The sequence below is a fragment of the Elaeis guineensis genome, chromosome 3 (assembly GCF_000442705.2).
Source record: "Elaeis guineensis isolate ETL-2024a chromosome 3, EG11, whole genome shotgun sequence".
In the NCBI taxonomy this organism is placed as follows: domain Eukaryota; kingdom Viridiplantae; phylum Streptophyta; class Magnoliopsida; order Arecales; family Arecaceae; genus Elaeis; species Elaeis guineensis.
In genome coordinates, this window is record NC_025995.2 from 96,905,097 (window position 1) to 96,975,101 (window position 70,005).

The window sequence follows — 70,005 nt, forward strand, 5'->3', positions numbered from 1 at the left end:
GCTGCCGTCGGGGCCACCGTTGGGGCTCATGGGCCGCCGCCGGCTGTCTGTCACCGACGGCCAAGGAAAAGAGGGAGAGAGAGGAAGAGAGAGAGAGAGAGGAAGAGGGAGAGGAGGGGGCCGGCCAAGGGAAGGGGAGGGCCACCACCGCGGGTGCCACCGTCGGGGCGCGCGGCCCACGCAACCCTTTGACGCCGGTGGCCTAAGAAAAAGAGGGAGAGAGAGAGAGGAAGAGGGAGAGAAGAGAGAGAGAGGAAGAGGGAGAGAGAGAGAGGAGGGAGCTCACCGCTGTCGGGAGCTCGCCGCCATGCCGCTGGAGAGGAGAAAACGTCGGAGATCGCCAGAGAAGAGGGAGAAGGGTTTTTTTTTTGGATTATATCTTTGAAAAATGCCAAGGGGGATGGCATTTTCAAAAACACCATTCCCTTTGGCATTTTTTCATTTTTTTCATTTTTACTTTTTTTAATACTTTTTTTAAATTTTTTTCAATTTCTTTAGTTATTTTTATGTGATTTTTTAATAAATAAAAATAATTTTAAATGAGAATAGTAATTTTAATGATAATTTTTTATTTGAATTAAAGTTAATATTTTTTTATTTATATTTATAATTATATTTTTTTACCATTTTTTTATTCACTTCTTTTATGGTATTTTTTTTATTTTTTAGAATTCAAATTAAAATTTTTATAATTTAAAATTATAAATTTAATTTTCTCCCATTTTTATCTTTTTGACATTTTTTAAGTATTTTTTTTTTGTTTGAAATATTTTTTAAAAAATTAAATTTAAATTAATTTAGTTATTTGAAATGATATTTCTAATTTGAATTATAATTAGATTTTTTATTTCTTAAAATTTAAAATTATAAATTTTGTTTTTGAATTAGAATTAGAATTTCTATTTTTTTAATTCTATTCTTTTCCTTTTTTTCTTTTTTATGGTATTTTTTATTTTTTTAAATCAATTTTTTTTCCTTCAGATATTTTTTTAAAAAAATAATTTGAAATGAAGAAAATTTTAATTTTTTTAATTAAAAAATAATTAAAAAAATAATTTGAATTAAAGTTAAAATTTTTATTTTTTTATTTCTTATTTTTAATTTTTATTTTTTTGCACATTTTTCCCCTTTTTTTCACTTTTTTTTGGCATTTTTTTTCTTTTATCAAAATTTAACTAAAATTAAAATTTTAATTTTTTATATAATTTAAAATTATAATTATAATTTTTTTCCATTTTTACCATTTATTTTTGTTTTTATGAAATTTTTTTAGGATATATTTTTCATTTGTTTGGAATATTTTTTAAATAAATTAATTTGAAATGGGGAAAGTAATTTGAAATGATATTTTTTATTTTAATTAAAATTAAAATTTTAATTTTTTTTAAATTTAAAATTTTAATTTTTTTTCTGATTTTTTTAAAATTTTGACTTTTTTATGCTATTTTTTTTATTCTTTATTTTTTTACATATTTTTTTTAAAAAATTAATTTGAAATGGGTAAAGTAATTTTAAATGATGGTTTTTATTTAAATTAAAATTTTATTTATTTTTATTTAAAATTATAATTATAATTTTTTTCTTATTTCTTTCTCATTTTTTGGGTATTTTTTATTTTTTAAATTTTTTAAGAAAGATTTTTTTTGGATATTTTTTTTTAGTTTAGATATTTTTTTAAAAAAATTAAATTTGAATGAAGAAAATAATTTAAAATTATTTTTTATTTTAATTAAAATTTAATTTTTAATTTTTAAAAATTCATTCCAAATTATAATTTTTAATTTTTTCTTATTTTTTTTAATTTTTTTATGATATTTTTTTAAAAAAATTAATTCGAAAAGGAGATTGTAATATGAAATGATGATTTTTATTTAAATTAAATTTAAAATTTTTATTTTTTAAAAATTTTGAATTATAATTTCTATTTCTTTTCAATTCTTTTTTTATGATATTTTTAAATTTTTTTTACAATAATTTTTTTTCATATATTTTTTTAAAAAGATAATTTGAAAAGATAATTTGAAATAAAAAGATAATTTGAAATAAAAAGATAATTTGAAATAAAAAGATAATTTTTATTTTTATCAAAATTATAATTTTTATTTTTAAAAAAAATTAAATTTATAATTTTTATTTTTTGGTCATTTTTTTATTTTTTTTGGGGAATATTTAAAAGCTCCATTTGTTATGGCGTTTTTAAAAACGTCTTTTGGAATGGCATTTTTAAAAATGCCATACCAAATGGCATTTTTGAATTTTTTTTTTCGTGTGGTCTATGTGGAAAATGGGGGTGGGTGATGTGGACGATAAAATATCATTTTGAATGAAGTTTTATCGTTTTTGCATCAAATCGCTAAATAAATTAAAAATTAAATTATTTTTATAATTAAAATTTTTTTTATATTACTTTGAAAAAGGACTCGAAGGTAGAAGCCTGCCCCCAACTCGTATCAGTCCCCTCTTATCATTACGGATTACGAAACTAACTCCTGTCTGGTCATTCTGCACAGAAGCATCGAAATTAATCTTTAATACCCCGAAGGGAGAGGGCAACCATGACATTACTCTGGAAGAAGTAGGGAGTAAGGTTTGTTGCATGGCACTACCCCAGTACCTTGATGGGGTGCCAAAATAACTTCGATTGTAAGTAGTATCCAAGTCTATATAATTAACAAACACCTTTTGATCAGTTGACGAGGAGACTACTCAAACTGTTGAAAGACACGCTCATTGCGAGCATTCCAAATCAGCCCGGCCAGCCAAGTCCTCTACTCTGGCACTGGTAATATAACCCAATAGCATGGATACAGAAGCTAGACAAAAATTAATGTTGCTGACATTTTTTAAGTGAAGCCAACAATGCCTTACAAATTAGCAGTCAACAATTACATCATTACAATCCTTCTCGATCAACTAACAAAGATCATAATAGACTTCATTAATAGGTATAATTCCTCTACTAAGCAAAATAGCTTTGCAAGGTAGTCTTTTCCACACTAATCTCCACCAAAACATTTTCATCTGAGGGGGAACCTTTAGTTTCAAAACATGCTATAAATTGGATCCCTGAACAATCTGATTGTGGAGATAAGACCCATTCAGATCACATAAAGATAGATGAGACATTCTAGCGTGACTCCATACCAGCGGATCAGACCAAGATCCAAGCGCAATAGGTACTTTCTGGATTTGTTTCATCATCTCAGCTTCAAAATAATTTCCCAAGAGATCCCAGCAACTATAGGGAGTGACGAAGTCAGAAACCTAGTCTATATTCGGATAGGTGGGCTCCTTTACTCAGAGGAATATTGGTAGCCCAAGGGTCATGGAGAACATTAACCCTAGATCCAGCGCCAATGAGCCATTGAAAGTGGTGTTGGATCATTTTGCCACCGTTCACAATTTTCCCCCATATGGTAGGAGCTTGTTGGGGCTTGGAATAGCCATCCCAAGATCTTTGAAAATGGTATTTAGCACATAAAGAAGAGGGTTGTAAAACCAAAAGTGCCGCCAGCTTGCACATGCATTCTTGATGCTGTAGAAACAACAAAGATATCCCAAGACCCCCTTATTCCTGATGCAAACATGCACGATCCCACGACATGAGATGAAGATATCTCCGATCAGAAGTATGCCCCTAAAAGAAAAGTCCGAAACTATTTCTCAAGTTTAGAAAGAATGGTTAAAGAAATAGGAACACAAGCCATGGAATGCAAAGAGATAGTTAACAATACAGAATGGACTAAAGTTGTTCTACCTACAAGAGATAAGGTCTTCCAACTCCAATTTGCAATTTTGGAAGAAAAATTATCCAACATAAAATTAAATTCAGTCACTTTACGGGTAGTACCCAACATGGGTACTCCTAGATATTTCTAAGATCTACTTCACAGAGTAATATTCAGCAAGTGATTAATCAATCTGTTGTTTGCTCCCCAAAAGTGTAGATGGGCTAAAGATAATTATGATTTAGCGTAGTTGATGGCTTGACCAGAAATAGGACAATAGATATGTAAAATAGACTTTCAAATAATGGCATTTCTAATCTTGTCCTCAGCAATTAAGGGATATGTTAGCAAAGGTAACATGAGACACCACCGGCCCTCCTCCAGGTTGATAAGCTTTCAGTAGATTACCATTCACAACACCATGAAGAATCCTTAAAAGAGTTTTTGAATATAATGTAAAGAAGTATGGTGAAAGCATGCAAACTTGTCGAAGACCTTGGGTAGGCAAAAACCAAGAAGTTGGACAACCATTTATGATTAGAGCAAATCGGGAATTGACCACACAAGCTTCTTTAATGAAAATCATAATGCTGTAAAGTTTGGAATAGGAATGGCCAATGTAGATGATCATAGGCTTTCTCCATATCCAATTTATACATCAGCAAGCTTCTAGAGGGAGAGGCCTTCCATAAAGAATGCATAATTTCTTATGTTAACAAAATATCCTCATGAATATTCCTACCTTATACAAAAGCCCCTTGTTCTTAGGATATTAGAGTTGGTGGGATTGGCTTCAACCGATTAACAAGAATCTTTGCGATCAGTTTATAAGCAATATTACACAAATTGATGGGGCGAAAATCAGATACACCCACAGGATTAGCCCCTTAGGAACTAAGGTAATGTAAGTTTTTTTCCAAGTATTCGACAACATCCCATGAAGAAAAAAGCATTTAATTGCTGCCACAACCTCCTTTTTAATAATATGCTAGAATTGTTGAAAGAAGAAGCAAGCCATCCAATTGTCTGGATGCATATTTTTGAATACCTCATAAATTTCATCCTTCATGATAGCTTTGATAAAGATCTCATTCTGCTCGCTAATGACCCTAGAGTCCATAATGGCCTCTTCTAACTCCTGCACACCCAGGTCCATGGTCCATCTTAATTGAAAATGATACAGTAACAAAAATCATATTGCACTAGGATCTTCTATCCAGTCCCCTTGCACATTATCTATAAAATGTATTTTGTTTTGCCTCCTTAATATAGTGGATCTATGGAAGTATTTTGTATTCGCATCACCTTCTTTTAACCGTATAGTACGAGCTTTTTGTCTCCAAAATACCTCCTGCAAATATAAGTTTTTCTGATAGGCCTGTAATAAGGTCAGAAGATGCATGTGCTTTTGATGTACGAGACCCCCATTTTGTACTTCTTCCATTTGGATTTGATAAATTTAGTCACTTAGCTATCTCCCTTGATTAAATAGCTTTCCTACACTACATTTCTGCTATGCAATGGCTTTTTTAGTATTGTGCAATAAGATAGATAGCTTAATAGCCGATGAATGATTGCCTTCACAATGCCAAGCTTGACTTATGACCTCCTGAATTCCATAGCAATTTAACCGTATCTTTTTAAATCAAAAAGTATCGATCTTCTAGAATAATTATCTAAAATAGTCACCAGTATAGGACAACAATCAGGAGCAAACCTAGTTAGATGCTTGATAGTGGTTTCGAAAAATAAATCAATCCATTGATCAGATGCAGAAGCTCAATCAATTCTTTTCTAAACTCTAGCTAACCTAAATCTATTGTTGCACCAGGTATATTGGGGCCCCTAGTACCCTAAGTTAGCAAGACTACTTTATCTAGGAAGAGTCTTAAACTCACGAACATCTTGGTTTACCTGGAAGATCTTCTCCCTTTTCTCGTCAGCAGTACATAATATATAGTTGAAGTCACCAACAAGAAGATCAAGAGGATAGCCCAAAGTAAGCACAACCAAAACTTTCAGAAAATACAGTGTTCGACTCTACTGGTACTAGCATAAACAACACCTAAGATCCAAGTCGATCGGCCTATAAGGAATATTAACAATACCAAAAGCCCCCTGTATATCCCCATGGGTAAACTAAATTTACCCAAGCCCTTTCCTCTAACCAACAACAACACCACCTGAAAGACCTTAAGCTGGGATCATCAATGTATCCCAAGTAGGTCCCATAAATCCATAAATATAAGGCAAAGCATTCTCAGAAAGTTTAGTTTTAAGGAAACAATATGCATCCACATTATGCTGTCTAATAAGAGTTTTACTATAATTAACAAAGGGAGGGTTCACAGCCCCCCTACAATTCCAGCTAGAAATCTTCATTTCAACACAGAGGAAGAGCCCCTTGCACCCTGCTCGACCTCTTTAAATTCTAGACAAACTTCAGGTTCAGCCCCCTTTATGCTAGTGCTGAATGAGGACTTTATAAGCATAGAAGGTACAATATGGGAGCTGGCTACCTAGTCAAGCTTGTTCTGAAGATTTTGAAGGAGAGGCTGCTGATGTAGGTGAGAAATATCATCCAATGGAAGCTGCACCATCTACATCAAGTATGTAGAATTAGTTGATTGTGCTATTCTTCTTCCACCTTGGTTGCACCTCCAACCCTGTCTCCTCTATTGGCTTTCAAACCTCCATATGGACTTTGACAACATTTATGCTTAGTGGTAGACCTTTGGGCTGCTGGCTCCTTAAAGTGCTCATTCTTTCCTTCCCTATCTTTTAAAATCAGTATTTTAGTCTATGATGGGTAATCCGATGACGATTTATATTTCTCTGAGTTCAGTGGTGGAGAGCATTTCTTTTTATCTTTAGCTACTACCCTCTCCTTAACAACAACTACTGTATCCATATCTTGGACATTAGATTGCTCCTCAAACGATAGACTCATCGGTGGAGCAAATTTGGATGCCACCCCCACCAAAGGATCCACCTTTGCCTTAAATTAAGCTTTAGGAGGGGATTTCTTGGATTTATTCTTTGCCTAAACCCATTCTGCCTCAAACTGTCCACCAACAAGAGTCGAGGAAGGTATTTTCTTAGCTTTTTGTGCCGCAGTAGTGGGGATGGCCACTTAAGCAGCTTGGATCCAAGGATCATATGTTGGCCTGAGCTCAAACTCTCTAACCTTCATACAGCCACAAGAATCCATAGTTGCACCAATCTTTCCATATCCAAAATATATTTCGAACAGTTCTCCATAGGTGAACTACTGCCATAAGATTTTATCTTTCACTCATATCTGAGCTCCTGAGCAAATAATCTGATCAACATCGATGAGCACACAAACTCTGGTGAACCCCATTCTAGTGGAAGCTGCACCCACTCATCTAAATACAGTGGCTCCCCATCCATTGATGCTAGCTTCAAAATCATCTTCTTATCCGACAATTTCAGAGGTAAATCAGGCATCCTAAGTCAAATCTGGGTCCGTTGAACAGTGTCCTATCTCAGTTGGAATTGGAGTCTCCAGCTTTCCAAAACCAGCAACTGACCAGCCACTATCTATGGCTCTTTTTAAAGGATTCTTAATTTATCCTCTTCTGATGGACATTGAAAGATCAATAGTCAATCAAATAAGGATGAAACATGGAACTCCCCCTGGATGTTCCATTTGAGATCCATCTCTTTATGCACAAACTCAAGAGAGAATCCACGGCCTAGAAACTCACCTACAAAAGTCGTTTGCCATTGAGCCAAACAACGATCTTTCTCCTCATTTGAGAAGGCCGCCACCTAAGTAAACATGCTCTCCAAAGCAAAGACCTCCTCATCTATGACTCGAGTAGTTTTCTATTTAAACTAGCGAACTCTCTTAACAACCTGAGCCCATGATTTGCCTCCTTCCACCAACCACTCGATGGATGCACTGATCTCCTTGGAGGCGATCCCTTCGCCCTTTTGCTAATCACATCTAGCCCCTTAACAAAGGCCGCTGAGAACTCCCCCACCAACCCCGACTTGCTATCCCAAGATTTGCTCCCGGTCCGAGATGGAACATCCCGATGGGACGACTTGATCACCCATTTGCTTGAGACCTTTGGCCCCGTGGCAGACTGCAGCAAGGGAACCCCAACCATATCTGACCTCTTCAGGTCTATATCAACCTCCTTCCTCTCTCGAGATGAAACCCTAACCAACCTCTTTCCCTTTTCCCCCATCATTTCAGAGCTTCCCTCAGTAAACACACTAAACACCTATACACGCTGGATCCCGGGTTTCAGTTGAGAGGCCTGGAATAAGTTTCAACTCGCGGCGTGGTATCATAAACAGATTTGTGCTACGGATGCCTCTCATAGAATTAATGCAACGCGACAATATGTTGATCCAACAATATGTTCCGTCCTTATGTAAGAATTATTAGCAACAAATTCGTTGGAATCGGATATGCAAATCGGATGTCAAATATTGCAGACACAGCAATACAACAGATAAGAATGAAAATTACATTGCTTTCAACTCCACCACCAAACCCGGAACATCAATTAATGGATCAATTTTTTACACTAAACTTAAAACCAGCCTTGATTAGAAGGCCTGGAAACCCAGAAAAAAATGGGAAATTTTAATTCCAACAACATGTACAAAGAAAAAAAAATCTCACATTGTTATGGAACAGAGATCTTCAAATACTGTCCTGATGCTAGGTCTCTCATTTACAGGAAGAATGCACCTAAGTGATACAGCGAGCAATTCATCCATCACCCTTGGGGCTTCTTCCAAGCCTGCAATATCTCTGTCAAAGCAATCTGTTCCACGCCCCTCCCTATTGCACATCTGAACCCAATCAGTTAGATCAACGGCACCAGACTGGCCTGAAATAATATCACCAGCACTTCTTCGGGTTAGCAGTTCCATTAATATCACCCCAAATGCATATACATCAGCCTTGAATGATGGGAAAGGTTTGCTTGTAATCGCTAATTCAGGGGCACGATATCCAAGTGCTCCCAAATTTAGTATCTGCTCAGCAGTGCCACTTTGTGTCATGAGTCGATGAAGGCCAAAGTCTGTCAACCGAGCAGTGAGGTCTGGACCAGTCAAGAGTATATTTGTTGGCTTTAGATTGCCATGAGGCAGGCCTTTTTCATGATGAAGGTAGAACAAGCACCGAGCCACATCTATGGCAACCTTTAGCCTTTGGCTAACAGATAAGCGTGAGTATCTTCTTGGTGTTGACTCTGCACAGCATACATGGAGTAAAGATAGAACCATATATTCCACCGAGGGAGCATACTCTCAGTAGGGAAAAGATTTAATAAAATAGCTAAAATGTTCAGAATCAAAGAATATATGAGGATATGTATTTGGGTGGACACAACAAAAACCATGGTGAAGATGGGGGAAAATGGAACACAAGGGAGCAGCAAAATATCGAAGTATCAATCATGAGAACCAGAAAGTTTCTATAATGTTGACTCTAGTAGAATTAGGCCAAAACTCAAATCAAAAAAGGAAAAAATTCTACTTCTCATGGAATAAAGATGAAATTAATAGCAGAAACAATAGATACAGAGGTGTGGTGCAGACAATCTATCAGAGTAAAATACATATCATTATAATCCTCTTCATCCAACATCCAACTGGACCACACACCGTAATAATTTTTGTGGTCTTGGCAACAATTTTTTCATTTAAATTTAACAAGCACCAACTACTGTGAGATTGATCAAAATTATGCTTCAGTGCATAGCCTACTCATAAAGACTGAACATCCAAGGTTACCAAGGATATCATCAATTTCACTTCCTAATTTTAAACCTCATCTAAGGTTACCAAGGATCTCATCAATTTCACTTCCTAATTTTAAACCTTTATATACTAGAATGCATTTGACATCTAATTTTAGAAATGCTCCTTAGAGGGTTAATGATATACCCTTCAGCAGTTTCACGTAAATGGTGAACAATGAGTTGCTCTGCAAGGAGGTGGATCTTAAGCCATGGAGTGCCCCTTCAGGTTCAAGCTCGGCCATGTCTAGTGCTCTTGAAGATAAGCATCATGATCTCAAGCAGTATAAAGGGCACTTCTAGAATATGCATAGTTTGTACATAAGCAGGGTTGTAGATAATTTATATCAAAATCCCAAGCGATAACCCTACAGAGCTAGATGTCAAATTCTTCACATTCACAAACATACAGGTTGTGCTAGAGTTGCTATTTGCCTGATACATATTTCATTCAACCTTGTAATGCAGCTGGCAGAGGTATACAGAAATTCATTCCTTGTGCCTACTTGTGAAAATCATGGAAGAGAACAACCAAGAATCTAATTCAGGATGGAGCAAGGGTTTGGGCCAGACAAGTTCAATTTGGGTTAGACTCAGATAGATAGGCTAGTCACATAATACGTTCTAACCCCATGGTAAGACATTCTTACACCATACACACTGGTGATCGATCCTAGTGACCTGCACCTGATTGCTTAAATCTGATAGCTTCCCAAGTTTCTTCAACTCTAACCAAATTCACCAACAGGCTAAATCACATCCTCTTCCCTCTTCAACAATACATAAATAAATGTATATATCAATATGATTGCATAGCGGCAGAATTCTTAAACAAGTTTAGCAAGAATCTGCTATATATTATATTAACATATATGGGCATTGTATGATGTAAACTATGCTACAAAAATACTATAATACTGATCCAGCAGGTCATATAGGTACTGCCTATGCTCAAACTGTTTGATGTGTGAGTTCGTGATGCCTGACTTATACAGTCCACTTTCAGAAAATTTTATTCCATACTTCCATTTAAGCAGGTTGGCTATAAGTAGCCAATCCTCCAAAACTAGACCTCTGGTCTTCACACAACACTGAGATGCAACTCAAAGGATTTCAGTTCTTAAACAAGAAAATCTAAAGGTTAGATTTTATATTTCCATGTTAACAAGCCACCATGCTGAAAACGCAAGATTTTTGATCCGTTACATAGTTGCATTTTGCCATAAGTAGCTTCCATGTGGGGACATAAAAAAGAACTGCAGACAACATGATATGTTAAAGAACATTTAGTCTTGAGTTTCAGAGAAGAACTAAATCACAATGGTTTTCCCAATATACACTTACCGAATTCTGGTGATTCACATTATGGTAGGATCACGATAAAAATCTAGTACCAGCTAACAATGTTCCATGAAATTAGAACTGTGTGGATGGCAATTTAGGTTACAAATTGCATTATCTTCATAAAATGCATCACCAGAGGTGCACAGGAAATATCTTTGGAACAATCTGCCAACCACCAAAGCAATCCATCAAAACAACTACCAAACATATTGTTGAAGATATCCCTCATGACTTACACCTCAACAATTGGAACTAAGTTTAATTCTGTTTATCTTAAGTCGCAAGAGTTTGCATTTCGTAGTCTGTAAAGCACTTTCTGATGGCTATTCCTAACAGGTAGCAAAAATAGGTTACATCCGTGATCATATGCTTTCTATAGGTTGCAAGAGCACTCTGTAGACAAAAGAGACTGATATAACCTAGTCATACCCAACTGATAATAAAATGTCCAAAAACTAGAGTCAGTGAAGTCAATAGCAAGCAATATCAAATATAGTTGAAGGTCAGCTTTCTTGATAAGGCTATTCTTAATAAGAATCCATCCACAGTTAAAGAAAGTTCTTCAAATCTTTTCTCCCAATTCATTTGGATTCCCTCAATTAACTTCATTATTATTGATTCTCTAGCAACAATCAATCCCTAGAAAAATATTACATTTTCAATAGCTTGTAGAGCAAAAGATTAACGAAAGTAGAACATTAAGATTGGGTCAACAACAGGCATGGGTTCGAATCAATTAATTACCAATCCACAATTGGATAGATTTTTTGTTGTTGTCAGTATGTGAATTTCTTATGGTTCCTCCCATGTTCTTTTTTAACTACCGCCAGCTCAAACTTATCACACACTTTATCTTTACAGTTGCACCTATACTACTTTCATCTTACATGCCTGCAGCCTTACTATTTCCCAACCTTAAATTAGTGTCAACTTATTTGCTGCCCTCTAAAATTTTATCTACCATGCAATGACTTATGGCGATCAAGGTCACTACAAAAGCACATCTCCTTTGTATCCACTTTCTTCATTTTTATTGAAATTTTGTTCTCCATCTTCTTGTGCTTTTGTGTTTTAGATATAAGGAAACATGGGGTATCACATAGCAATTGTTTTGATGACACTGGTTCAACCAACGATGGCAGAATGGGTACTGACAGCCATGTTGGCCAGTAATTGATATGGAATGGTACTGGTTTGTACCAAACCAAACCATACTGTAACCATGGGGAGGATGAGGACCAGAGAGGAAGGAGAGAGAGGAGGGGAGAGGAAGCAAGAGAGAGAGGGAGGGAGGGAGGGAGGGGTGGGCTCACTTGGCGGCATGCATCGATCTATAGTTGAGGAAAGACGGTCTTCCAACTTCGGTGGCCATAGCTAGGGATGGATGAAGAGTGGGAGAAAGACTGAAAGGAGAGGCAACAAGCAGTGAGTGGATGCGGGAGAGAGGCGAGGGTTTTGAAGGGTCTGCATAGGAGCAGAGAAGGCGTGGGGGCTTTTGGTGAGGCTTTAATTCAGTACGCCCTAAACCAGGGGCAGCACAATCGACCATGGGTTTGATATCTGTTCCCAATGAATTTGCATTTTATAGATTTTGACTAATTTAGCTGGATCTATAATTTGAATTACATTTACTTAGATTCCTAGGAAAATGGCTTTTTGTAGAATTTGGCTAAGTTATATCAAGTGTGACTTGAATTATAGAATATTTTTTATGTTTGTGTGGAAATGGAGTTCGGATAAAGCCTTTACGGTCAAAAATGCAAATAGGATCTTAAGCTTTGGTGGAGCTCATGTTTCTTTTGCCTACCAGTTGTGGAGATGCCCCCTCCCATCTTAAGGTATTGATCTTTTCATGGTTGGCCATCCAAAACAAGATCTTAATTGATCAGAATTTGATTAAATGAAATTTCTATGGCCCTTTTGGATGTGAACTTTGTAAGAAAGCTGTGGAAACTATTGACAACTTATTCCTTGCTGGTGAGTTCTCCTTGGCTATCTGGAGAATCTCTAGGGAGAAGCTGTCCCTTGATTACTATCTTGGTGACCTTACAATATTGTGGACAACTTGGCAAGGGATGTGTTTCCAACATAGATGGAAGAGAGACTGGGATGAGTCATCAGTTGGTGCATCTGGCTGAAGAGGACTGGCTGAAGAGGAACAACAGGGTCTTCAATGAGAAATGGAGAAACATGGGCAAAGTGACTTCACAGATTAAGTTTTTGGTGGTCAATTGGGTTAGTACTTGCAGCAGAGAACTCAGGAACAGTACTCCTGTATTTCAAAAACTGTTGTAGTCTAGAGTTTAACATTTAGTAGAGGGTGTATCTCTATCTGAGGGCGAGTTCTTTTGTCCTAGAGGATGCAGGATGAAAAGGTTTTGCAGAGGGTTTAAATCCTCACAAGCCTGAGTGAAGGGGGCTCAGTGTCAGGTATTGTTTTCCTTGCTCATTTTCTTAATGAATTGAATGGACCACGTTTAATACTTTTCTCAAAAAGAAAAAGAAAAAAATAAAGACACTGAACTAATTTTCTTAAATGCATGTCCTAAATTACTGCTTTCCTCATGATTTATAAGCATCATGATACATTTTGAGGAAAAGTTAGGTGTTAACTAATATTAACATGCCACATTTCACCTAGATTGATCTTTTCAAACACAGAAAAATTATTTTTCCTTATTTTTCTTTTTCAAATTCATTATGATTTGCTCCTAAGGTCCCACATGTATTGAACTTTTAAAAATTTTCATAATAGTTAATTAATTAATAAAATCTTCCCGGATAACTGGTTAGCACCAATACTTATTATTCATTCCTATGGTAACTTGTTTAGTGGTGTGCACAACTTCTGTAAAATTGGCAAATACATGGATAGAAGCAGAATAAAGCATCAGAATTTTAGCTTAAGAATTACTTTTACCATAATTAGCACAGGAAAAAAAACAGAAGTTATCAAACTTGAGCTAAACTCTAGTTATATGCACACAAAGGACATTTCTGATGGCAAAAACAAAAAGATGCAAATCTCCAGGAAAAGACCAAAGGCTTAACAAATTAATAAAATGAACACATTAACTAGTGTTACTTTCTAGAAACCATAAACGATATAAAGCAATCCAGAAACTGTTAAAAATTTGAAGAAATGGCAGCTTGAATAGAAATCAGGTTATTGAAAGTCTTACCATAAAGATAGAGTGCCAGACTATCTCCATTAACATAATCTGCAACAATCAATCTCTCTTGCTCCCTTTGGCCCCAATAATAACCCCTCCAAGAGATAATGTTTGGATGTCTAATGGTTGCAATTCTCTTTGCCTCCTTCGCAAACTCTTTTTTATGTTTCACAAGGCCAACCCGCAACCACTTGACAGTCAACATGTGACCACTATCTAGTGTTGCCTTATATGATGTACCATGGCTGCTTCTACCAAGAACTTCTGCAGGGGCACGAGACAATTCTTCAGCAGTGAAAATTAAAGAGCTGTCCAACAAAAACAACTCTCCAGCAAGTCGATCTGGTGAATACACATCCAACTTCACTGGTTGCTCAGACAAGTGTGAATCAATAACATGAGGTGAAGATGGCAATGGTGACCCCGGAGACGACTTCCATCCAGTAGATGGAGGACAATTCTCTGGCACATCAAGCTTTGTAGATTCTGAAACTCCTTTTGAATCAGAATAACCATATTCCACAGCCCCCGTTAACAATTCTTTTTGCGCAGACATTGACCTAGCAGCTGATGTCAGCAGATGGTCATTTGAGAAACTCATTGAAGTAGGTACAGCATTCTCTTTTGGAGTCTTAAATATGTTGAGCGGCCCAAAAATCCCATGTTTTAGATCTCTTCCAGTAGTTTGACCTCTGGACCCATTCCTTCCACAAATTTCTTGAGTTCTTACTATATATAATGTCATTATGGCAAATAAAACCAACATGAAAGCACCAATGGAGCCAACAATAAATGCCACTCGAATGCTAGACTTCGGACGATGATGACTCATGTTCCCAGAGACTCCATTGCTATTATTTCCTGCAGGCAGGGCATCTGAGAAGACTAGTAAAGCATTTCCAGGCTGAAATGAGGTACTTGGGAACCTCTGCAAGTTTGGAGGAATAGTGCCTGATAGATCATTGTATGAAACGTTAAATACCTTTAGACCTGGTTGAAGCAGATCAGGTATCCTACCCTTGAAATGATTGATTGATAGGTCAAGAAATTCCAACCCACCGAGCTTGCTCAACTCACTTGGAAGCTCTCCAGATAAAGTATTATTTCCAAGGTTGAGCAGTTTAAGACTTTGCAAGTTACCAATTTCTGGAGGCAATGAACCAGATAACAAGTTATCAGATAAATCAAGGCTCTCTAGATGAGTATAAGAAGGCAGTACAAGCGACTCAGTTGAGTGTGGACTTTGAAGTGGAATAGTTCCACTAAAGTAATTTCCCGAGAGATTCAGACTTGTCAAAGTTAGTGATATAAAAAGACTTGGCAAAACAGGTCCTGTAAGTTTATTCAAACTGAGATCAACTACAGACAATTTAGCATAGTTTCCTAATACCGAAGGAAGCAATCCTACTAAAGAATTATTTCGAATCTTGATGGAAATTAGATTCCCAAACTGTGAGGCCTCATTTGGATAGTAGCCTGATAATGCATTTGAACTTAGATCAATAGTCTCCACTGAATCTCCCCAATACTGCATCACAGATAGGTTACCAGAGAGCATGTTTTTACTCAAATCCACAGAAACACATATCCCTAAATTAGGGGGCAAGGGACCTGACAATGCATTTGAAGACAGATTCAAAACCTTCAAAGTGGTAGAGTTAATAGCTTTAATATGACCTGCACAAGCAACGAACTATTGTTATAAACTAGTGGGTTAGTAGTTGCAGTTCACTATGAGCAATTGAGAGCAAATACTAAGTCACAAATTAACTGTACAATGTCTTAACAGCTGATACGAATAGTATTTTGAGTTCAAAAATTAATGGAAAATATAAGTGCCTCATACAAAACGGTTGACTAATATGCAGCCCAACAGTCAACAGCTGATGCAAACACCATGTATGAGCATGTGAAAGGGAAAAAAACAAGGTGATAAGGCAGTTTACTGGATATTCAGATAGCACATCCAATGACCTATTGCTGAATCAAAAAAAATAAAAAGAGTATATTTTAACTATTTCATAATCACCAAATGTAACAATATCCATATAAGTTGGTAGTACAGATAATTTTTTCTACCTTTTTCTATAAATGGCTAAAACATATATCAAAGTAAGTGATGTTCAAGGATTCTAGATATAGGATCGTTTAGGGAGTAAAGCAGTTTTATTGCTTGGTGTCCAAGACCTTGAGAACAGGACAGAAGATAATAGAACTAAATTTCTCAGAGAATGGTCGTGCAAAAAAATTCTGTCTTGGGTTTTTGAGTGAGGAGCTGGTAGGAAAAGGAACACAAGGAATGTAGGGTTTACTTGAAAGGTCAGTTGGAGATTTTAAAACAGATTATAGTAAATATTAAGCACAGAATTCGTAGAATGCAACAAGATAACAGGAGAGGAGTCAAAAATCTTAGCTAAACAGATTGATAAGTTAATCAAATAAATCATAATATGGAGATGCAGAATTTGTTGACAGAAATCTGATATAAAATTATGCAACATCAACAGTTAACAATAAATAGAACGAAGAATATAGAAATATAAGAGGAAGAAGAGAGAATAATAAGAAAGATAGGGGAGAAGTATGAGAAAGGGAAAGGGAAGAGGAGACAGCCAAATCTTGGCTAAAAGGGTTTCTCTATTCCTTCATAAATTTCGGCATACCATATTTTTCAATAGCACTTTCGAACTCTTTATAGACTCCACTAGTCCCCTAGTTTGAGTCATGTAGAACTCTGACAAATGTAAAAAGAAAAATCTGTCCTGAAATCCCACTAGCTACCAACCTATTTGGCATTTACTAGGACTCCTAAAAGATCACATTTATTGTCGCATATACTGATCATGATACAGTGACATGAACAGTGACTTCTAGTTACCTTCCTACCTAAAACACATCAATTGATAAAATACATAAATCAGATCCGAACAATTTTTAAACCAAATAAAACAAAAAAACTCTTGGACTGCGGCCACCCCCCCCCCCTCTTTTTTTTTTTTTTTGGTTCGCTCTATGGACCCAAAAAATGCTTCTGCATCAGTAAGCCTTCCCATATTTTTCTTGGTGATTTCATGCAGGTTCGCTAGCATCTTCCTTTTTCTCAATGATTCTACATAAACTCAAGGCCCTTTCCTTAGTTGGACATTTCACTCTTATAGGTTACCACCGCATATCCTCTACTACTGCAACTCATTGGCTGTAAAAATCAGCAAATCCTAATCATTCATAAGATTAATCTTATGAGCATTTGCAACATTTATTCTATTTATCAAGTCAAATCATTAAAAATAATATTTGCCTCTTCTTAGATAATTTTGTCAAGCCATTGCAATCCAAAAATCACAAAACACTCCATGAAAAATATCAGACCTGCATGACATGATTTTCCCAATATCCGCCCTGCATGCACTAGTAAGGAAATCCAACCTGACCCAACTAGATTGCACCAAAATACTGTTTTTCCCTACCATTGCCCACTTCCTTTTCATGTATCCAAAATTTGCAATAGCATCAAACAATGCAAATATATTAAAATGAATTTCTCAACTATGTAAAAGATTAAATTAGTTCACGCAGGTGAAATACTGCAACCATTTTACAAGTGTTGTATCATGTTTTAGTGCCCATAACGCCAAGTTCTCACAAGTGTCACAAAATAAATATAGATGCCCAAGCGGATGTAAGAATAGTGACGATCTTCACCACTTGATAGAGTAGGATAACAAAAATAGTGTCACGGTGTGTGATGTTCCTGCTAATGTGGGGTCTAAAGAGGGTCCAATGTACATAGCCTCACCCTCTCATGCAGAGAGGCCATTTCCACATTTCAAACATATGAAACCCAAGTCATAATGGAGCAACCATACCGCTGCACCATGGCCCGCCCTCTTATGTTTAGGACAGTATGATCTGTAAAATATGATTGCTAAACCCAAAATTAGACCTGGATATATGTTTTAAAAAGGAAGTACACTACCACTATACAAAGAGAATTCTTCTTTAAAGTTGACATTACCTATCTCACGTGCAATCATGTGCAAAAAGAAACTCATGAAGAAACATTACAAAAAAGACTCCCTTCTAATACAGTCAAAAGGGGAAAGAAATATATGAAGTAGATCATTCAAGAGAAACCGAGACTCCTAAATGCCAAATATTAGCATCTCGACCAATTCTTTCTCTCTCTCTCGCCATGCTCCCCCACTAATCATTATCCAATGGTGAAAAAATAATCATGAGCAACTAGAACTCCCAACCCCGAAGAAACTGGAATCTCAATCCACACTTTTCTCTAACCAGATGGAAGGATCACTGTCATCCATCCTTCCACTCAGATGCATGAAAAGAGTGGCATGGAAGTTTTCTTGTAGGAACTGTATGCTAGAATGTCAAAGTTAGGTGATAGAATCTAGAAAGGCCTTCTGAGGGAAGTTTGCTGAAATTTTCCAGAAATTGTTAGCAAAGAACTAATTATGTGGGGACATGGAGTAGAAACCAAGATGGACACCTGGTTCTTTGTTCTTTTCAGGGTTAGATGAGTTAAGGGAAGGTATAAGAGGGAGAAGATAAAGGGACTAACTTACTGCTTGTGGCACCTAGGATTGAAGTTGTACATTCAATTGCATGGAATCATACACATATGATGAAGGCAATGAATTACTTTTATTGCCAAAATGTTAAATGTAAATCAAAATAACAGGTATCATAATATTCACTTTCTCATATCTGAAGAATATAAAAATGCAAAAGTGAAAGAACCCTTTCTCCCAAAGCAGATTAGCAAGGATTGGCATAAATGCAAACCTTCTAATTATGTACAAGCATTTTAGTTCACTCAAATAAAGCATCTATTTTCAGCAACCTATCAGCAAGAAGCTTGGTGATAGGCTTTTGTATTCCATTCAAGAAAGCAAGTAATCTGTGCATTTAATATCACCACCCTCATTTGATAGGGAATAAGCACTCCAAAGGTATCACAAAATTGCCCCATTAAATAAAAGGACAGACAGAGATCCTTAAACAATTCAAACCTTTTTTGAGAAGTAGGATGGAGGAAGCCTAAATCGTGTTTATGCAAGATTCAAACCCAGGTTATTGGTATCAACAATTAGTGACTTTACCAATTGAGCCAGATGGCACCCTCTAATAAATTGAAGATCTCATAGAAAAAAAGGAAATTTATACAACGAAGATGTCTTTTATATCCCTTCAAAACAATGCCCTCTTCACCTTGAGCAATTTTTTCCATCTTAAAAGCATATTTCTAAACTTGAATCTATCAACTAGAGAGTCTATGAAATTCAACATCATGAGCCATCTTTTGAGCAACAAGGGCTAAATAGGTAGCATTAGTGCTCAAGGATCCATTTTATGGTATTAATTTATCCTTAAGAAACATCAAAAATTTGATGGAACAAGATCGCAAAGCCATCTAGCACCATCATCTTCCAGGTCTCACCATAACATACACTAACCACTCATTATCTTAAGTGCAGATGTGCAACAGCATATCCAGAAAAAAAAAATGTGCTTAGAGAGCAGTTTCAGGGGTAAATTTCTGGAGAAATTCTGCAACGGATATGTTATCCTAGGTAGAAGATTCTTGTTACCAAGTCCTCATCTCTTCTACCTCCTCACGATTTCCTCACTCCAATTAATATGCAAAACTCAGGGTCATTCAGGCAAAGCCTACCATCTGACTCTCAACAAGTTTGTGCAACAGTCACCCTCTTTCTCATATTTAGACCCACTCACATCAATTTATGTATATTTGTTTTCGCTTGACCACTTGCCTTTTCATTAAATTATTCACTACCATCTTCCTCCAGCCATATCATCTTAATTTTATCTCTGCCCCTCCTCTTCTATGCCACTTCTTGTATTCCAGTTTAAATTGATTGCTTTAAAAATGATCCTCTCTCTTCTAAGTCACTTCTTATTTACAAAATTTATTGACCGCTTGAAAAATCTTTTAAAAATGATATATTTTTTCTTTTGTTCTACAACAAATTCTGACTTCTCATGTAGTACAAAAGTCAACCCATTCCACTCTATCCCCTGATTTTTTTTTTTTCTCTCTCTCATTTAATTTCTTTACTCACCACAATATTTGTTGAATTGTCACAATCCCAGCCTTCAGTACCTCTTCTAACCTTCATATTTTGTGACTACATTATGTCCAACTTGAATGTAACAGTCTGATTTTTCATTTCCAGGCTTCAGCTTTTTCAGTTTTTGGTCCAAGATAATCTTGGGTAACCCTTTAAAAGTTAAAAGAATAATTAGGAACTTCCTCATAAGAAGAAGATATCTTGACATGGAAGGCTTTTCCTTAAATCTGGACTATGCACAACTACTAGTAACAACAATTCAAGCAGATACTTCCACTTAACACAATCAAAAAATTCAGAACACTTCCTTTCGAGCAGCCCTAAAGACATGCATGGCCATTTCTGTATGCAGGACCTGTGAGTGCAGTTGACATTGTACATAACCACATCTCCATGTGGTTGCACATGACCAGCCACACACGGGCCTGCAAGTGCAACTCATGGGATGTACAGGCCATTCAGGCTCAGTCTGCATGGCCAAGCATGTGCAGGCCCGTAAGCGTGAAAGCTCATGCATGTCAATGGCCATGTATGCAACAATTTTTTTCCCTTTTTGATCAGCTACAACCCCCTTTTCTTCTCAAAGTAAGCATAATGACATTAGGCTCATTCGCTAAACTCCAAAGCATGTACATTTAGTTTCAACATCATCTAGCTCCACCTGTATTCTCTTTTTGACAGAAACAGTGGAACGTTCGTTAAGCTATATTTAAATGGATCTATCAGAACTTTTCCTAGTGAAACATGGATTTCTTTTACCAGTTCTTTCAGTGACAACCATTTAGTAGAAGCATTGGTTTCATCGCATTAGTAGATCTTCTTGCAAAATTGTAGGGCAACTGGTAAAAAGCAACCATGGAGCTAGTACAGACTTCAGTTTCTTTTTTGCTTTTATTCCTACTACGTTTCCTATGTCCTTAATAAGTTGGTTATCCCTTACCAAAAAAAAAAAAAGTTGGTTATCAGGGCATAAAAGAACAAGCATTCCATCTAAAGAAGCTAATAAAAAAACTAAAATCAGTTTCCAGAAGGAAAAATATATTTACCTGTAAATCCATTCCCACTGATATCAAGTTCAATCAACTGCATTGAACTCCCAAAGAGCTCTTCTGGTATAGATCCATACAGCTGATTACTGCCGACCCGGAAAACTTTTAAATTGTACAAAGAATCCAATGGTGGAAGCTTCCCCGTAAGCTGATTATAACCCAAATCCAAAACCTCCAAGCTCTTGAACACCTGTAATGAATTGCTAGAAAAGAAGCCACCGTTGAGCTTATTGTGGCTCAAGTTCAAGTATCGAGCTGTATTCCCCAAGCTTGAGAGATTGCCAGAGTCCATGTGGATCCCACCATAGAAAGAATTGCTACTCAGATCAATGTGCTCCGTGTTCCGGAGCTCGGACAGAAGCACCGCTACATCCCCCCAGAGCTTATTAGACCGCAGGTCCAGCACCCTCAGCTGCTGGAGATTCCAGATCCCGGTCGGGAATCCCTGTGTGAAGGAGTTCCCCGAGAGGTTGAGGTGGACGAGGTCGGATAGCTCGGCGATCCGCTGGGGGATCGGGCCGTAGAACTGGTTGCCAGACAAATCAAGGTGCTGCAGCGAGGCCATGGTGCCGATGGCGGGGACCAATCGGCCGGAGAAGGCATTGTCGGAGAGGGAGAGGTTGCGAAGTGACTTGAGGCCGGTGAGGGTGGTGAACTTAAGGTCGCCGGCGAGGCCGAGGCCGTCGAGGGCGAGGGAGACCACGGCGCCGGAGTCGTCGCAGGAGATCCCGCGCCAGTCGCGGGGGCAGGTGGAGGATCCCTGCGGTGGGGGCTTCCACGAGTCGACGACCCCGGAGGTGTCGGTGCGGATGCCCTTCTTGAACTCCAGGAGGGCCCGGATGTCGTCGGAGGGGGTGGCGGCGGAGAGCCCGCCGACGAAGGAGAAGACGAGAACGTGGAAAAGGAGGAGGAGGTGGAGGTGGGGGTCCATATCTCTGTCGGTGTCTTGCTTCCTTCTCGACTTAAGTGGAGGAGGAAGAAGAAACCCTCGCCATGGCGGAAACCCTAGAATGGAAATGGAGGAGAAAAGAAGGGAAAGAAGAGAGAGGTAGCGGAGAGAACGGGCCTTTTTTTTTTTTTTCTATAGAAGTAGGTTGGGAAGTGGACCAGATATAGAGAGAGAGAGAGAGAGATGAAGAATGTAGAATAGAGAGCGCCAACAAAGAACAGCAAAGAATGAGAGAAAGAGAAAGAGAGAGAGAGAGAGAGTAGGGAGAATGCTAACAAGGAACAACCATTCGCAGAACAGACTGTAAAGAACACTTGCATAAGACGGAATAAAGGACCCCCCACACCCACACATGATGAATGGTGCCCTAATTGCCCTTTTCGGCCTTTGCTTCCACGTATAAGCATCCTATAATTTAATCTCATGGGAAAACTTGTCATATTTTCTAATTGTATCATAATTTCTGTACTCTCATGTTAGTTTACTTATAAGCAGTTATGATTGGTAATTTGCAAAGCATTTATGGTGTTGTTGGGTTTGGGGAGGTAGCATCCTTAATAATCTCGAATTTGTTAGGTGAGATTTACTAGTAGCTTATTGGTAGGGAACAAAGATATGCTTGATTAGTGTGTGAAGTGCAAGCTAAGATGGAAAATTTGTTGCTGGAATGGATTGCTAAGATGGAGTAATCAATATATTCTTTTTTTTTTTTTTTTTTTCATGATGATGGTTAAGATTTCGTAAACTTGGGAAGTAGAAATACTATAGCACCATCCGCAGTCGTCTTCATTGCTTTAACTGTGACTAATTATGATTGAGATTGATGTATTTTACAAGTAATTCTGGTTGGTAGCATCCATGGTGTTGACCGTATTTAGGATGTCAGGATGAGAGTTATAGAATGGGTGGTCCCTCTAAAAACACCCCACCAGATACTACTGAACTTAATTCTGTTAGGTAAGATTTCACTGCTAATTTATTGGTATGAGATAAGTTGTGTTTGATTAGCGTGTGAAGTGCAAGCCAAGATGAAAAATTTCTGGTTGGTTCGGTGGTTGTTTGGATTAATCAAAAATTATTATTTTCATATGTTGATGATAAAGATTCGATAATGATGAAAAGTTAAAATATTATACTATAAGCTGTCCTCATTGTTCTAATAGTTGTTGTTGCTGTAGTTGTTATATAATTATTAATTTTATTATTACCTCGAACAAAAAGAAGGTGGAAAGGTCTGCATGAGCTAAAAGTTCTACACTTCTGGCACATCCTAATTTCTTAGTATTATTAGGGTGCAAAGGCTAATGCTAGAAGTCTGCCCAAGTCTCCAAGATGGAACACAACAAAGACAAGGCGCTCGTGAGTTGGTGCTGGTCCTTGGAACTCCCATAGGTAGGGGGCCCAAGCCCCGGAGAAAAAGTTCTCTCCCTGGTCTTCCTCATTGGCAGAGGATAAGCAATTGGGCCCAAACTACAGGTATTTTGTGATTAAAACTACTACCATACTATTCATATCATTTACTTTCGAGGGCCTGTCCACTGAATAACAGCAGAGAATAATACATTGTCAAGTTGGAAGAATGTATTAAGTCCTTCCTGCCTCTCTTCCAAAACTCTCTGACCAAATCATAGAGAAATGGTCTGGATTGCAAAGCCTCTTCTCTGCATCCATGTGCATCCCACATGGCATGTAAAACAAGAGCCATAGGTTCAGCTCATGAAACAAAAATATAAAGACACTGGCCCATGTGTCTGTGAGAACATGGGGCCAAGGCACTAGCTCACCCTCGGTTGACCTATTTTTTTTATGACTGGCAGCTCTGTGACCCTGTTGCGTCCCTTCTGTGCAACTCCTTCCTTTCAATGCCCCAACTCATGAGGAGAGAGAAAAGAGGCATTTTACACCCAACCCCCCCAAAATAAATAAAACCTCTTTTCTCTCTGTCCTCATGAGATGGGGCCCACACAAAGGCCTCCTCGCATTTGTGCACAGCGGGGTCCCACATGTGGAGAGAGAATACTCTTAAACAGGATGGTGGGTGCGAGGGTTTGGTTGTGCAAAAGCCGATCATGTTGGTATTAGCATGAAGACAAGGCAATGGTAAGGACGTGAGCATGAATTAATCCAATCCGCCGCGCCATTCTCTCTGCGGTAGAATACCGACTGCCGAGGACGCTTATCCCCACCTTCTCCTCCGTCCGGAAAGCTACAGTGGACCATCCTTTTTTGCGGTAGTTTGCGCATGTGATGTTGGTGCTGTCAGCAGCTCACCACGAGAAAATTTGGATACGCTTCCCCAGTCCCATCCCAAAAGGGCGAACAAACCGGGGGGCAATCCGGCTGCATGGGGTTGGAAAATAGGTATCTTGGCCCAGATCTCAGCGGCCCAGCACCCCGTGATCAAGATTCGGCCCGGTCTAACTCGCATTCGGGGCATGTAACGCCAAATTCTGTGATGGGACCAGGGCATTGTTTCAGTGCCATATTCTAATAATATTCTACAAATTATTATATAATTTTCCAATAATTTCTGACTATTTGTCGGCCAGATGATTCTCCAAGCGAGATTTACTATTGTTTCTCAAAGCTAGCTTCCCATTTTTATGATATATAGCATCATTATTTAATACAACTAGAAATGATTTGACAGTCTATTATAAGCTAATTAATAGGTAATAAGAGCTGTTATAATAAAAGTTCATTATATTCAAGTAATTATAGCGGCAGCTTTTTCCATTACCATAAACTACAATAATTTTTGATTACCAACGTTTATGGGGAATGATGGCGTTATATGTTTCAGATAGTGGCATCTTGAGCTGTAAGGGGAATTGACCAATTTGTTTATTATTAATATCAAACATGAAAATGACCGGGTCTAATTTATATTTAAATTGTTTGGTTCCAGTTTGATTCCAAAACTTGGGAGGGTGCGACAACTTGGGATCAAAAAAATAATGAACCACAACCCACATCTATTTTGTTATCGATCTCATGAAGACCAACTTGGGAACAATGCCCACTGGTTGTATTTGTTGTTTTCGTGCATGCATATTAAAAATAGACTAGCTCTTTGTTTCTTGCTAACAATGTCTAATCCAGTCTAGAGATATTTCTTATTGTGCTCGGGACATCTGTGGCTTGACACGGACAAAAGCCCAATGGACCACTGCATTAGATTTTGAGCATGGGTCCCTACAATTTTTACGGTGCAACATACAGTACAGTACATCACATACACTGTCGATTACACAATCGATGGCTGCATGCAGTTGTATATGACATGCATCGTACGGTCTGCAGTTATTTACGGCCATCCATCATGTATGGTGCCACAATGCACCGCACCATAAGGTGTACAGCAGAGGATCCACGCCCTTAGGTTTTACTTCAAATTTTAACCCAATTCAAGCATTTTGCCTTCAAGTTTTCATCCAATTTTGATGGAGAAAAGAGAAATCCCATCGTGATGGTGATGATGACGACACGACCTAACCCGATGAAGGATCAAATTCATCAAATTGTTTGCGACGGATCTCTCACGAGATCAAAGAAAAAGCTGATTGGGTTGAGACGGCCCAGACTTCATGCGTGCACTCCTCCACCCGAGAAAAAGCAACCCAGGAAAAGCTAGGTCTTTCACCGGCCAAAGTGAGTCCCCCTCTCACACTCACACCCTTTTGTCCCCCACAATCTCCATCACTCCTTTCTGCTTTCTTTCTTATTCGATCACCCTCTCTTGCTTGCTGCTTCCATGTCGCTCTTTGAAAGGTTTGATTGATTGATTGAGATAGGTTCTCTTACCAAGAGAGAAGGAGAGGTGCTTGCTTCAATTCCATGTCTCATGAATGGTGGGGGGTGAAGGCTTGAAGGAGGAAAAAGAAATCTAAAGCTGCAGAGTGAAAAAGTTTGACAATTCTTATTAGGAATGCGTCCGTGATCAACCTACCTAACATTGGGTCCCCCACTGGTATGTGAGAAATTATTCATATTTTTTTTAGTTGTGCTTTTGTGTGCGGAAGCATCTAGAAGGAGCCTCTGCACACTGCCAAACCACATTGCTCGGTGGGAATTCCCAATACTTACTTCCTAGCGAAATTGTACAAATGATTTTAACCTCTATTTTTTTTTTTTTTTTTTTTTGAAGTCTGGGAGGACTGAGATACATGAGTTGGTGAATTTAAGTTTGCCTCTGAGAGTTTCAACCGGCAGAAATTTTTTGGATGGATTTTTTAGTAATTTTCTTGAGTGATGTATTTGGGTTATCCAGTTATTTTTCTTGGTGGAGTCCGTAAATGAGTTGGATTTTTTTTCAATCCCAACCATATCTCCCTTTACAAAACGTATCTCACAGCAACCTAATTCTCTTGACCGCCGTACCCCGGCCCCCTCCAATCTGACTTTCTCATCGTGCACTACTGTATCTAATTAATTTCTAATAAAGACATCGTTTTTGGTAAGCATAAAAGCTTTTACTTTTAGTAAAATATTATCCTAGTTTCATGAATAAATATCCCAAATAAACCAATCTCCTGGCCTCCAAGATGACCACTGTCAGGTTCTTATCATGTTTTGTAAGTTCTAAATAGACTCGACCTCCTGGCTATATGAGAGATGAACATGGCACCTACTCTTTCACACTAAACCAGACACGCAAACAAATATCGTCGCATCCAGTTGTCTTCAGAAGTCCGCGCCATTTAATTTGACAGCCACACTCCTACCTTTTTCAGAAAAGGTTTACATGCAAAAGAAATCTAAAATTAGAAAAATCTAATGGGAAATATCTAATCATTTAAATCATCTCCCTCCGTCATTAATGTGGATTGCCCATATCAAACTTCTCTGTTACTCCATCACTTTACCTCCTTGCCTTATTGGTTCAAAACTCGAACGATCACCGCTTTGGATCCTCTATCGGACGTACCTGTTTTTGTCAGACAAATTGCTTGTCAGAAAGATCAAGTTTTGGCCGTAAAAAGGAATTGCCATCGACCTGTATTAATTTCACAAATAACTTGGACGTAAAAAACCTGTACAATTTCTATAACCAGTAGTTTTCCGCTGACTTAAAATGGTAGCATTTAAACACACCTTTATATTTAGTCCACAAGAAATCTGTAACCCAAGTTTCTAGGGTTCGTGAGGACATATCTCTTATACGGATTGGACCTGTATAATTTACAACCACGGCATGTTCTAAACAAATCTTGGAAAAAAAGTCACAAAAAATTGACAGCCCCAACAAGGTTCTTCCCCACTTAAAGTAAAACTAGGAACAATGAAGGGAGAGGGGGGGGGGGCGATGCTTACCGTTTGTCCTAATCATAAACTACTAAACTAACTTTTATATAAACTTTTATATGGCCAAGAAAAGATTATGCTACTACAAAACATCATCAAAATATGATACCTCCTTAGTCCTTGCAGAGAGGAAATTAGCCTCCTCAAGAAGGTAGTTGCCGTATGTCGTCATTGAAAGAAAAAAAAAAAAAAAATTACACATCAACAAATTACCGGAGATAATACAATGGCCCCACAGATTCATATGCACAAATGTAATTTTACATAGATAAAGGATGGGCTTACAGAAGGCAGTAAGTGGATACATAGAAGAGGTCATGAATAATTTCCTCCTCATAATCGTTATGAGGTCATCTGGGGCCAGATAATTCGACTGCATGAAGGTTGTCAGTAGAGTCTATGATCCATTCATTGTTGCCGTTGGGTGGAGCCATCTCTACATCTAAGCGTACAACTTCAACCTTCTGCCATTCCTCCCATCTCTCAGCAAGGCCATCACCTTCGAGCATCCTCACCACATCTGACATCTTGGGCCGCTCCATTGGGGAGCCCTGGGTACATAGCAGAGCAACTTGGATGAGCGACTCCACCTCAGCCTCCACATAGTCATTCTGGAGATCCGGGTCGACCAACATGTCCAGCTTTTTCTCTTTCAGCAGTCCTTTTACCTGAGAGCAGCACAAATATCAGGTAAGGGACATCTTTCCACCAAGTTGTGTCTGTTTTGAAGCCCTACCATGGTAATATGAGAGATTTTTATAGGAAGACACCAACTAAGTGACAGGTCTATCTCATCCCTCTACTTCACAATTTATGCATAAAATTACCATTAAATTCCAGAGTTTTAGTTTATGGATTCAGTTTCTAGAGCTTCATTGGCAACAGATGAGCAGGAATATTACCCTTAGAATAAGTACCAATAATATACACTTGCTTGAACATGACGAAGGCCATTAGATGGATGTTCAAGTAATATCATGCATATTTCTTATTAAAGGTTCCAAACCGTGGCTTAGTATTATCATTTCAACCTTGGTCTTCGACCCTAATGACAATCTTAATTTGCCAAAGATCATATATTGGCCAAAAAGCTAGGAACACATATAGGACAAAGTTCATATCTGGGCCCTGAATGATAGAATTTAAAAGTAGAAAAAAAGAAAAACATCTAAGATCCTGAATCTTGTCTTCTGAAAGACTTGCCAGAAAAAAACATGATGGCCTTTCCCTTAAAATTCCAATGTAAATTAGATGCATAAAAATATCAAACAAAACAGAGATTTATGCTTACCCAGTCCAGCAACATGACATCATCATCATTTGCAAGCCTGGCAAGATCGAATGCCCTCTGGCCTGTAATAAGTTCCAAAAGCATGATTCCGTATCCAAAAACATCAGTCTTCTCTGAGGACTTTCCAGTAGATAGATACTCTGGAGCAATGTGTCCAATTGTTCCACGAACAGCAGTTGTTACATGGGTATCCTTGTAGTCCATGAGCTTGGCCAACCCAAAGTCTCCAACAACTGCCTCAAACTCTTCATCCAATAAAATATTTGCAGCTTTGACATCACGATGAATAATTTTTGGATCACAATGATCATGCAAATATGACAGCCCCCTTGCAGATCCCAATGCAATCCTTCGCCGAGTTGTCCAATCAAGCGGAGGTTCAGATGGTGGCCGCTCTACAAGAAGTAGGAGGCTCTTTACAGTTTACAGCATTCTTAACAATCAAATCTTTTCTTTGTTTTTTTTTTTTTTCTTTTTTTGAATAGAGAACTTTTAACATAAGCACAACAATACTGTCTCAGACTATTTTCAAAACATAAGTGAAATAGCCGCAATCACATAATTTTATTAAAATAATATTAGCTATACTGATATCAGGAAAATGCATTCTGTTGTATCAGATAATAAAAGAATGATGAGTACCTCTTAAGCATGATGCAACACTTCCATTAGCCATATAGGGATATACAAGCAAACGTTCGGTAGGTGTCATGCAAAACCCACGAAGTCGAAGCAAATTTCGATGCACAGCCATGCTAATCATCTCAACTTCTGTCTGAAATTGAAGCTCACCCCCTGGTGTGCGCTCTTCTTTTAGCCTCTTTACTGCCACTAATGAACCATCTGCAAGACGTCCTTTATAGACCTTTCCAAAACCACCTCTTCCCAAAATGTTCTTGGTGCTAAAATTATCCGTAGCAACTTGTAGTTCTCGCAAAGAAAACCTTTTAAGCTGGCCCAAATGAACTTCCGGATCCTCTTCAGCTGCGCCAAAAACCATGGAACATTGCACATCACATCCTTATAAACCAACTAAACTAATACAGGTTAATGATTAAATACTGACCAGGCACATCAAAGAAATGTTCTTGCGGCTTACGACGGCGCCACCATGCAAATCCGATGGCAGGCGCAGCAAATAGCAGAGCAGCACCTGCAGCAACTCCACCAGCAATTGCTCCAGTGCTAGAGGCACTGCTTCCTGTATAATGACATAAAACAGGAATAAGCTTCAGGTAACAGGTTTTTCGCTATATAACCAATCCCATATCATGACAAGCATTGCACGCTTATGCAACTCAAAAGGGTGTTCCTAACTTGTATCTCACCAAAGGTTACCAGCTAGAAAAATGTGTAGCCCAGTAGCAGTTAAATCTCTGGGGAAAATAAAATTTCTAAATTGTTATTACTGCACCCAAATCCGAACATCCACATCCAACCTTTCAAATCAGTAAGCATAGGTAAAGGACCAGGAGGACAGTGCTTCTACATCCCAGTCCTTGCTAACAGTGTGCCATACATGATAAATTTTCTTCTGGCAATTTCAAAAAGCAAATATTTATAAAGAGAAAAGAGTACAAAGACCTTTTTAAGGTCAAAGCAGAGAACTGATCTTAGAAATGGAAGTAGAAGATTTCTATCAGCAATTTTATCACTTAAAATAAAATTTTAAAAAAAAAACCCTAAAATAAACCTTGCCTAACCATAGTGACAAAGTCACAAGCACAACTGGTTATTAAGTTCCACTAAGCAGAACTTGTGAGAGCTAATCACCTTGAGACGAGGGTGGTGCTGGAGAAATAAATGGAGGTGGTGGAGATAATGGAGGAGCACCAGGACAAGCCTTTGTTGTTCCCGGACCACATAATTGAGGATTGTTAGCAAAACTGCAGATTTGAGTGTGGAAAGTCAGCACTAGTACCCTCAAACAGAGCAATAAACACCCAATTGTTTATAAAACTTATCAGCCAAAAACCTGATGGGAGTGAATAGTGAAAAGGATCCAGTTGATGGAACTTCTCCCGATAAGTTGTTGTTTGACAAATCCCTGCATGTTTATGAACATTATATAGTCATTCAATGCAGAGAGAGTGGTTAGGAAAGATCAAATAAGACAGGCTAGACCACCGCATATGGAGCAGGGACTTACAGAACTTGGAGTGCAGTGATATTGGTTAAAGATTGAGGAATTGAACCCGATAAGCTATTGTTGTTAAGCCGGCTATCCTTCGACAGAAATTTCAAGACATCAGAAAAAGTTAAATTATGAACAAATATATATTCTAAAAATAAAAAACAACTAACTGAAAGGAAACTGCCTGTCTGATAGCTTCTTATCTTCGGTAAATTTCAATAATAATAAACATCAAGCCTTATCACATATATAAGGATTCAGTTTATAGATCAAAGTCAAGTCAAAATTTAAGGAGATCATAGACCTAGTTCTAGATGCAAAAGTTCTCTTATCAATTCTCGCTTGCTCCCATATAATGCAGACCTGCTGAGAAACCTAGGCCGGTTGGCAGATTAAGAAACCTAACATATTTTTCAAAATTTATTATGTTTCTTCTTTATATCCATTATATCAGTATTGACAAATGTAGTCTTACATACAACAACTATCACAGAGAAGAATTCTCAACAGATGCACGTATGCACGCACCATCCATGCACACACAAGGATGTGCAGAAACAAACATGCATGCACGTGCGCACACATGCACACATGTACCCATGAGCATTCATGATTCCATTTAGAATCCTTCTGACAATACCAAATAAAGAATCAAGATTTGCATCGATAAGTTCAGCATGCAAGGCATGAGATGGCTCCAACATATTGCTCATGTTTTAAATTGTTACTCCTGCCACTAAACATTCTTCAATTTCTACAACTATCAGTGGCATGTTGCACACCAGAAAAAAAGTTTGGGATCATTGCATATTTGATTGCTCTTTTCCTGTTCTGTATCTAGTCATTCTGTTGGTCCATCTATGGTCCACTTGCGGATCTGGTGCATTTTGAACACTGTGGTTCAAGGTTTTAAATACCGATACTGGACCCCATACAGGTTGCTGGTCGGTACGGTACCATACCGATCCGTATCAACAAAAAAAAATCCCATCCAACTGCCCAAAAAAAAAATTAAAAAACCAAAATCAAGCTGTATCGGAATGAACCGGTGCCATACCATACCTTACCGGACTAAACCGCTCGGTATCGGGCGGTTCGCGTACCGAACCGACCGGTTCGCGTACCGAACCGACCGGTTTGGTCCGGCTTAAGATATTTTTCAAAAAACCGGCCTGAACCGAACCGGTTCTCCATTGGTACGATGCAATACGAGAAGTACCAGCCAGTTCGGGCCGATACGGAATACCATGCTATGGTTAGTTCCATGAACAAGTTGGTTTAACATTGGGGGCATAAAAAAATGCAACATGAGCAGCTACTTTGCACCCAAAGGGCGAGGGCTGTATTTTTTTAAAGCATATTGATGTTCCTGTTCCCCATACAAGTTGAGACCTGACTACTGCATATCATTTTTAAAGTTTCAAAGTGGCAAGAATACACAGGTCGACTGATGAAAGAATTTAACTTTCTAGAGATCACTTTGCCCGGTTCGGTCAAGCAATTTACTGCCAAATAAAGGAAATGGTCAATGTTTTCAACATCAATGTGCAATCAAGCACATAAAAACACTCCATGAACCTTAGTTATGAAAATGCAGCAACTAATGCAGACCAAGAAAAAACAACTGCATACTATGTGGTATATAATATTGGAATGACAAAGAAAACTTAGGATGAATTTCCAGAGTAATACTTAGCAATTCCACCATCAAACTTCAATGTCAATTTATATTGAACTTATTTGCTTCAAAAAAGAATAATATAGAATGTAGGGCCTCAAAAAACAGCAAATGGTGCTATTAAGATCGTTGTCAATTGGCTTGACAGACCATATCTCCCAATTATCAAAACTACAAAGAAAGTCTACATGCAGCGGAAGTAGGAAACGGGTCATGCTTTGACAACAATACTTAAATATCAAAATATAAGCCAAATGAAATTGTTGGCAGCAAGATATTATTGCCACTCAATCAGCACGTCATAAGCTAAACACTTAAAGCCAGCATTAAGCACAAAGAGAATTGAATCGAGATATATAAAGGAGTGTTCATACAGGAAACGCAGTTTTGTTAGCTTTCCCAGTGTGTCAGGAATTCCACCAGTGAAACTGTTTAAGTACAGATCCAAGCTCACCAAATTTGTCAGATTTCCAAGGTCACTGGGAATCGTGCCACTTATATTGTTACTGTAAAGTTCCCTGTTATGAAAAGTAATATCACAGAATCAGAATCAAAAGTATTAGGAAGTTTCGCTATAATTATCAATGCTTACGAAGCGGCATACATCTTAATTAGAAAGCATGAATCAACTTGGTATAAGTTTAGGATGGTATTTCTTCTACACAGAGCAATAAATACAAAGGAAAAAGTTGCATCAATAAATAAAGATACTAATATGCTAGATTTCAAGTTTCAGTTTGATAAAGATTTCATAGCAAATGATAATAATTGGCAATGGATTTTTCAAGATGACAGATTTGCTAAGACGAAGCTCAAAGCATTATTGGTGGGTCTCAAAAGAATATTACAATACCAGCTGAGGCATCTTTCCAAAGAGTCAGTTCATTTGATACCATCTCCTACTACTGAAATGAAGCCATTTAACAAGTTTAAACTCATTCATCCAGATAAAGCTTAAAGATTTAGGTAGGTCGATCTAATCTGTTTCAGCTTTTGCCCTCCATGGTTAATAATCCAGAAAATAAATATTTAGAGGAGAAACAACAGCCAAATCCCAAATCAAATTGAGAGGTGATAAATCCTATTATGCCTAAATTTACATCTTTTGAAGTTAAAGATGTTTGACTTTCTTTTTCAATGGTTCTTGAGACACCTGGAGTTTTGTTGGGGAATAGAAATGAAATCTGACTAAAAAGCCTAAAACATGATTTAGAAAGCAAGAACAGGGCCCTTTTGGATGCCCAGATCAGCTATCCAGGGATAACCCCAACCACACCACCCCCACCCCCGCCCCCACTCCAAAAAAAAAAACTCCCAACACGAGAACCCAATTTTCAAGAGAGCACCAGCCATGAGTGAGAAAATTAACAGAGTTGGAGACCTTGCAGATCGTATAATCCCCAATAATGAAGACACTGAGTTCCTTTTAAGAGGTGGTTTTCAGTATCCAAATTTTTTAGGGACCCTATGGACCAAAGTTTCCTTAGAGAATTCTCTCTCCTGCACTAAATCCCCCACTAACCTATTGCCACCCACTACCATAAATGGTGTATTCAGCAGATAATTCACCTGGGCCCTAGGTGTTATAACCTTCCTCAACGAGACACAGATTTTGGAAGCAAATCAATATCTGTAGAATGAGGTTAACCTGCAAGATCAAATTTGCAGAACCATTATAGCATATAAACAACGAAAACATTGTTCCAGCTAAAGCGGAGCAATATTTAACCTGAAGATATAGCTTCACTTCAACTACCTTGGTTAAACTATTATATGTAGATTACTGTGACGCACCAAAAACTGATTCTATCTCCATGAAGGAAGAAACAGAGCAAGTGAAAGATGAGGCTGTTCCCATGAAAAGTACAGAAATTCTTCTGCAAAGACCATGGTTTTGGCAATACTTTTTTCCCACGAGTGTTGCACAAAATTTTCTGGAGAGACCATGGTTAACTTTTGCAAAGGATATAGTTCTATATATGCACCAATAAGACAGGAAAATAGCAAGTATAGTTTGAGTGTAACTCCAAAGATTTGCATGTAAGAACATTGGCCAAGTGAAGCAGTTCTCTGACCATATTTACACTAGAGGAACAAAACTGGAAGAAATTTAGAACGAAATATATTCAGAAGGCATCTAACGTAAGATGAAATCAAGAGTCCATCAAAATGAGCCACAGACAAATGTGTTTTAGATGCAGCAGCAACCTCTACATAGGAATCTCAATATAATAAAAAGATCTTTCTGAGTGCCCAATCCCACCCCCCCCCCCCGCCCAAAAAAAAAAAAACAGTTTTGGGATATTTCCATTGTGAAAATATAGTTAACTACAAGTCTTGCCACTTGGGGTTTAATTTTTTGGAGATATATAAAAACTACCAAGAGAATGGTTGAAGACAGACACTGTGACTTTAATATGAATGTTGGAGCAATCTCTTTTTATGTTATGGTGGGATCCACATATTCCTGTCTTCTTCCTTTCGTGTGTGAATCTTCAACTCCTTAATTCCAGCAAGGGGCTCTTGGCATCTCACATCGTATCATAATATGGAATCCTATCACTGACTGACATGGTGTGGGTACATAAACAAAAATCTTAGGAGTAGTGTTCTTAATATCAGGATCATAACGTAAATCATAGAGAGGGTTGAATGGAATAGGATTGTGAATCAGATTTCAAATAGTAAGATTCTTTCCACTTTCTTTTAAGCATAAAGAATAGGTTGAAACATCGTAAAGGTAAGAAGAATAATTAAATTGCAATCTGAATGAACAACAAGATGCCATCATACAAGGACATCAAAAATTCAATTTTCAACAACTATAAGCTCATAAATATCATGTATAAGAACCAAACACTATGGTCAGTGAATCAATATAATTTTATTTCTCCATCTATGTCAATAGAATATCTCAGTTTGTGTTATTTGACCCAAAAATGTGTACACAGACACAGGCTTATTAATCTACATTCTCCTTTGAGGTAAGAAAGTGTAGGAATCAAATTTTGCGGAATTGAAGAAGAGATAATTCTAAGTCATAGCTCCTAAACAACAAAATAGAGTTTGGGTCAAAATAGAGTCATTATAAAAATCAAATTGCTGTCTGATATTTTGGGACCAAAATAGAGTCATTATAAAAATCAAAGAAATTAATTGCTCTTAAAAGATGGACATGCAATAGCTTTAATTTGTAAAAACATTTCCTACATCTGGAGATCTAAACCTGGATCTCATGATCCATACTGATCCTGATCCAGGGATCCAATCTAGACTGATTGCACAACCCATGTCGTGGATTAAAAGATCTCACAACAATGTTTAAGAGGCTTCAGCAAGGAAAGATGCTCGACTCTTTATTGAGGGATGTGGGAGGAGCAGGAAGAGACCAAAGCAAATGGATGAAAGTGCAAAAGGATTTGGAAATACTTGCAGCAACAACAAAGGTAGCTGTTGATAGAAATGATTGCCAAATGAGAATTCCCATGGGAAGAGTCTCCTAAAGAGTGCTTCAGGCACAAGGTTCAACGAGGCAGCCTCAACACATTACCTCCCACCAGGCAATGCCCCTCCAATAAGGCATTCAAATGGCGCCTAACATGTTCACATTTACATGAAGCCCAGATGCACCTCAGGAGAGGGTGCCGATCCTACTATAACCTAAAATCCTAAGCTGTCGATCAAGCAATGCTTGGGCATTAAGAGAGCAAAAGGGAAACAAAAGGAAAAGACTTCCTATAGATGGGTGAAACATGAATGACCGCTCCCTATTCTTCTTCTTCATCTTAGTTGTTTTTGGGTGAAAAAGAGAACTTACAATGCCTATTTTTCTTTTTCTTCTTGCTGGATAAAATAGAAGATTCATCATCCCCGTTCTTCTTATTGCTGGGAGAAAAAAGGGACTCAAAAAAATCCCTTCTTTCTTGTAAGGGAAGGATGAATTCATACACCTCCCTTCGTGTGTTGTGCCTAGGTTTCTAAAGGTCTTGGCACCTTGATATGCACCTTTGACATCTTTCATAAATGCCAACCCCTCTTAGTGGGATAACATGTGATAATTAAGGTTATGATGTATTTATTTATACATGTGTTATTATGATTTACATTCTAGGTAATACATTAATGCTCAAGGAACGACTGTGGTAATTTAGGGTAATAAAACCATAGATCTTTCCCAGCAAAGTTGTTACTAGCAGACTTCCTTAAATCATGGAGTTCATTTAGGTACGCTAGAGCTCTACATTTGTGAGATAACGTATCCATTTGACATTTGTTTACACTATTGACAGCCAAAAAAGGTTGCATAATACATTTTGCTTGTGTAGGACCTAGAAATTAGCTACAATACTACAACAAATATACCTAGCTAATGCATTACTGGTTCAGAAATGTCCATTTTGAAGTGGCAATTCAGCTGGCAATGGATGAGGTCAGAAATAGAAATTTGAATGTTGTGACATGCAAGAACTTAATTTATAACCCATCTCTTGGATCCATCATTGTTCTCATTCAGTATTTTTCAATGATTACTCACCATAAGAAAAGGTCAGAAAGGAAAGGTTGGATTCAAGCATTTCTTTGCAGATTATTGTAAATAAATTATTAAAAAATTATATTTAAGAAAATTGATAGCATATCAAGTTTGCAAACCTCTTTCTTCAAATGATAATCTACAACCAAGAAATTAAGATGATCCATAATCTATTCACCAATACTTACAAATATTGCAAGTTTTTCAGAAGACCAAGTTGAGGGACCAATGTACCAGATAACTGTGCATTTCCAAGATCACTGGGGAAAAAAAACATGGTTATTTTCATATAAACACACTGAGCAATGATGATCTTCTGTCAACAGTATTTATTATATGCAGAGAGATACATCCACGTACACTCTAATGACACTATTGTCATTATTACAAGTAACATGGAACCATGTGCATGGATTGACCAGAGTTGGATCCCAGCTCTGCAGCACATTACTTGGATCAATTAGGTTGGTCCTCAAACTGTGCAATGCATCACCTGTTGGCATAGGAATGTGTCACCATGATGAATTGATGAAAAAATGTAACATACTGTAGAAAAATTATATAAAAAATTGTTCCAAGAAAGGTAAATGGCACAAAACTTGAATATATTTTCTTTTCTCAGAAAAGTGCAAACTTATTTGGGATACTAAGTTACAGAAGATAACTGAAACGGATAATGACATCATGGGTTATGCATAAAGAAATTGATGGCAACATATCTGAAATGAAAACTAAAACATATTCAGGATATTTATTTTAACAAGAATGGCCCACAGCTATCAATTAAAATGGTGTGTAAAGCCTAGAGGAATGTATTTAATAGTGACGGCATAGCAGTAATGCTGATGAGTTTGCCACTGGCAGCTCCTTGCATTGACCAAACCTTCTCCTTAAGCTCACTACCTTCTCGCATTACAATCAAGTATCTCACAATTTTCCTTGATATCAAGCTATAGTACAGTTGCATACATGGGCAGAGCAGTGCTGCACATGTATATGTTACTGCATTTTCAATAACCATTCCACAAGACCTAAAAAGATGTCATGTTTTGTTATCTCCACACCAAGGATTTTAATATTGATGTGTGAACCTGTATAGGGCACAAACTGATATGTTACAATATGCAATGAAGGAAGATACAGGGTCAGTACGTCTCTGTACAACGTAGCAAAAGAAAGTATCAAGCAGTACAGGACCAATATGGCACAATACAACATTGTATGCCTGGATACAGTGCAATATGGGGTAATCCAAGCTTGGTTCACTAAAATTGAGAAGTACCATAGCCCCTTTATTGGTTACTGGCTGGTACAATATCGTGCCACAATGACCGTACAGTACAGCTAGTTGAGGACCAACATGCTCAAATTTTAGTTCTTGCTCTAGACCCATTATCTGGTCTCAAGGTTGAATGCATATCATTCTCTAAAACCTTACCACAATCTTTTCTCAAAAATCTTTGTAGTAGTTCCCAACAATTTCCTCTCATCGAAGTCGTGTTTTCTGATAGTTATGACGTACATAGAAGCACTAAGATGACCACATAATTATCTAAAGTGGATCATCAACAAAAACATCACATGATTCGAATAGATGGCTGGGGCATCATGACGCTTTAGCTGTGGGAAGAACTACTTTAATCAGTTCGGTTGTGCTATTAAAATTTATGCGAATCTGTAATTACTAAACCTGGGTTGCAAAGTGACCTTTAGTCAAACTTAGGCTCAATGATAAGTCCAAATCGTGGAAGAGATTGATGCAAGATTATACTGCAACTAAGGTATCAAATTTTGTTGCTTCCTAAAGCTATAGCAGGATGGATAATAAGCTAGTTGAAGCACGGACTGCTTATTGGAAAGCAAATTTCTTTTCCTTATGCAAGAGTCAGACAAATAACTATTCCTAAGGTTGCGTTTGGTGCATCGTCAGGCAATCTGGAAAGATAATGTGGATTGCTTTCAGGATAGATTATCACCATTAAATTGCTAGCAATGTTGATTACTGTGTTTGGTACACATAAAGAATATTGCAGTAAAATTACTAAAAAAATTGATTGACATATTTGGTATGACAATCAGATTACTAGTAATGTGAAATCAAATTTTCAAAATATCTCAAATAATTTTGCACTGGTGCTTTTCTTTCCATAGTAAGAAGTAACGGAAGTGATGTAGGCGGGTGGTGGTACAGAAAAGTGGTGGGCTAAGGGGTGTGGGGAACCATGGGCATTGGGATGGTGGGAAGGAGGCGGGCGCATGTGGAGCCGTGGGCGTGGTGGAGACGGGTGTGGAGAAGCTACGACGGGATGGTGGGGGACAAGGGCGGAAGAGCCGTGGGCAAGCAAAGAGAGATGGAGCCGTGGGCCAAAGGCACACGCGGAGGGGGGTAGAGGCAAGGGGGGAGGGGCTGGACAATAAATTTTGTGTGATTTTTTTTAGGAATAATTTTATCCAAAATTTTTATTGCAACATTACCAAAGAAGTGGTAATCTGGATAGCCATCCCTCGCCAAGGCAATCTGAATTACCAAGACAATTTGGATTACCATCCAAAAAAGCATACCAAACGCAGTAACCCAGATTACCACATTAAATTGCCAACAATCTGGATAGATTGCCAGCTATCAAACGCAACCTAAGAGTAGTGTCAAAATATGGAACAATCCATCTTCTTCATAGGACTCATAAAATAGACCCAGAATAGTCAGGAAAAGGCTCCACCTTGTGCTTATAACTTATAGTTCAGTCTTTTTCTTCCTTGTTCACTCTAAATTTTTCTCTTCTACTCGTTTCTCCATTCTCTCTGGTCCTGTTCTTACCATTTTCGATTAATATTCAGTCTACTACTTTAGAGCTCAAGTTACATGTTATTGGAGGTCCACAAATATGCTATCTACTTCAGAAACTGCATCATAAGATCTTCAAAGGCTAAGCCCCGTGGGCCTCATCCTGCAGCTTCCCATCATGTTTTATTGATAATTTAGATGATGCTGATCTAATCAAATGTTGCATCTATATCATTATTTTCATGTCAAACAACTTTTCTCTCGTGCCCCATAATCATATCAAACTTTACTACCATAGTACTATTACTATAAATTTAACGTCACATATAGCTCTGCTAACAGCCATATTATTATCTCTAGATACCCACGTGATTCTATTGGTTTTAAACATACCACTCAATCTTACAACAATAAGTGTGTACTAATTATGGCATGGTCTCTTCAAACTACTTGTTGCCAGTTGACCAAAAAAGGAAAAGAGGAAGATGGTCAGTGGATCTCAACTAGGGTAATAAAAGAAAGAACATACGTCTGAGTATGAAAAGTTATCACTGGTTTAGGTAAAAGTGGAGATGTGGTGCAAACAATCCCACCCTTCCACAGAAACAAACTAACCCTTGGACCTAATATCCTACATGCTGATGCCTCTGATCATGCTAGCCACAGTACAGCAATCAGACACTGGAGTCAGATTATGGTAGACAAAGTCCTGGGTTCCCATTTCCCCAGCATAACTAAATGAACTATGACATCATCCGATAGAAAAGGAAGGTCCATCTTGTACCAAAAATAGATTGTGCTTCAAGCTAAGAGTTTAATGGTATGAGCTCTGTACCAACAGAAGTATATCAGTGTTGAGCTTGCATCTCATTCAAGGTAACAAATAGAGGTCATCAGTACAATGGAGTCAAGAATGCTGCCAAAATCGGATTGGGTGACTAATATATACAAAGTGATTTCTAGGGAGACTGACATGATTACTACCATTGTTAACTATTAGAAAATTCATAATATAATAGCAGTCGCTTTACCTATTCAAACTAAATCCACTAGTTCAAAACATAACACATGGTATAAACCACTATAAGCACTAATTGAAGCACTAAACATCTCGCTATCCTACAACCTAGCTTACCAGTTATAAAGGAAAAGGAATACCAAAGAGAGATCACACCAAAGAGAGAACTTGCAATGAACTAAGAAACAACAGTTTTATCTAGTCCCCGGTCTCAGATCACTTCATCTTTATCACCAAAAACAACGCAACCAAACCAAACAACTAAAATAGAACCTCAGAATCAAACGAAGCTCTCAGATCTTCAGCTGCCCCAGCATTTATTTCAAAAAACCAAGAAGAGGCGACAAGAGACGGAATCGATCCGAGATAGAGCTCAGCATACCTTCCGAGTTAGCAAGAACCCTAGCCAGGGGGTGGAAGACCAGAATCAACCATAGAAAACATGGCACCATGACCTCCCGCTCCAGGACCGCCATTCTCCCAGCCAAATCTCGCTGCTACTCCACCAGTCTCCCCAGATCCATACGAATTTCCGCAGGAAGGCGAACCCCACGAGCCTTAACACCACAGAAAAACCTCAGGAAAACCACGAAACCCTGACCATTCCTCCCGAAAAGACCACCATCCGAATCGGAATCCGAGCCCCACTGCGGCGGAGGGCAGCGGTACGGCGATTAGAAGGCGATCAGCGGAGGATTCGAGCGACTTTTGCCGCTGTCCTCGCCCCCCTCCTTCTCCCTTTTTTTCCTCTAATACGGATTTCTTTTTCACCTTCCTTTCTTCTCTCTCTTTCTCCCTGAGAAAAATCGCTGGATATCTTTCTGGTGGCTTTTTTATTTATTTATTTCTTTTTATTTTTTTGATTTTGAGGTGAGGTGGGTGAGGTGGTCACTGAGAGCATGAATAGCTGCCCGAGGGGGGCTGCCCGCTGCCCTGGCGTGGTCAAAGCTACCTCGCAACGGGAGCTACGGTGGAAGCGAACCTAACCGGGGCCAAACCTGCGGTCAAGGACGCCGCACGCCACGTCGGACCGGTCAAACCCCGTTCCCTTTCGGACAAAAAACAATAAAAAGGGGCATCCGGGTGGGCATCCGAGTGGGGAGAGCCGGGGATACGCGTTTCATGGGAAACTTTGGGAAACCTTCTTGATGGAAATTTGGATATTTGAGAGAATGTTCTGGAAAATCGATGATAGCTTTGATGCAGACTACGTGTCGTAGGCATCAACTGATCAACATCCGGCGGCCACGTAAACTGCCAAGGGGAGGAGGGTGGCAACAACCTGACCTGAGTCCTGCTAGCCACGGTTGTACGGCGTGCTCCATTTTGGGCTTCCTGTTTCTGTGATACTCCAGGTGAGAATTGTTATGTAGAAGGTGGAGAGGGGAAGAAAAAGAAGTGGGTAATAGCATGTTGGTTTTCTTAACCATAAGGTTTTTTTCTTTTTTTTTTTTAATAAATAGTAGCAGAAATTTCATTTTTTTTTCCTCAAGAACTCTAATTTTGATTGGACTTTATCATCGTGAAAATATGGGTGCAAACAATTGCCTCTCCCAACCATTTGATTTCCTTCAACTCCAATATTATCATTTCATTTGCTTCCTACTTAGATGGAAAATATACGTTAAGGGTGTGCGGCCAATCTGTGTGTAGTAATTGTTGGGCATTTTAAGCATAAGAGACATAAGTTTGAAGACTAAATAGAGAATGAATAGATGCTGTATTTGAATATACATATGAAAACTTGCAGAAGTTTTCAATTATATGAAGTTGATAGGGATTAAAGCACTGGAAATTAGGTGGATAAGAAGAAATGATATTTAATTAAGCAGTACTAAGCTGGAAGGACCATTTGCTTAGCACTTGAATGATTGTTCTTATGAATGGTAGCCTTTTCTGTGGAACATGCATTATTAAGAACATGTAAAATTATGTTACTATCATTGCTAGCTTGCTCCTCTTTAGACCTTAAGTCATGTATCTTACTCCTTGCTCATTATTAATTTAGCAGGCTAGCTTGTAAAGTTCTCATAGTGATTTCTCAAATTTGAAAATTTATAAACAAGAGGAAAGTTGAAAATTTTGTTCCCAGTTTGTGTCACGAAGAGTGCTTTTAAGATTTGTTATGAAATGGAAACTAAGTTTCTATCAGAAGCCCACCCATAATATAAAAATTTTGAATATCCTATGTAATGTTATTCGTGCACTACTAATACCATGAAGACAATTGTAAATTCAAGGATAATTAGATATTGCAAAAGAAGCGTAGCAAGAGCTCAATTTTCACTTCATAGTGCACGTAAGTCACACACACACGATCATTAATATGTTTTTCTTTTTCCTTCAATATGTAGCATGGAGGGGCTATTAGTTTTATCGTCTTTCAGGAAAATTCAACCAAATATGATACACGTCAGGTCATCCAAGTTCTATTTCAGTCAAAATTTGTTCTATTTATGTGGACCAAATTAATTGAATAGCTTAGACCATCAAGCAATTGCTTCCTCTATACTCAAATATATATGATATGTGTGATGCATGTGAGGAAATGTATGAATGGCTATAATTGATCATGTCAATATCCTACTATAGTAGGTTTTTGAGCTCTAAGAGATCCAAATTTGTGATTTTTTTTTTTTAAAATAGATGCTCATATAATCATGCATTTGCTTCCGCTTAAAGGAGTCCAGTCTTAACTAAAAATCTGGTTTCTTTCTCATCTAAGGTAACAGTTGGTTGTGTTTTATCAACGGTAGAATATACTTTAGAAGAAAAGAGCGAGAACATTTCCAATTATCATTTTTTAATAGAAGAATAATATATACTCTTTTAACATTCATGCATATGCTTGCAAAAACATATGCAAACAATCAAACACATGACTCATTGTCATTTCCTTGCCAATTTCTATCAGGAGGAAGACTACCTAAAATTATAGACTACATTAATTTAGTGAACTAATTGTGTGCGAGCATTTGAGAGAAAGGTCTACCTATGTTTGTGTCTAATCACTAGATATGCACACATGATAGGAAAAAATTTTTATAATCAAGTCGATCATGAAAGAAATTATGATCGGACCACCATCGTCTGGTACGTCTATATATTAGGATATCCATAAAAAAAAACGGTTACGTGATGTTTATCTAAACTGTTCAAATACTCCTAAGATTTATCCATTCATCTTTTTTTAGTACGTTGTGTGCGGCCATCCATTTTTTGATGGACGTTCCCAAAACATGTCCAGCCATAATTCTTTTTATGATCAGTCCGATTATAAAAATTTTATCCACATGATACAAACTTAAATGATGGATGGCTGTTCATCTACCATTCACTTTAATTACCTCAAAATTTTTCATGGTATTGTAATCCAATAATTGGCCTCCAAAGCATGCATTAGGTGATTACAAGTTTATAGAAACCTAAAAACTAAATTTATTTAATGGAAAGGTTTCTGCTGGTTTGAGAAGTGGAGGAACTTCTGAAGGAATTAAAGAAAATTAATGTTAGCTGAGATTAAGATTAGTGAATATCACAATATTTTTTTTTTGGTTGAAAGGGAACGGGCAAAGAAGGAGCTTCCCCATATTTATCAGTGAAAGGAATTATGTACAAGTGAGAAAGAAGAATAAGAAAATACAAAAGATTCAACTAAAAAAATGATGAACAAGAATAGTCAATCTATTCCATGATGCCCTATGACTGCCTATTCTCTTGGCTGGACATAGATGCTTCTAATTGTGCAATATATGTAAAGTCATTTGTAGAGTAGAATACACGAAGGATGGGAGGAGCTTCTTTTAGTAAAAACTCTTGCATTTTTCTTCTTCCATATCTTCCAGTAAAGAGCTACGTGTAGTCGGTCTCTCACTGTCCTCATAAACGATCGAAATTTTCTTCATTTCCAAATGGTCCTCCATAGGCTATGCAAGTTTGTTATTTAGTTAAATGGAAGTAATTATTTAGTTCCATTAACTAAAACAAGAAAGATAAGATTAGAAAACTATTTTAAGATTAGGTTGGAAAGGGTCTAAATGCATCAAAGCCATCAAGGTCAGCAACGGTAGGTGGCCACCTACAAATCCAACGTGCAACCCTAGACTTTCTCAAAATTACCTATTAGTACATAGCCTGAAGTGCATATTAAGGTTATAAAGTAGGTTTAATTGATTATGTAGAGGAGATTTAATTACAAATAGTCAGAATTTTTGGTTGTATTGTATAGTTTTCAATGCCTGTCATCAAAAAATAGATGATAATTAAATAATATATATTATATATGGTATGGTATGTACTTAGAAATTATCTTTTTTTATTAATGGTCATTCGTCCCCTAATGAGGGTTGTCAAGAACCATACGGTAATCTACGGTGTGGTTCCCTACCGTAGAAAAACGGTGCTCTATTATAAGCCTTTTTGTATGACCCACACCCACTAGACCGGGCAATGGCAGCGGGTCACGATCATCTCCAATCCAATGCGAACGTCCATCCGCTTATTTTCCGTTGCAGGATATTTTTTTTTTCTCCCCGACAACTGGAGTTTGGGTTGTCTCCGACCCCGTGCATCATGAGAGACTTAGTGCAACCCTCGCTGTCACTTGTCTGAGATGGGACATCTTGTGACAGTTTTTGCTCCACTTCAAGGCAGTGAGTGGGACATGGATGCCGAGATTGGATCCATGTGTCATAATAAGTGTTTAGGTGAATTCAAAAAATAATTTTAAATTTTTTTTATTTTTTTATTTTATTTTTAAATATTTTTATCATAATTTAATTTTTTATCATTAAATTTTTAATTACCGATAATTATATATAATTAATTTAATTTTATCATTATTAATTTTTTTATTAATCATTCTGATTGTTGAATTTTTTGTTAAAAATTTTAATAAATCAATAAAAATTTCAATGATAATAAATGGTCACAAATAATTATATTATATGATTATAAAATGATCATTTTGAGATCTGATTTTATATATCTCATCTAATTTTTTTCATTTTTTTTTTATTTTTTTAAATTTTTTTATAATTATTTTTTAAATATTAAAAAAAAATTTATCAATCACTATCATGATTGTACTCACATAGTAATTTTTTCGAACATTTCTGTATAAGAGATAGAATTATGCTTTAGAATAATATCCAATATGCTTCTGAATTTGATTAATTTTTTATTTTTAATATTATATAAATTATTTTAATTTTTTTATAATAAATTTTATTAATAAAATATATGATATAATGATTTTTATTTTTAATAAATATTTTTTTAAAATTTTTAGCACCACAAACAACGCAGCGATGCAGCACAAAGCAAACACAAATAAATAGATAGATAAATTATAATAATATTTTTTTCAAATTTTTTTAATTTATATTTATTTTTTAAAAATTTTAATTTTTTAGTTAGATTCAAAAAATTTAAATTTTTATTATAATATGATTTCAACCTCTGTTTCCATCATGTAGGATATAATTTAAAATAAAAAATATCAAATATGTTTTTGATGATTAGATTATAATATTATGATATGTTTTGGCTGAACGGAATGGATCACGTGACGATTATGTGATCCAAATAGGATCTTTAGAAAATCCGATTTCAGTCTGAGTAAGAGAGAGAGAGGAAGAGCACATTCTTGGGGGGCGGCGGTGGGGGTAAGGGGTAGGAGGCGGCCTGCACTGCCGCGGACGGCGGAGAGGAGACGAAGGAGGCGGCACTAACAACATCCTCTGCCACTCTCCTGCCATCGTGATCGAGGCCTCCGACAAAGGGGAGACCCGACGTTGGATATGATGGGAAGCTCTTTGGGTTTCTCCATCTCCGACCAGTGGGACAGTTATAGCCCATCCGCTATCGTCACCCGCAAGTTCTTCCCCTTCAGTGGCCCGGAGAAGATGGGTGGGGAGGGGGCGGGCCGGCGGGGTCGCGATGGCACCGTCACCCCGTGCTCACTGGTTTGGAGTTCGATTCTGCCAGTCGCCGAAGCCGAAGCGTTGGGGAAGGCCATCAAGGCACCACAACCCGTGAAGAAGAGTTGGCGAGGGCCCTGGTTGAGAAGCTCCCAATACTGGGGGATCACGTTCTACGGAGGTCTGGGCGGTGGGAATCCCACATATGCGTAGCTTTCTCCTCCCTCGCTCTATCACGAAAGCTGAATAATGATGGGGTTTTTGGGATCGGATTCCACCATTTGGGTTGTTATTTACGTGCAAGGACTGTGGAAAGCAAGTTTATTTAGGTTTGTATGATTTGTTTGATGGGAACAATATATATGAATTAGTTGAAAAAATTTGTCTCCCTTGTTGATGATTATGGTAGCGTTTATGAATGTATTTTTCCTTTCTATTCTTTTTTTGAGGGTGGCAATCGCTAATGTTTTATATGGAGTTGACCGTAAAGGTGGGTTTGGCATTGTACAAGCTGCCTTCGAACTTTCAAAAATTTCTGGTCAACTTGGAGAAAAAGGAAAGTGTCTCTCTCGTCGTCAAGCTTGAGATCAACTCGCTAATAGAGGTGCTCTCTATTTACTATCCTTCAGAAAATTCTAGCCTCCTTCAAGTTCTGGGAGCACCTGAAATCAGAAAGAACATTGCTGGGACATTTTGAATTCTGGAACAATTTGAAACCTTTGGCCACTTTGGGAGATATTAGTCCTGATCGTGTTAACCAGGAGGCTGTAGATTGAACTCTCTATTTCTTAGCTTGGCAGGATGGAATCAAATGCGGGGGTGGCTGCTACTTCAAACGTTGTTTATCAGTAAATGATACATCTTCAATTTTTTTGGTTGTAACCCTCTCTTCTGCTGTTGGTTGAGGGCTCCAATGGAGATCTCATGGACCATAGCAAATCTCTGAGGCCCGTTCATAGGCAGCTGCAGATATAGCAGCTGCAGATAGAGCACTTGGCAGGGAGGGCTAAGTACAATTTTAAAAAAAAATTGGAATGTAAATGAAAATTCTGAATTATTGACTATTGTTGAAGGGATGTCTCAGTAATTTTTTTTGAAATTTTTAAATTTTAAAATAGATTAGTAATTTGATAGTTGCCCTTAAAGGCGTCAGATCTCTATTGCACTGCTGGATCGTATTATAACAAAAACTTAAATTTGGAGGTTTAAATTAAAAAAATTAAAATTTTTGGGATAAATACAAATTACAAAAATTTGAGGAAACGTCACTGTAATTTATCCCCAAAAAATTACTCTTGTTGGCAGTTTTTTTGGCATTCTTTGCTCATAGTTCTCCCAAACACAAAGATTTACATTTTACTGCCTAGTTATGCTAAAAATTCCCCAGATAACGTGGTGTTTTGTCATTCTAGGCGAGACTAAGATTATATGAGGCCGACCTGTAGTAATTGCCAGGTCTTCCAATTATGCCGGCACATTCAAAAAAGTTGTCGTAGTACAAGTTGGTTTTGCCGTCACCGTTTGGGGCACTGATTATTGGCTGGACTGCTTCGTTTTTCTACGGTGGAACTCATGCTATTGAAGCACTTTGGCAAAATCTACCTAACATTTTGAGCCGTAAGCTATCTCCTGTCTTTTTTTTTTTTTTTTTTTCTGATGACGATGATAAGCAATAAGCTATCTCGTTAATGCCTTTCCTACTTTCTTTTTCTTTTTTTTTATTTTATTATATAAATTATTGAGATAAATCCATCGACTCCGACTTTAGTCTCCACGACTCCGACTCGATAATAGCCGATCGACCGAATATATGACTCCGATTGATCGTTTCCGACTCAGCAATAGCCGACCGATCAAACTGGCGACTCCGATTCTTCATCAACCGATTAAACAAATATCACTGACTTATGATCAATAACCAACGATACGGCAGAATCACCAACTGACAACCGTACCTACTACCGACATACAGTCGGTTAATCTGCTCAATATGCCTTAACAGTTACGAACGGTTACCGACCGCACATCACGATGCTATAATTGAAAAATCAATGACCCACTACGCGATTATGACCCGATGATTTAGCGCCATAAAATACGAGACCACATCCGACAGTTACAAGAATCTTATCTATAAAAGGGGGTAAGAAAAATGAGGCTGGTAAGCCACTTCTGGCCAGAACTCTGCTACTCTGAACATTGACATCTACTGTTCACCAACTTTCCTCTCTAACTTAAGTATCGAAGGATCTCCAGCAGACACAAATCTGATCAGTGCGGACGTTGTCTTGCAGGTGTTCATTCCTGACGACAGGCGACGAAGAGTTGGCTGCAACAGATTAGCGCGCCAGGTAGGGAGAGAAGAGAGACTATTCACCATGGTGAAAACTAGAGCCCAACATTTGACTGCAATCGGATTAGCGAGACACTCGTCCCGTCGGGAAGAGATTCCTCCCCCTCCTCCAATATCAGAGCCTAGTTCCTTACGTCCTGTGGTCACCACGGACGTCCAGATCGCTGCACTCGTGCAGTAGATGACTGTTCTTACAAAAGCAGTCAGAAGCCTCCAGCAACAGCAGACTCAGCTACCATAGCCACTGGCGGAGCAACCGGTGGCACAATCGGTGCCATCCAGACACAACCGCCGTCATCCACGGCGACCACAATCTCCTTCACCAGAGCGACCATCTCGGCTCTCTCATCGGAACAAGCAGCGGCACTCGCGACACTCTCGACACGCCACCTACCATTCATAGCGTCCCTCTCCTTCTCAGTTGGATCGAGCAAGGAAGGAAAAATGACTGCGAACACCGTCTGCTTCCCCCTTTAACTCATCGGGAGATTCCACCCTCAGAGTTTTCCAACAGCGACTTGATGATTACGAACATAAATTTCAAGAGATCAATCGCTGACTTGCTCAGCTTCAAGTGGAAGGTCGAAAGTCCTCCAACGACTACGACTTTCACACCGCCCAACCACTTTCTCAACACATTTTGGACCAACCGATTCCATCTCAATTTAAAATACCTCAGGTGGAGCCGTACGACGAATCTACCGACCCGATCGACTACCATAAGAGCTACAAAGTTCTCATGACAATTTAGGGGGCCACCGATGCCCTCTTATGCATCGACTTTCCGACAATTCTTCGGAAAGCTGCTCGAGCCTGGTACTCTGGACTTCAGTCGGAAAGCATATATTCTTTCGGACAATTAGAACATTCTTTCGTGGCTCACTTCAGTACCAGTCGAAGGCCACCACGCACTTCTGATAATCTCTTCTCAATTAAACAAGGAGAGGCTGAAACACTTCGAAATTTCGTGGCTCACTTTAATGTGGCCATGCTTGAGGTCAAAGATCTCAATGAAAATATGGCTATCTCGATCATGAAAAGATGACTGAGGGGATCTTGATTTACATATTCTTTGGATAAAACTCTCTCTCGAACTTATACTGAACTTCTGGAGTGCGCATACAAATACATGCGTGCAGATGAAGGAGCTTCTGACCGGCGCCAGACAGAAAGCAAAAGTCAGAAGAAGAAGAAGCAAAATAAAGAAGGAGCTTCGGCCGAATCAAATTTGCCACCATCCAATAAGCGAGTTTCACCCCGACGACGGAGTCCAAGGTCGAGTTATGGTAGGTATGACTCCTATACTCCTCTTTTCGCTCCTCGTGAGTAGATCCTCATGGAGATCGAAGGAGCGGAATATCTACGACACCCCCCACCAATGAAGGCATTGCCGAGAAACCACGACCAGAAGAAATATTGTCGGTTCCATTATGATCATGATCACGATACCGAACAATGTATTCAGCTCAAGGATGAGATAGAAGTTCTGATTTGATGAGGCTACCTCGGTAAATATCGGAGAGATCCACCGACTCAACCTCCTGTTGATCGACGACCTCAACTGCAAACTGAGGAGACTATAAATAATCAACCGACTGCAGAGGTGATCAATATGATCTTCGGACGACTGGACAAGGGGACAACTTCCAAAGATGAGTCGGTAAAGCGACAACGACTCAACAATATAATAATTTTTTTGGAAGAAGATGTTCGGAGAATTCAGACTCCCCATGATGTTGCTGTTGTTGTTTCAGTAACAATAACAAACTATGATGTAAAAAGAATCCTTATAGATAATGAAAGCTCGACTGATGTTTTATTTTATTCAACTTTCTCCCGAATGTGACTGTCGAATGACCGACTCAGAAGAGTCTCAACACCATTGGTCGGCTTCACAAGAGATGCTGTCACAATGGAAGGAGAAATCTCTCTCCCTTTAACCGCTGGGATCGAACTACAATAGAGCACTATTTTCATAACATTCACGGTAGTTCGGGTACCCTCGGCTTATAACGCCATACTCAGATGATCTGGACTTAATGCCCTGAAAATAGTGGTTTCGACATACCATTTATTATTCCGATTCCCAACAAGATATGACATCAGAGAAATGCGTGGAGATCAACAACTCGCCTGACATTGCTTCCTTGTCTCCACTCAGAATAGCAAACCTAAAGACTCTTTGCCTGTTGACAAATTGGACCAAAGGAAAAATCAAGAGAGGGGTGAACCGGCTGAACAGCTGGTTTCTATCCCATTAAAAGAAGAAGATCCCGAGAAAACGGTTCGAATCGGATCACAATTGTCCGACTCAAAGTGGCAACAACTAATAAAATTGCTCAGGGCCAATTTCGATATTTTTGCTTGGTCATCCACCGACATGTCTGAAATTTTTTTAAAAATAATAACTCATCGACTTAACATCAACCTAAATTTTAAGCCGGTAAGACAGAAGAAATGATCTTTTGCTCCTGAAAGATAAAAGATCATTGATGAAGAAGTCGACAAACTCCTTACAGCAGGCTTCATCAGAGAAGCTACATATCCTGACTGGCTTGCCAATGTGGTAATGGTGAGAAAAGCTAATGAAAAGTGGAGGATCTACATCGACCATACTGATCTGAATGTAGCCTATCGGAAAGACTTTGTCAAAGATTGATCAATTGATCGATGCAACTTTCGGCTACCGACTTCTGAGTTTTATGGATGCCTTTGTTGGATATAACCAAATCCGCATGGCACCAGAAGACGAGGAGCACACGACTTTTGTGATCAACAAAGGCATATACTGCTATAAAGTAATGCCTTTTGATCTGAAAAATATCGGTGCTACCTATCAACGGCTTGTCAACAAGATCTTCAAGATACAGATCGGATGGAACATAAAAGTATATGTGGACGATATGCTGGTGAAGAGTCCCTAAACTTCAGATCATGTTCGGGATCTGAAGGAAGCTTTCAGCACACTTCGGCGGCATCAGATGAAATTAAATCCGACCAAATGTGCATTTGGAGTAACCTCCAAAAAATTATTCGAATTTCTTATTTCACAACGAGAAATCAAGGCTAATCCCGAAAAGATCAAAGTCATCATCGATATGAAGCATCCGAGTTCAAAGAAAGAGATACAGTAACTCAATAGAAGGATTGCCATGCTCAGTCGATTTATTTCTAGATAGGCTGAGAGATGCTTGTCATTCTTTAAAACTTTATGGCAAACGAAGGATTTTTTATGGTCGGATGAATGCCGACAATCCTTCGAAGACTTGAAACAATACTTGGCTCCTCCACCTTTGCTCATAAAACCAAGGGTCGGAGAAATATTGTATCTCTATTTGGCAACTTCAGCAGAAGCAGTTAGTTCGATGCTTGTCCAGGAGGATAAGAACTGAATTCATCGACCAATCTACTATACCAGCAAAGTACTTCACAATGCCGAAGTTCGATATTCAAAGATAGAGAAAATGATCTACGCCCTGATTATATCAGCACAACGACTTCGTCCATACTTCCAAGTCCATCAAATTGTAGTTTTGACAGATCAAGGGCTGAAGGTGATCTTACATCAATCTGACACGTCAGGTCGGATGGCAAAGTGGACAGTAAAGTTTGATGAATTCGACATTCAATATCGCCCATGATCGTCCATGAAGACACAAGTCCTAGCTGATTTTGTTGCCGAATGTACCATATCTGACAATAAGCCAGAAGACACAGATGGCAACACAATAAAAGAGGATACGACTCTCGATCCCGACCTAGGGTTAACCTGGGTACTGCACATTGACGGAGCATTTAATGCACAGGGTAGTGGAGCCGGCCTTATACTCACAAATTTCGAAGAGATAGTCTCCGAATAAGTCTTTCGATTCAATTTTAAAGTCTTAAATAACCAAGCTAAATATGAAGTACTTTTGATCGGCTTGAAGATAGCCAAAGAGCTCAAGATCGATAATTTGAAGGTCTTCACCGACTCACAACTAATTCCTGGATAAGTAAAGGATGAATTTGAAATCCGAGATCCTACTACAATGAAGTACATTCAAAAGGTGAAAGATGTTATGACGAGCTTAAAATACTTCGAGGTCTTTCACATCTCCAGAATTAAGAATGCTCAGACCGACATACTTTCACGACTGGCTACTAATGCTTTCAACTCGCTGGATCGAACATTTATTGAATACCTCGAGCAGCCAAACATTGACAAAATCGAGGAAGTATTGCAGCTTACTATCGAATCGAGTTGGATGGATCCGATCGTCCAATACCTGACTAATAGGACCCTTCCTGTGGATTCCTTAAAGGCCAAACAACTTCGATGGACAACCTCTCAACATGTGATAATAAGTGGTCATCTATACAAAAGGTCCTTCTCTCTCCTCTCATTGAAGTGTTTGGGACCTACAGATGCCGACTATGCACTTAGAGAAGTACATGAAAGGATTTGCAAAAATTACTTGGGGGACAAGTCTTTAGCTTATAAGGTCCTGCGACAAAGATATTATTGACCTACCATGAAAAAAAATACAGCTGAACTCGTCCGAAAATGTGAACCATGTCAAAAGTATGCGAATATATAACATCAGCCGGCTAGTCAACTGACATCGATTGTAGCACAATGACCCTTCGTACAATGAGGGATTGACATACTTAGTCCTTTTCCCCCGACATCTGATCAGAGAAAATTCATAGTGATCGCCATCGACTACTTTACCAAATGGGTAGAAGTCGAACCTCTGACGCAAATCACCAAAAGCAAGATAGAAAACTTCATCCAGAAATTCAACATTTACAGATTCGATTTACCACACACCATCATCACCGACAATGGTTGATAATTTGACAATCAAAATTTTAGAGAGTTTTATGTGAAATTTCATATCACGCACAAACTCACTTCGGTCGGCCATCCATAGTCAAATGGTGAAGTGAAAGTAACCAACCGAATAATTCTGCACAGGCTGAAGACCCGACTGAATGAAGCCAAAGGCCTATGGATGGAAGAACTATTTTCGATTTTATGGGTGTATCGGACAACTCTCCGCATACCGACAGGAGAATCCCCCTTCAATTTAGCTTATGGAACAGAAGTTATAATACTGCTCGAGATCGGATTGCCATCAATAAGAGTCGAACAATACTGTGAACCGAGCAACTCTGAATGTTGGAAAGCCAATCTAGATCTCCTTCCAGAACCCCAACAGCAAGCTCAAATTCAGATGGCTGCATATCGACAAAGGATAGCCCGGTATTATAATGCAAGAGTCAAGCCGAAGATCTTCCGGTCAGGAGATTTAGTCTTAAAAAAAGCACAAGTATCAAAGCCTTTGGATCAAGACAAACTATCTCCGAACTGAGGACTTTACAGAATATCCAAGACTCTTAGGCCGGGCACATATCGGCTGAAAACTTTCGAAGGGTCGGCGATTTTTCGAACGTGGAATGCTGACAATTTGAAGATGTATTATCAATAAAGTCATCAAAATGTACATTATTTGAAATACAATCAGGATTTCAGAATCACAAGTCTTTGACAAGTTTTATCAACTACCGACTGAATGTCGGCTTTCATTCCCAGAGCTGAGTTATTTCCTGTACTTAGACACAAAGAATCAACTGCTTCAGTGACAACTGTATCTCGGTTCTCCTGCAATAACCGACATCGATTACAAGCTTCGCTACAAAAACTGAATTGCCAACTATATTTCGATTCTCACTATCGACTTTTCATTGCAAAAGCTAACTATAGTCGAAAGACTAATATGCCGACTTAGTCTCAATTAAGCGGAACGAAAAATGCCAAAATGATCAAGGTCGGATTGAAATTATACCGACTAGGCTACGGCCAGTCGAAAGATATTCGACTTACCATCGATTATCAGATAATTTGACGTACAAGCCCGATCAAACATCGGGTTTTGTTAAGTACATCAAAACGATTATGCGACTAATGGATATTCTACAAGTCCTACCAAATGATCGGATAACCGATTAATGTTCAGTGATTATTTTACATCATAGACATTGCAGGCATTATCAACAAGCAAAATAAGAGACAAAATTTGGAAGAAGATGCTTTCATTCATTATCAAAAAGAGTTACAAAATTAGATCAAAGTCCGACTATAAGTGTTAGATTACAAAAAAAAGAGAAAGCAAAATACACCGACTAAGCTTCGTCATCATTCCTTTGTTCGACTGTAGTATCCCCAACTTGAACGATTTCGGGCTCAGTCGGTGCTTCTTCTTGAATTAGAGCGGTTTCTTCTTCAGCAACTCCGTCTTCCGATCTTGGAGGGACGATGCTGCTCAAGCTGAGATCTAGACACAATTCTTCGACCATCTCGCTTGGCCGACCACATCAATAGCCTAACCCACTCGTACGGAAACAAAGAGGGCTTCAGATTTTCATCCACCGTCATTAGCATCCTTGGTTGCGTAGCTTAGACAAGGATATGAAGCACATAATGACAGCTTATTCATCCAACCATCGGCTCCAGAGACAAAAAGTTGAAATTGCTCCGGGATACAAAATTGCTTTAGGAGCCATTCAACATTCGATCCCGAAAGTGAAGAGGACTCCACATCTGGACTCGACTGGGACTCATCAGTCAGATTCTCCGACCGATCTTTTTGAGAAGGAGAAACCCTAACCATGAGAATTACTCTAAAGAAGATAGAAGACTTTAGAAGAAAGAAGAAAGGACTTGAAAGAAAGACAAAGTTGATCTGAAAGCTGGGAGCGATAATCTTGGGCATTGGAGCAATAATCCGGCAGAGTCCTAGCACCACCAAAGATAGTGAAAAGTAAAAATTTGGCTGAAAGCAACCCTATATATATAGGATCCCTCAACGGCCGTGATGAGAGCGGTCAAATCAAAGATCCACCAGATGACGACACGTGGCAACATCTGGACCGATCATTGATCGGACGGTTCGACGCATCTGTTCCAGATTAAACCACATCACCCCTATCCGCATGAACAATTTCGACCCAATAACATCCGGACACGTGGAACAGATCGACTTGTCAAAATCATATCATTTGATGCCGAATCAACTTTCCAAAACGATGCCTGACACTGACAACTGATACCGAATCATCCGATCAGTGTAACTGACGACTATACCTACCAATACGATAAAATAGCCAATCATCCATATCTTGGAGGAAACGATGTCTAAATCGAAGCTCGATCTGATAGAACTATCTTCGTCTAATGTGATAAATCACGTGACAATTTACATGTTGAATCACTTTAAACTTAAGAGTGGGGGGCAACTGTTGGGGTAAACCCATCGACCCCGACTTTGGTCTCCACGACTCTGATTGATCGACTCTGACTCGGCAATAGTCGACCGACCAAACGTATGACTCTGACTGATCGACTCCGACTCAGCAATAGCTGACCGACCGAACTAACGACTCCGACTCTTCATCAACCGATTGAACAAATGTCACCGACTTATGACCGGTGACCGACGATATGGCAGAATCACCAACTAACGACCGTACCTACTACAGACATACAGTCAGCTAATCTGCTCAATATGCCTTAACCATCACAAACGATTATCGGCTGCACATCACGGCGCCATAATTGAAAAATCAATGACCCACTACGCGATTATGGCCCGATGATTTAGCGCTATAAAACACAGGACCACAGCCGACAGTTACAAGAACCTTGTATATAAAAGAGGGGTAAGGAAAATGAGGCTGGTAAACCATTTCTGACCAGAACTCTGCTACTCTGAATAATGACATCTACTGTTCACCAACTTTCCTCTCTAACTTAAGCATCGGAGGATCCGTCGAAAACAAATCCGGTCAGTGCGGACGTTGTCTTACAGGTGTTCATTCTCGACGACAGATGATGGAAAGTTGATCGCAACATAAATATAATATAAAAAATTTTGGTGTTTGTGATTTTTTATGGAATGCAGATAGATATACCTTACTTGCAATCACACGCGCGCATGTAACATAGTGTTCCACTTTTAATGGCACCAGGTGTCTTAGATGTCCAGCATTCATTGGTGTGTGATACGAGCGATACATCAAACATAAAACAATACCTCAAATACACCGTACCGGCAGCTATTGTGAATTTGCGATCATAATGGTTAGGAAAATTATGTTTTGCATCACATGTGTGTAACAGTGCACCATGCTATTCATACATCTTAGTTTTTGTGAGATATATTATGATATAGGAGAGAGCATTATTAGTTTCAAATTAATTGTGAGTTAACAAAGAATCTAACTTATATGGATGTGATATTCTCTCTCCTATGAAGTGTTTTTTGAAAAATAAAACTGTAAGGCTCCATACCATGATGGTTAGAGATCAAAGTGAACAATACCTTACATATACGGAAACGGAGACTGATCCGCTCGAGTCATAATTTTTTGATCGCAATATTGGCGCTAAAAAAAGAGCCCACTCCTAGCATATGGAGTCCTCCTTGATTGGAGGGCTACTGTTGCAGGAGAAGGGCACCTTTGTTCCCACATTGATTGTGAATTAAAAGGGACTTTAGTTTACATGGAATGAGATTTTTTTTTTTTTTTATGAGACGTTTTTTGAAGGACAAAATCGTGAGACCTATGAATCAGAGCGGATAATACCTCACGTGCCGAACCATAAATCTCTGACCGCAACAATGACGTATCAGGAAGTGGACCATCTCTGTAACTATGGAGCTCCTTCTATTCTTACATCAGTCTGATATAAAAATAAGGAGGAGGACATCTCCTATCTCTATATAAACTTATCCTTGACTGAAGAGCTATACCATGATATAGAAGAGAAGGCATCATTAGTCCTATATTGCTTGTGAGTCAAGAAGAATTATGGCTTATATAGAAAGGGATTATTCTTCTCATATTAAATATTTTTTGAAGGATAAAATCATGAGATTCATGGATTAAAATAGATAATATCTTATATATCAAGCTATGAGCTCTAGACTACAATAAGACCCATGTATGGTGAACTTGTTAGAATTGCTGCTTCGTGTATCTCATCTCGATTTATTTTCAGCATATCACTGGTGTGGTACATACAGTCTGAGTGTGAGGGATAATTTCTTCGGTGGATAGCATTGTAAAGGTTTTCTTGGTCTCCAGTGGCTGTGCCCAAAGGTTCTCATGCACAAATAATGGTGCACTCTGCATGCCGTAGAAGGCGCAAAACTAGTACTGTGGTTCGGCCCCTGTTGGAGCACGCTACCGTGATGGCTGCTTGCTGCCAAACATCAGAGCACGTCCCAGATCTGGTGGCTCGGGCAATTCACGTCCGGGTGGACAGCTGGTCTGGCCTCGCGATAAGGCTGGCAGCCTTTTTCCTTTATTTTTTTCCCCCCTGCCTCTGTTCTTTTGGGGCAGCAGAGTGGGGTGCAGGCGTGCAGCACGGATGGACGCTGGTTATAAAAAGGTGGCAAGCCAGTGCTAGCAACGTGAGATGTCTGATATTTATTCAAGGAAAAAAATTATAGACGGCCGTGAATGGAGATACGTATTTGAGCTTGATTGATCACAAAGTTGATGTCTTTCAGCTGTGTTTTCTTGATAAATTGCAGCTTAAAATTAATTTTAAGATCGACATTTAAGATCAATAACTAAGGAAAAAAAAACATAAAATTGGAACCAAAATCAAGCTCACTTAAAAATTTGGTTCAAGTTCTATATACGTATAATCCATTAAATCACCAAACTGTAATCAAAAGATTAGAACTCTCCATAAAACTATATGGAGAAATTTAATTTAAGGGTCCTTAAGTTATGCTAGGACTAGCGGTGGATTCGAGGCTATAGTTAAAACAATCTGCTAAAGTCGAATTTATGAATATTTAATAATTTCATTCATACGTCAGATGATGGTGATGCCAGCTGATTGTTAGGGACGACAAGAAGTCACATATGATCTAATCATATCTATTTAATATCTGTTTCAGATCGGATTTAGAAATCCTTGAATCCGATCATATTTGAATACATTCTTATGGATGTTACCTGATATTGGATCCAGATCCTTGTTTTCTAGATCCAGGTCCGTTTTCTGGGATTCAAATCCCACTTAAAAATATTTAAAAACTGTCTATACTACATGTAACCTTTCAATTGATAAACAACTATCCAGTCACCATAACAAAATTTGGTTTTTTTACACAATCATGGCCTATTGCACGAATAGATTGGTATGTGTATCTCCAATTAGTAACTAATGTTTCCTTTAAGATTTAAGTAGTGGAGGAGAAAGAGAATATTAGAGATAAATTGGAGTAAAAATATGAAGAAATTCAGATTGATATCTTAAGGCTGCATTCTTCCCCTGTTTATAGTCATTAACGGTGAATATATGGTAGAAATCAATCAATCAATGACGTCCATATGATGGGTTATCAAATTAACTTGTTATATTCACAAGGTCAATGGCATCTTCTAATTCCATTAGGTGGTATGAAAACATGTCTGATATGGTATCAAATTATGTGAGATATGAAGATCTCTAATCAATCTTCGATCAAAGATTCTGACACCTTTCCCTTATTTGTTCTCTGTGTTTGCACTGTTCAAACAGAAGCCCCACAGGGCGAAGTAACCAAGTACATCGCTATCTGTAGTGAGAAATGGACACAGCAAAGGGACCAATTCATCCATTCACTTCTCTTCTACTCCTTTATTATGGTAAGCTGAAATAAATTAAGTGTTTATATCATTCAACAATAAAGTTTAAATGAACCATTAATGCCCTGGTGTAAAAATAGCTGTTCAAAAATTATGATTAATTTGTTTTCAAAAGTAAAGCATGCCATTGTACTCGAAACAATTGTTAACTTAAATCATCTAACAGTAAAGTTCCAAACCTCGGTGAGCTTTACAGTATTTTTCTTTCTTTCGTTTTTATCTTTTATCACAGAAAACAAATAATAGTTTGTGAATCCAAAGTCACTAGTAGAAAACTTAATGTCCAGCCAAATGCCACTAGATTTATTTGGAGATTGGGTCTCGGGAAGCCTGGAGCAGGCTTTGAGGAAGGTGAGGCGGTCCGAGCGGAGGCCGGATTCGGCAGAACGGGAGGGATTTTCCGTGGAGACCCTCGATTACAAAGTCTCGGATGGCAGGGTTCCCGGAGGCAACGGTCGACGGATTTGAAAGCCGGTCGAGAGACCGAGCATGGGAAGCCACAATTCATTGTGATGGCGGGAACGCACTGGATCTTATTTGAATCATCAAACATCAGTTGCTGCATATCACAAACGTGGACATTGGCCTTCATCAGTCTCTCTCTCTCTCTCGGAAAATTCAGATTCCAAGAGCTTGCTTGCCTAAGGAGTCTAACATCCCAAGTTTCTTATTAAATATACATCCTGCGATGGAGGTGGGTTGTCCTCGTCAGCATTAATCTTGGTGTCTGAAGCACTGCTCTTTTCAGAACAAAGTAATCAATTAACACCCTAAGCAAGTAACATATACCGAGCATCCAAAAGACATTCAAACATATGTATCAGCCACATTAAACCCAAAGCATGCTATGCATCACAAACAGGCAGACTCTAAATGTACATCCTGCAATGAAAGTGGGGTGCCCTTATCAGGAATTCTTGATGTCTTAAGCACCGCTCTTTTCAAATCAAAGTAAGCAGTCAATTAACACCCTAAGCAACATATACCAAGCATCCAAAATATGTTCAAATATAAGTATCGGCTGCAAACCCAAAGCATGCTATATATTCCAATCACACAATCATAAAATAAATCATAGCAAGCCATTCACAAAACGGTATAGAAATTATTAACCATATCCCCATAGTGGAATCAGATTCATATATCCTCATTTCCTAAGCATTCCATCCAAAATATTAATTAGTGTCCATCAAAGAAGCAAAACAGAACCCAACTTCCAGGCACAGCTACTGCAATTCATGCTTCCAGCTCCCCCAGCATCTCCACCATCAGGGGCCTGTCCCACTGTATGTGCTGCTTGCTGCGGCCACCAGTCTGAGCCAGCCACCTTGCAGCCACCACCTCCTCCTCGTGCACATGGACGAGGCGAAACCCCGGGGCCCGGCGGAACCACTTGGTACTCTCTCTGATGACACCGTCCGCCGCAATGCAGCCGGTGGTCTCTCCATTGTAGAAGCCTTTTAGGAGAGGTAGGGATGAAGTGCAGAAGAGGAGGTTCGGCTCGTCCGACGCCACCATTGCCTCCACCGCGCGACGGACGACCACGGCCTCTGCGAAGATGAAGGGTCCGGTCGTGATTGGAAATGCGCGGGCGAGGAGCGGTGCGTGAGCCTCGTCGCGGAGGATGAAGGCACCACCAGCTTCGTGTTGAAAGGGGTCGAAAGACCCCACTAACTCCACCAGTCTCCAGCTCTTGAGATCCTCCAACTCATATGGGGGCTTGAAGGGAAGCGAGCCATCTATCTGCATGTCAAAAAAAAAGAGAGAGGATTTTATGGGGTTTCTAACAGCAATGGTGTCGTCTTACGCTTTCATTTAGCTGCAAGTGTAGTTGGTGGAATTAACGGGAGTTATATAGTCCTCCAAATTTGATCTATTTATTTGAAATTGATTTAATAAATTTGGTTTACCCAAAAAAAAAAAAAAATCAATGCAAGTTGTTACTGGTGCAATCGGAGCTTGAATCCTATCATTTGACCAATTCTAATATTGTGTTTCGGTTGCTGCTTGATACTTTGTTTGGAGACAATCAATATTGTTAATCAATTCTATTCATTTTAAGGCAAGTATAATTGATAAAGTTATTAGATTTTGGTTGCTGCTTGATACTTTGCTTGGAGACGATCAATATTGTTAATCAATTCTAGTCATTTTATAGTAAGTATAATTGACGCAATGATTATTGGATCCCACCTACACCGTGATGGGAACCCTTCCGTTTTCTTTAAAAAAAAAAAAAAAAATCAGAATCAAGGGGATGGAAATAATTCTTTTATCAACAGTATTTTAAATTAAAATTATGGTCAATCTATGAGGTAGATCTCAATTACCTCTTTTATTTTAAAAATATTTCTTAGCTGACAAATATATATGATTTCTGCAGCAACTTTAAGGTTATGACTCTAATTTCTATAACACATCCCATAAAGATCTTTAGTTAATAAATGGCATAAAAAAATATATTTTTGATCTAATCAAAGAATGAAGGACAATGAAATATTAAACTAGATTACTGCAATAAGAAAATCAAAGAATCCATAATCCTTATAAAGTAAAAAAAAAAATTACATGTTCCTATCGTCAGGGCATAATATTTCATGGTATCTCTTGATAAAATTTAAGAGAATAAGAAGGAAGACAATAAAGTTTAGAAGTCGGAGAGTTGAGACAATGCCATATTCTGAATTTTCTTAATACCAAAAAAATGCATTATTATGAAGTATGATATCCTAAAATTTATAGGCCTTAATAGGTCATGACTTTTGTCAATTCCTCCTATTTCTTTCTTCCCATGAGAGGTAACTTAGGTAAGCATATTAGATATTTAAATAGAGTTTTGTCATACCAAATTCAAAAATATATATATATATTTGAATAATAATTTTTTTTTAAATAATCATTCAAAACTAAAAGATACCTTATGAGCAATTTGTGGAAATGTAGCTTGATCAACAAATTGATCTTCATATAGCCATACCATGATTATAAGTCTTCCACCACCTATCTCTTTCTTGTCTTCCCTTCTATTTCTCCTTCTCTCTTCTAGCACCCGTTGTTCCAACAAGAACATAAAAAGAAATTTATAGACTCAAATTGAATAAAAAAAGTACAAGCTACTTCACAAGTGAGCATAAATGTGGTGAGCCTAGTTTTGCTTGGTTCTATCCTTTTTCAGTTACACTTACTAGATATTAATTTGATATATTAAATATGTAACTAAATGTTAATCCAATATATTAAATATGTAACTAAACAAAATAAAAGAAACTATTATTATTATCATATGCAGGGCAAAGATGAATATAGCTGTAACATCTCTACAATCCTAATTATAAGAAATTCCTACAATTAGGGTATGTGGCATATTGTAATTAGCTATATATCTCAAACTTGCATCCAATACATTCGAGTGGTTAATTTTAAGTGAAAAATAATTTTAAAATGGATCCTATGGACCCATCAAAAGTTGACATGTACTTAAGTCGTAAAAACTTCCTACGGCTTAGGTTGTAGAAGATTTCTTGCTAATGAATGCAGTTGACAAAGGTTTGAACTTTGAGATATATAGTATAAAGTGCCAAGAAGATTTCATACAATTGTAGTTAATGGATAATAAATATTATCTAACGAATGAAATCTTGTATATTGACTAACTTGATTCAGTGAACCATGCCACCATCATGATAATATTGAGATTTTGCAATGAATCGTGAAAATCCATGTAGGGTTTTATTGATGCATTTATAGTATATTTTATTTGAGCTAGAGATGGAATCCCAACCATCCCTTTTCCAAGGGTGTAAAGGTAAATCAGTCTAAAACCAATTGGCAACCAATGACCTTTTCAATTTTTATACTGAAAAAATGAAAAATATGTCATGGACCTCCATTTACTTTGTTCTTTCTCCTTCCTATACTTTTCACTCCAGTAACGTGTAGAGATGCTCTCATCATCTTCTCCTTACTTTCCAAATCTATCTCAGTATCACTAAATATCGATAAGCTCATTTACATATCCTGTCATGACTGTAATAATGCAAATAGATTAATTTTAGTACAGCACCATCATAAAAATGCAAACAAGATATTTTTACAACTTATTAATTGCCTACTTCAATAAGGTCATTTGATTGAAATGATTCATCAAATTTTTGGAATCGCTATACCTTTTTTTCCATTTAATTTATCATCATTTTGAGGATTCATTTAAGGTTTTCTGTAAAAGGCGTTTTCAAAATGTTAAGATGCAACTCCAAAATATGTCGTCTAGCTATAATACTTAAAAAGAAACTAAAACAACATTAAGACAATGGTCGAAGTTAACATTAAATTAATTTACTGGACCCTAATTTGGTTGTAGTTTTCATATTACATTCTTCGTTTAATATGAAATGTGTAAGATGGTAATTCTCTTTAAAGATAAAAAGGTGATGTGTATGTGTGTAAGTGTGTTTTTTTTTTGTTTTGTGCACGCGGAGGGGTTGCGCTCTTGTGCTCCTCAAGATTTGTACTTCATGAATTTGAAGTAGAACTGACAACATAAAGTAGCCAGCCAACTGGCATGTTAAAGTTGCAGACTCAAAATCAATGGAGATCTAGCTTTAAAAATTATCCAATACACACACCACAAAAAAGATCATGCGAGATGTTTGAAAACACCAACCATATGGTATCAAACCATAAAGTGAGATAAATGCTAATTTATGTGACACATTAATCTAAAAAGATGTTTAGTTGAAAGGAGCGAGAGTCTGGAATCGAAATCGAAATGGATGACTCCTATTCCAACCGTTTGGTTGGGAAGAATCTCATTCCGATTCCGATTCTAGGGTGAAATAGGAATGGCTCAATCTATATAGAACTCAATCCCTACTCTCTTCTATAGATTCAATTTTTTATTCCAATTTCGATTCCGATTTCGATTCTAATTACGAACCAAATGCTTTGGAGGATTTGACTATTCCGATTCTGATTCCAAGCCATTCCGATTCTCATTCTTATTCTGATTTCGGTTGCGAACCAAACACCCTCTAAATGTTCTATGTACAATTTTTGAGTGGATAGCCTCACTTTTTGTCAGAATGTCTTGTCCACTCAAAACTTATAAAACTAAAATAATGAGGTAGAGTGATATTCCTCATAATCCAAATTATGATTTTGCTCTAGCATATTATTGCATCTCTTATTAAATTGATCAATATTGAATTTATTTTGAAAAATACTTATCTCCCGGGGGACGAAGGTTCTAAACATACATTGTACAAGTCATCTTAAGTATCCATCATGTTTTTTTTTTTTTCTAAGGGTTTGGGGTGGGGGGGTGTAAGATCATGGTTTTTTCGGTGGATATAGGATGGACACGTATATTATTTTGTGTTGTTTGTTGGAGGGTATATTAGGCTATTGATTTTTCCTATAAATTGGAGCAGTCCAATCTAATTTAAAAAAAAAGAATATCTATTTTTGGCTTTTATTTGTTTTAAAACAAATATATGATCAATATATGAATATTTAATGAGGTGTGAAGCGGAAACTGTGGACAGAGAGATCCCACATTTATAAAGTTCTTTTCCCAAATTTCCCAACGGATCCGTGGCGCAATGGTAGCGCGTCTGACTCCAGATCAGAAGGTTGCGTGTTCGATTCACGTCGGGTTCAAAATCCCGAACCTCAAGTGGACCTTTTTTTTTTTTTTTAAAAAAAAAAACATTTTCTTTAAAAACGGTGCGCCCACTTCGCAAATATGATGTGGCCTTGGAGCCCAATTCGCAAATTTGATGTGGTCTCTCCAAGTCAACTACCGGGTAGACAAGCTCGTGATCTGATACGCCATTTTTGTTTCTTCCTAAAATTGGGAGAGTTATGAAGGCTGTTATTCCATAAAAATCAACCATATCACCTCAAACAACTCAAATTTAAAAATTCATGTTCTTCCAAAAATCTACAAAAATTAGTTTTTTTCCAAAAAATATCTTGATATCCATCAAGAAGCCCATCCGATGCCATTTTTCAGATAAAATCAAAGTGACCTTTCAAGTGAATTTTAAGGAGACAAGCTCATGATTTGACATCAAATAGATAACTAATGAAAGAGATATTCTAGGCCCCATAGGCTTTGTGACCGCATATTCATTACTGTTCAATAGACCTCTTTAAAATCAGGTTCTGTCATGCTATCTTTTAAACTATTCCTAGCAAAAAATTTGAAAACAAAGAGAAACCGCTTGAAGCCGGTCGCAGTCTATTTTTTATAATTTTATTCTTAATGGGTTTTTTTCTTGGGTAAACAGGGGAGCCAAGATTGTATCTGTCACGCCCCCGACCCGAAATTGTGAATCGAGGATCGCGGCAACCGCCGCATACTCATAAAGAACTCTCTCCATAAGCATGCAAGGCATCTCATCACGATATCAATGCATCGCAGCGGAATAAATTCAAATAATTATTATTCAACTTTAATTCAAGTAATTAAATCAAATGTCTTACATCCAATAAATTTATTCTAAAATAATAAAAATAATAGATCTAAGTTCAATGAAGTTGACAATGCTAATCTCGCTTCTAAAAGCTCTGTCCCAATATTTCGTCCACGCTCGATATTAATTATCTGAATCTAAAAAATAGAAAGAAAGGTAATGAGCTAGACAGCCCAGTAAGTAACAAGTATCTCTACCAGATATTTCAGATATTATATAATTTTCAAGAATAATGCTGCAATTAAACATAAAAATATATTTCATGCTGATTTAATGCAAATCTAATATTTTCAAATATTCACATATAATAAATCTGATTCGATTTAAAACACTCGTAACTCAACAGCCTCGACTATGACCAACGTTTAACCCCCATTGGCGGGGTCCACAGAATACCAGCGCACAACCCCCACTGGCAGGGTCCACAAATACCAGCGCACAACCCCCACTGGCAGGGTCCACAAAGTACCAACGTATAATCCCCATTGGCGGGGCCCACTGAAACATAGTTAGGCTGAGAGCATAAATCCGATCTATATCAAAATACTTAGTACCACAATATGTCATAATCTTTCACTAAACATGTGCATAAATCGATATACCATAACATTTCAAAAATACTTTTCTTTCAAAACATAATTTCATAAATCATGCATAATTTCAAAGAATAATTATTTATTTTCAGAATAAATATGAAATATCTCGAGAAGATGATTCATTACTTACCTTTCACGGAGCACTGAATGGACAGATCGACTAACTTCTAGGAGATTCTTCCGTGCCTATTATCCAAAATTATATTTTTACATTAATTTTAATTCAAAATTAGATCTAACAAATCCCAAAATCAAAATCTGGTTTAAAATCAGACTCGTCTCTAAACTCGATCAGAATCATCAGATGAAGCCTTCCCCTACGCTAATCTTAGAAGGATGACTTTAGAGAGAGAGAAATCCATCAGGAGAGAGAAACAGGCTAGAGAGAGAAAATTTTAGAGAGAGAAAGTAGAGAGAAAAAGTCCAATTCTAGAGAGAGAAAATCAGGGTTCAGTCTGAAAGAAGAGAGAGAAGAGAGAGAAACTCTCTCTCTCATCAATTTTAATTTTTTATTTATTTATTTATTTATTTACTTACTTATATATATATATATATATTTATATATATATATTTATTATTATTATTTTTTTTTCTTTTCTTTTTCTTCTTTTTCTTCTTCTTCTTTTTTTCTCTTTCCTTTCCTTTTCTTTTTCTTCTTTTTCTTTTTCTTCTTTTTCTTCTTTCCTTTTTCTTTTTCTTTTCTTTTTCTTCTTCTTCTTCTTCTTCTTCTTCTTCTTTTCTTTGGTTCCTTCCAGGCCGAACAGGGGACGGTGGGGGTTCTCTGGCCTTGACCGGCCGTTCGGGCCACGGCCGCTGCGGTGGAGGCCGACGGCCGACGGGAATCACTCCCCCGGTCACGAAGGAGGGTGGCCGGCGATCAATTCCGATCGCCGGCACCGGAAACTTCAAGGAAAAGAGACCCAAAAACAGAGGTCCCTTTCCTGATCGAAAATCGGCGACTTTTGTCGCCGGCAGCCGCGCACAATTGCACGGGGAGGAAGAAGAAGAAAGAGGAGAAGAAGAGGGGAAACTTACCTTAACCTCCGGTGACCTCGCCGGCGAGAAAACACGGCGAGAACCCGAACGATATCCGCGGCTTCGATTTGAGAAAAACGGAGAGAAAGAGAGAGGGAGGAGGTCGATCTTCGGTCTCAAGGGGAAGGGGTCTTCTTATAGAGAACCCTAGGACTTCGAGGGGTCCTAGGAGTCCTAATTTCCATGGGTTTCGCCGGAGAAGAAGACTCCTACCGGGAGTCTTCTTCCCGGTTGCTCTGTTTTTTTTTTTTGATCTGCTGGCTGGGCTGGCTTGGTTGGGATGATTTTGGGCTATAACATTCTTCACCCCTAAAAAGAAATTTCGTCCTCGAAATTTTTCATACCTGCCATCATTGTATTGGAAGCCTGTGGATTCTGTTGAGTAAGCGCATAAACTCTTCCCTGGATTTTTGAAATCGGTCCGCCACCCTTATGTTGTCCTTCATGGGTTCTTTTGCCAGCTTGATTTTCAGTATTTAGCGGGCAGCTAGCAATTTTATGATCCTTCTGACCACATTTGAAACAAGCACCGGTATTCCAATAACAATCTTTGTCTGCATGATTTTTGCCACATCTGGAGCACGGCTCACCATCAATCTGTTGAGTCTTATTGTCTACTGTTCCCTTGGCTGATCTTTTGATGTTTTTATTATTCTGCCCTTGTATATCATTTGATCTTGCTCTCTTTCTTTGCCTTCTTTCCCTTTCCATGCGTTCTGCATTGACTTCCCTTTCAATTATCAGTACTTTATTTACCACATCTGCATAAGTTGTCAATTCATAGGGAACCACTTGTTTTCGAATCTCAGTTCTCAGTCCCATCTCAAACTTGTGAACACGTTCTTGCTCACCATCCACTAATCTCGGAGCAAATTTGGCTAACTCTGTAAATTTTGCTTCATATTCAGTCACACTCATACCCTTTTGCTTCAAATAAATAAACTCTTGCTCTTTCTGGATCCTTATACTCCGAGGAAAATACTGATCATAGAATGCAATCCGAAACCTTTCCCAGATAAGTATTTCGCCGTCTTGTTCATGCTTGCACTGTAGTCGCTGACACCAGTTGTATGCTTCTCTTTGTAGTAAATAAGCTGCATATCGAATCTTTTCTTCATCAAGACACTCTTGGACAGCGAAAGCCTTCTCCATCTCCATTATCCAGTTATCAGCCTCCAAAGGTTCGGTAGTTCCCTTGAAAGCTGGAGGAGCAAGCTTTTTAAATTCTGAAATGTTGTTCCATTGTACTGGTTGCTCTCCATGTTGTGGTGGTGGATGCTGATCTTGATGTGTATCTCGTTGTATCTGCTGTTGTTCAAACATTTACTGCTGCATTTGTTGTTGTGCTTGTACCATCCTGATTAGGGTCTGCATTAACTGAGCCATATCTGGTTCTTGACGTGCTCTCGAAGTACTCCCATTAGGATCTATAACTCCCTCCTCCTGAGGGGTGCCACTGGTCAGATGGGGAGTGCTACCATCCCGTGGTTGTGATGTCTCTCTTGCAATTCCTTGAGTAGTTCTTGTCATTCTACGGGGAGGCATGGTAACCTTGTGGTAGTAAAACCTTATTAGATTCATTGATCTATTTGTTAGGATGGGTTTATTAAGATGCTCATACTTTAACATCCCAATATTCCTAATGTTTACCCACCTACACTCATACTATGTCAAATTCTATGTATCATAATTTATCCACATATGCTCTGATACCATATTAATTGTCACGCCCCCGATCCGAGATTGTGAATCGAGGGTCGCGGCAACCGCCGCATACTCATGAAGAACTCTCTCCATAAGCATGCAAGGCATCTCATCACGATATCAATGCATCGCAGCGGAATAAATTCAAATAATTATTATTTTAACTTTAATTCAAGTAATTAAATCAAATGTCTTACATCCAATAAATTTATTCTAAAACAATAAAAATAATAGATCTAAGTTCAATGAAGTTGACAATGCTAATCTCGCTTCTAAAAGCTCTGTCCCAATATTTCGTCCCACGCTCGATATTAATTATCTGAATCTGAAAAATAGAAAGAAAGG

The 70,005-nt window shown here is 38.2% G+C and overlaps 2 protein-coding genes and 1 non-coding gene across 3 annotated transcripts; 1 reads left to right on the forward strand and 2 right to left on the reverse strand.

The window, feature by feature from the left end:
- Positions 1 to 8,212: 8,212 nt before the first annotated feature.
- Positions 8,213 to 22,457, reverse strand: LOC105041667 (probable inactive receptor kinase At5g10020). The gene is made up of 3 exons (XM_010918643.4): positions 21,191 to 22,457; positions 14,044 to 15,711; positions 8,213 to 8,968 (listed from the first exon to the last, which is right to left on the reverse strand). Exons 1-3 carry the CDS (start codon positions 22,122 to 22,124, stop codon positions 8,388 to 8,390), a joined length of 3,183 nt encoding a protein of 1,060 aa, XP_010916945.3. The 5' UTR covers positions 22,125 to 22,457; the 3' UTR covers positions 8,213 to 8,387.
- Positions 22,458 to 27,538: 5,081 nt separating this feature from the next.
- On the reverse strand, positions 27,539 to 41,666 carry LOC105041665 (LRR receptor kinase BAK1). Its single transcript, XM_010918641.3, has 11 exons — positions 41,266 to 41,666; positions 37,441 to 37,573; positions 37,269 to 37,340; positions 32,924 to 33,067; positions 30,887 to 30,958; positions 30,713 to 30,784; positions 30,511 to 30,623; positions 29,804 to 29,938; positions 29,380 to 29,721; positions 28,738 to 29,132; positions 27,539 to 28,114 (listed from the first exon to the last, which is right to left on the reverse strand). The coding sequence occupies exons 1-11, from the start codon at positions 41,357 to 41,359 to the stop codon at positions 27,797 to 27,799; spliced, it is 1,890 nt and encodes a 629-aa protein (XP_010916943.1). The 5' UTR covers positions 41,360 to 41,666; the 3' UTR covers positions 27,539 to 27,796.
- A 23,769-nt stretch (positions 41,667 to 65,435) lies between these two features.
- On the forward strand, positions 65,436 to 65,507 carry TRNAW-CCA (transfer RNA tryptophan (anticodon CCA)). Its single transcript has one exon. It is a non-coding gene; the product is annotated as a tRNA-Trp (tRNA).
- The last annotated feature ends 4,498 nt before the right edge of the window (positions 65,508 to 70,005 follow it).

Bases quoted from the DNA above. Each gene is read 5' to 3' on its own strand.
- LOC105041665 (XM_010918641.3), bottom strand. From the start codon at position 41,359: ATGGCGGTCCTGGAGCGGGAGGTCATGGTGCCATGTTTTCTATGGTTG. The intron at 29,722-29,803 runs GTCAGTATTTAA...TTTTTGGCGCAG, and splicing joins ACATTTCTTTGATGTGCCTG to CTGAAGAGGATCCGGAAGTT. The intron at 29,133-29,379 runs GTACTCATCATT...TACTTCTTGTAG, and splicing joins TGTTGCATCATGCTTAAGAG to AGCGGCCACCATCTGAACCT.
- LOC105041667 (XM_010918643.4), bottom strand. From the start codon at position 22,124: ATGGACCCCCACCTCCACCTCCTCCTCCTTTTCCACGTTCTCGTCTTC. The intron at 15,712-21,190 runs GTAAATATATTT...TTGCTTGTGCAG, and splicing joins CAGTGGGAATGGATTTACAG to GTCATATTAAAGCTATTAAC. The intron at 8,969-14,043 runs GTAAGACTTTCA...TATGCTGTGCAG, and splicing joins TCTGGCACTCTATCTTTATG to AGTCAACACCAAGAAGATAC.